Source organism: Capsicum annuum, chromosome 6, assembly GCF_002878395.1.
Source record: "Capsicum annuum cultivar UCD-10X-F1 chromosome 6, UCD10Xv1.1, whole genome shotgun sequence".
In the NCBI taxonomy this organism is placed as follows: domain Eukaryota; kingdom Viridiplantae; phylum Streptophyta; class Magnoliopsida; order Solanales; family Solanaceae; genus Capsicum; species Capsicum annuum.
In genome coordinates, this window is record NC_061116.1 from 56,396,646 (window position 1) to 56,468,734 (window position 72,089).

General features: G+C 36.3%; 2 protein-coding genes across 2 annotated transcripts; one reads left to right on the forward strand and one right to left on the reverse strand.

Annotated features, from left to right (window-relative positions):
• The first annotated feature begins 7,405 nt into the window (after positions 1-7,405).
• On the forward strand, positions 7,406-40,018 carry LOC124899487 (L-idonate 5-dehydrogenase-like). The gene is made up of 4 exons (XM_047414380.1): positions 7,406-7,459; positions 7,583-7,754; positions 39,639-39,741; positions 39,826-40,018. The coding sequence occupies exons 1-4, from the start codon at positions 7,406-7,408 to the stop codon at positions 40,016-40,018; spliced, it is 522 nt and encodes a 173-aa protein (XP_047270336.1).
• LOC107853477 (pentatricopeptide repeat-containing protein At2g22410, mitochondrial) lies at positions 39,524-42,786 on the reverse strand. Its single transcript, XM_047414733.1, has one exon. It carries the CDS (start codon positions 42,682-42,684, stop codon positions 40,927-40,929), a length of 1,758 nt encoding a protein of 585 aa, XP_047270689.1. The 5' UTR covers positions 42,685-42,786; the 3' UTR covers positions 39,524-40,926.
• Between the last annotated feature and the right edge of the window lie 29,303 nt (positions 42,787-72,089).

The following is a 72,089-nucleotide window of genomic DNA, read 5'->3' on the forward strand; positions in this document are numbered from 1 at the left end:
CCAAAACTGGGACTTATCGTATGGGCATATCAAGACCAACTAGGATTGGAGATCGCTCCGTTAACCCAACCTAACCATCACATCAATCCTCATGTATCGGATGAACTCTGATCATAAGCGGAAACAAAACTAGCAATCATAACATAAGAAATGTCTAATCCAACATACCCAAGTCCATAGTCTTCCACAAGCCTCTACCAATCCAATGTCTATAATATGTCGGGACATGCCCTCCATAATAGCACAAAACTGAGTCTAATACAAGTCTATGACATAAGATAGAAAGACAATGAAATGTATGCCTTCTGAAGTATGGAAGCTCACCACTTCAAAGTCAACACACGATCCGCTCGAACACCTGGTCACTGCAAAGGAAGAGAAGAAGATGCTTCGGCCCCTGTGTTGTATGGGGATACAACATTCGGAGATGGTTAGCAGTTGGAGTGCTAGCGTATAACTCAGGGGTAATGATAAAATAGCATCATTATTCAATACCTAGTCAAACCATCATTAGCCACCATATTTATACACATAGACATGTAGATATATATAGATACATCAAGTGTCAAAAAGATAACAAGACCATAGCATGCATTTCAAAGCACCCAATCATTAAACATGACATGGAGGACTCTAAATTTCCACCTACGTAGGTTATATCAAGCGAGAGGACACTAACCCCAAGCCGTCTTATTATGCAAGTGGACTCTAACCTTAATCCTTTTGCTAGACATGTGGATTCTAGCCAGAAGCCATTTTGATAGACAAGTTGACTCTAAACACTAGCCATCTTATCAAACAAGTGGACTCTAACCACAAGACATCTTATTACGTAAGTGTACTCTAAATACAAGCCATCATGTCCATTACTAATTGACATTGGGACTATAACCCCTTGTCCATGCATTCACATCCACTCAATTCGATATTTAAGAACTTTAACCAACTTTACCATTTCAAGCCATCAAGGTCTTAATTCAACACCATACATGACCACAAGGTCTTTATGAACCATTTATCAATCAATCACATTAATTGTCCGATGTCTTAGTTTCAACTACCATTCAAGTCAAGTTGTGGTCATCAAGACCTTTATCAATCATTCATTAGCATTCTTAAATCAAGCATTAGTTCAAACATAATTGAATTCCATGCTTAGGGAATCAAACCCCTTTTTAACAAAAACAACCACCAAGGTCACCAAATAACTCATTAAAGGGCCTAAAAGTCCTTTACAAGGTCATTTACCAGTCATTCTTACTCATTAAGCCATTACCTTAGTTCAAATCACCATCAACATGTGACTAGTTATTTCTAATAGGCATTTTCACAAACACCTTGAGGGTATACCATTACCATGACCAAAACCTAAGTGAAAACCATCAATATTAGGGTTACTCATGACTCACTTGTTATACCACAATCAATAATCACCCATATGTTCCAATGATCACCAAAAACATCTATACGCATAAGTTTAAACAAAAGTAAAATTACCCATCACGACACATCAAAACCCTCAACATTTGATTAAAAAACCACCATTAAAGATTCATAAACAATGTTTAAATAACATAATATTTGAGATATAATAATAAGGGAAGAGTCACATGCCTTATACAACATGATTCATGAAAAGATTCTTAACCCCCTTAGCCTATAGATGAACACTCTGGAAACCCTAGCCTCCAATTTTGTTTAATGAGTTTTTGAGAGTGTTTTAGAACTTGTATATTTGAAGAATTAAGGGCCAAATAAGGTTATAAGTCATGGGTCATAAGGGTTGAGGGGTGGGAAATTACTAAAATGCCCTCAGCTTAAAAGCTGAAAGTTGTACCCTGGAGGGTATGAGTTCCACACCCAAGTTGTACTCTAGGGTACGAGTGGTACCTTAACTCGTATCCTAGGCTTCACCATGGACCCCTAAACCGTTCAATATATGACCATGCTAATCTAACTCATACCTTAGGGTACGAATTGCACCCTAGATCCTACCTTGAGCCGTATCTTGGACAGATTTAACTAGGCTAAGCATATGGCATCATATGACCCATACCCTAACATACGACTTGGGAGGAGCTAAACCGTACCTTAGACATAATGTAATACCCACCACAATACCTAACATATGAGTATGGGGGCCCCAAGTCGTACACTAAGGTATGACAAGTTCCCTTGAGTCGTACCATGCCGAAAAACTTCAACCAAGGGAATTTTTTCCTAAGGGTCCAAAGCCTTGGTGCTTCAATTCTCCCCCACATGGATTATTTGCCCTCAAATGATGGACAAGGAAAGCACAAGCATATGTTAACACATTATTACAAATCAGCCTAACCTTTAACCAAATTACAAAACAAAGACATACAGCAAGGATAAGACATATGCCATGATCATTGTCACTCAACCATTCATTCAACTAACTTTGGGACAAACCCATAGTCTATCATAACATTTGCTCAATTCAAAGTTTAGGGACTTGAACCCATGTCCTATAAAAGACAAAAATCAAGTTAAGAAGATTAACACATACCTTAACCATGAGTTTTTAGAATGAAAAACAAATGCGGATACTTGGACTTTATGTTCTCTTCTATCTCCTATGTAGCTTCCTCAGACTTTTGGTTCCTCCATCAAACCTTCACTGAAGCCACCTCTTTTGTTTGGAACCAGCAAACTTACTGATCCAAGATCCTCATCAGGACCTTCTCATAGAATAATGAGTCTGAAACACCAACATCCTCCAAAGGATCACCTATACATTTTCGTAACATGGACACATGGAATACCGAATGGATGGAACTCAAACTAGAGAGAAACTCTAATTTGTAGGCAACATTATCAACCCTCTTAAAAATTAAATACAGACAAACATATCAGGGAGTTAACTTCCTCTTTTTACAAAACCGCATTACTCCCTTCATGGGAGATACCTTCAAGAATACCTAATCGTCAATATTAAACTCCAAATCCCTACACCTTATATCTGCAAAGGAATTTTGGAGACTTTGACCGACTTTAAACCTATCACAAATCACCTTCACCTTTTCCAAGGCCTGGTAAACCAAATCGGGGCCAAACAACTTACCTTCACCAACCTCATACCATCCTATAAGAGATCAACACCTCATACCATACAATGCCTCCAAAGGTGCCATACCAATGCTAGAGTGGTAACTATTCTTATAAGCAAACTCAATCAAAGGCAAATGATCGTATGAACTACCACCATGATCAATCACACAACCATGTACATATCTTCTAATGTTTGGATAGTCCTCTCCACTTGTCCATCCATCTGCGGGTGGAAAGCAGTACTAAGGCACACCTTAGTTCCTAAACCTTTCTAAAATGACTTCCAAAAATATGATAAGAATAGAGCACCGCGATTCGACATGATAGAAACCAGAGCACCATGCAACTTCACAATCTCTGCAAGATACAGCTTAGCATAATCCTCTATCGAATAACTAGTACTCACAGGCAAGAAGTGAGCAGACTTGGTCATTATATCCATAATGACCCAAATAGAATCACATTTATTTTGGGATCGAGGAAAACCGGTCACAAAATCCATATTAATCACTTTCCACTTCCATTCAGTCAAATCTATCTTTTGATATAAACCACCGAGTCTCAAGTGCTCAACTTTCATCTGTTGATACACTATACATTTAGCCACAAAGTTAGCCACATCTTGTTTCATATTAATCAACCAATAAAACTCTCTAAGATCATGATACAACTTTGTAGAATAAGAATAAATAGCAAACCTAGATCTATGAGCCTTAGATATAATCCTTCCCCTCACTCCATCGACATCGGGAACACATAGCCTACCTTGGTACCTCAAGATACCACCACCAATTGCAAAATTATAACACCCCACATTTCAAGCTACAATATAGACCATGATTCCAATGAGTTGATAATCTCAAAGCCATAAATCCTATGCCAATATGGCATGTTAATTATTTGTGTAGTATGTGAATCCATTCAAGATTGAATGTAGACCATAGAGGTCCTTTGACTAAAGGACGAGTTGAAAACTACTTCGATCGATTAAGTTTAAGTGGACATTATAATTTGTGTCAACTTCTGTCAACCATGAATCTTTGTATATGTCAAATTAGAGAGCCTGTTATTTGTAAAATGATAGGTTTTCAAGTTAGCTTTCCAAAGATATCAATTTTGCTAAAATCCAACACCCGAGCAACAAGTTATGGCCTTTCAAAGTAGTATGTGTCGCCTAACCAATCGCACATGGCCACTGGAAAGCAAATGCGATAGCATATACGGTGCCTATGTAAATATAGGCGATAGCATAGGCGGAGCCTATGTAAACATAGGAGATAGCATAGGCGGCTCCTATGTAAACATAGGCGATATCATATACGGCGCCTATGTAATAGTTTCAAGTGACTTAAACACTCCATTTTTGGGGCAAAATGGTCCTTTTCCTACCCTTATTCAGCCATAAACATGAAATTCAGTCCCCAATTCTCCAAAATACATCCACATTCATATAAAATTCTCAATAACACTCCCAAGGTTTTCAAACTAAAAATCCAAATAAATCAGGATTCAACCGTGGGTTTTCAAAATCGATTAGAGATTTGGAATTCCCAATCCACAGGCTTCAAGAAGCACCCATTATTTTCCAAAATAGAGGTACGCAGGATTTTCCTAAATTCTCATTGGCATAGAAAGATCATGTTTTAGAAGGAACTTTTTGAAACTATGTATATATTCACGTATTAGATGTTTAACATCATTGTTTTAGTCTTTTGACCTTCCCCAAAGTGATTTGAGAATATGTATGTATGAAAAAATGTATTCAAGAATGAATTCTTGTTGAGAGCATGACTTTTGGTAAATCCCCTCTTATTATGAATTTTCAGATTTTTCATAGCATATGAATTGTTTTGCAATGCATTCTTGAAAATCACTACATAAAATGGTTGAACTCTTGTTATGATTTAAAGATGGTTTTAAATTACTAAAGAGGGAATTTATCATGAATGTTTAATGTTCACAATGCATGTAATAAAAGAGTGCATGATTTGCTAAAGGCACTAGACCACCATATGATTGATGAAGTTTTTGCATGATTTTGACTTGAGTTTCGGAACACGAAATCTTCTATATCAGTTGCATGTTTTTGGGTGGTCTAAGCTTTGCTTTAAATGAAAGATTTATCTTAAGGTATTATGGCTCAGAAATCATGACTTCCAAGTCTTGGTATGACGATACCAAACTCAGAAAATGCCATAATAGACACAGACAAATATAGAAATCAAACTTTATCAGATTTGCATGTTTTAGAATTTCAGAATGATGCATGTTCAGAAAAGTCTAAAATAGGGCATAAAGAGAGCTTAGGTGGTTCTCCGAAGAAGGCATGAGTTCAGAAAACTCCTTGCCCAAAATCGTGGTTTGTCGACCAGGGTATATTATTATACACTGATTTAAGTGTCATATGGCATATCAGATTCAGGAACTCTAACCCTTGCGGCACACTCGGGTTGGAGGCTTCCCCGCCGAGTCAATGGTGAATTCCATATCGCCCGTAGAATATCAGAGTTGTAAGAGATACCACCTAACTCAAAAGTAATACACAAATCAGAATTGGAAATTTACAGATAGGTTATATGTTTTCAGAAAGTGCACATGTGTTTTTTAAAAACTATTTTATGCATGATGTTTTGATGAAAATTTCTCTCACGTACTATATATATATATATGTTCAATTACTTTATTTTGGATTGATTCGTGTGCCAGTATAATTGTGTTGACCCCCCTCTTTCCAGGTTCTAAGGCACAGTCTAGGGGTCCAGATAAACAATAGAGATTTTAGATCACAAACTAAAGTTTGTAGTGGTGATCCTTCTATGATTCAGAAGGTCTGGTTATTTCATACTACTACTATTAGTTAGGTTTTGGTCTACTTGGGAACTTGTCCCAGCTTTCAGACAACTTTGATTAGTTCATGGTTGAGATTTTGTAGACTGAGTCAGACATTATTATTTAGATATATTTTGGATTTTAGTTTTCAGTATTATGATTATATTCAGATTGACCATGTTTCCATATTAGATTTCTCTTTCCGCATAACCTTTTATCATATAAATTATGTGCATGATTACCAGATAGATAGAGAAGGGTGTTCTGGGCCTTCATGGTTTGGGATGCTCATCATGGCTAGGGCCCTGGCTCGGGTCATGATAAACTTGGTATCAAAGCATGGTTCATGATCCCAGGATGTCTGTGAAATTGCATCGGGTAGAGTCTTGGTTATGGGTGTGTAGCACGTTATACTTATAGGCAAGAGGCTACTAGGCGTTTAGGAAATATTTCCTTTCTTTGTGATTTAGTTCGTGCTTCAGAGTCTGAACTATCCCCTAATCAACGATCTCTTATATTTCAGAAACACAGTTATGCCCCTACATTGTATCATCGATCATAATGCTCAGGAAGATAAGGTCCGTCCCACCTATGGGATGCGAACCCATAATAGATCTCACACTCCAGAACTTATCCCTACTCCAGGAGTCCTTCTAATCTTAACCAGTCCACCTCGGGCTCCGCAAACTGATGAAAATCATCCCTCAACTGCTCAGAGAGATATTTCAATTGCAGAATTCAGATGGTCTATTCATATGTTGACACATCAAAAGATGTTGGGTCTGCATCTATTACATCTGAGGCTACCAGGGTCGGACATTTCATAAAAATGAACCCACCTAAGTTTACTAGCACCAAGGTAGAGGAAGATCCACAGGAGTTCTTGGATAAAATAGAGTAGATCTTTAAGGTAATGCATGTGGATGAGGTTGAAGGGGTAGAACTAGCAACTTATCAACTCAAGGATGTTTTGAATTAGTGGTATGCTGACTGGGAGGATGTAAAAGGTGAGAGTGCTGGGCCCACAGTTTGGGGCGAATTTGTGGAAGTTTTCCTTGATCGATTCTTTTCTCTGGAGTTGAGGGAGGCCAAAGAGGAAGAGTTTATGAATCTGAAGCAGGGTAGTATGAGTGTCTAGGAGTACACTTTGAAGTTTAATAAACTAGCCCGCTATGCACCAGAGTTGACTAGTAATATGAGAGCCCGAATGAGGAAATTTACTTCTGGCCTTTCTGATAACCTGGTGCTTGAGTTAAAGGGGGCAATGTTGACTAAGGAGTTAGACTTTGCTAGGTTGACCATTTATATACAGCAGGTAAAAGAGAAAAAAAAAGATCTCTGAAGCTAGGGAGGTGGAAAGACAAGCGAAAAGAGCCAGATCAGCCGACCAGAGTCACAGTCAGCCTCAGGGTGGTAAGTGGGGAAATAAATAGCAGCAAAAAAAGAATTGGGGTAATGCGAAGTCTACTGCCAGCGCCCCAGTACCCCGACCACTAGTAGACAAATGATCTCAGAGTTTTCAGAATATGGAACCAGAACTCAGGATACTCGATCACAGGTTAGTGTGGCTCAGTAGCATCGTACTTTTCTACGGTGTGAGACTTATGGTAGAAATCATTCAGGAAGGTGTCAGTTGGGCTCGATAGTGTGTTATTCATATGGTTAGCTAGTTCACTTTCAGAGGGAATATCCATCTGCTAGAAAGAATGTTGGTGGTGCAAAGTCTCAAGAAAATTCTTTGGCACCACCCCCACCTCAGAAGGGTGCCACATCAGCTGCTAAGAATAGTCGCAACCAGTTATATGCTTTGACCAACTGCCAGGAGGCGAAAGCTTCCCTAGATGTTTTTACTGGTATGTTACAAATATTTTCCCATGATCTTTATATGTTACTTGATGTGGCTGTTCGTTTTGGGTTTGAGCCCAGTGTGATTTCTGAACCCTTTTCTATTTCTACCTCAGTGGGGGATTTTATTATTGCTAGGAAAGTGTACAGGGGTTGTGTTATGACTATTGGTAGCCAGGATACGTTAGCAGATCTCATAGAGTTAGATATGGTTGCTTTTGATGCTATCTTGGGAATGGATTGGCTCCATTCGTGCTATGCCACATTAGATTGTAGGACTCGAAAGGTCACTTTTTATTTCCCAAATAAACCAGTGATAGAGTGGGAAGGACATTCTTTAGCACCCAGAGGGCACTTTATATCCTATCTCAGATCCCGCAAACTCATTTCTAAAGGGTGCTTGTACCACCTTATCTGAGTTAATGACTCCAATGCCGAGAGTCTTCCTCTTTAATCTGTTCCCTTAGTAAAAGAATTCCAAGAAGTCTTTCTAATTAATTTCCCAGGAATACCACCTGATAGAGAGATTGAGTTTGGTATTGATGTGTTCCTAGAAACTCGTCCTATTTCCATTTCGCCATATAGAATGACTCCTACAAAACTAAAAGAGTTGAAAGAATAGTTAGCAGATCTCCTAGATAAGGGTTTTATATACCCCAGTGTGTCTCCTTAGGGCACGCCTGTATTTTCATGCGAAAGAAAGATGGCTCCCTTTGTATGTGCATAGACTACCATCAGCTGAATAAGATCACGATTAAAAATAAATATCCTCTTCCTAGGATTGACGACCTTTTTGACCAGCTTTAGGGTGCCAAGTGTTTTTCAAAAATAGACCTTCGTTTGGGTTATCATCAATTAAAAGTTAGGGAGCCAAACATACCCAAGACAGTCTTCCAAACCCGATACAGTCACTACGAATTCCTAGTTATGTCCTTCGGGTTGACTAACACCCCTGCAAACTTCATGGATCTTATGAATAGAGTATTCCATAAGTTTCTTGACTTGTTCGTTATTGTATTTATTGATGATATCCTCATCTATTCTAAGAGTAAAGAGGATCACGCCAATCACCTCCAAATTATTCTTTAAACCCTTAAGGATCATTAGTTGTATGCCAAATTTTCAAAGTGTGAATTCTGGTTAGATGCTATTGCCTTCTTGGGGCATATTGTGTCCAGTGATGGGATAAGAGTGGATCCCCAAAAATTTGAAGCAGTGAGAAAATGGCCCAGACCCACGACTCCAACCAATATTCGAAGCTTCTTGGGTTTGGCAGGGTATTACAGAAGGTTCGTAGAGTGTTTTTCTTCCATAGTTGTTCCACTCACTAAATTGACTCGGTAAAAGGTGAAGTTTTTGTGGTCTGATCTATGTGAGAATAGTTTTGAGAAGTTGAAAGACAAACAGACCACTGCTCCTTTTTTGACCTTTCTCGAGGGTGCAGATGGCTTTGTGGTTACTGTGATGCATCCCGTGTGGGACTTGGATGTGTGTTGATGCACTATGGTAAGGTAGTGGCTTATGCATCTAGGAATTTAAAGGTGCACAAGAGGAACTACCCCACCCATGATTTGAAGTTAGCGGTTGTGGTGTTTCCATTTAAGATTTGGCAGCACTAGTTGTACGGTTTTCATGTTGATATCTTCACTAACCACAAGAGTCTGCAGTATGTTTTCTCATAGAAAGAATTAAACCTCAGGCAGAGGCATTGGATGGAGCTTCTAAAAGACTATGATATGAGCCTGTTTTACCATCCAGGCAAGGTAAATGTTGTAGCCGATGCCCTCAGCAGGTTGTCTAAGGGCAGTCTTTCTCATGTAGAAGAAAGAAAGAAAGAGATGGTGAAAGATATTCACCTCCTTACAAATCTGGGAGTGCGACTCTTAGATTTTGAAGATAGAGGGGTAATTGTTCATGAGTTAGAGCATTCATCCCTTTGTGTTAAATTTAAAGAGAAGCAGGTTGAAGATCCCATCTATATGCAAATCAAGAAAGATATGGGTCAACAAAAGGTTATGTCATTTCAAATTGGTGGTGATGGTATTCTGAGATTTCAGGGTAGATTGTGCATTCTGAATGTTGAAGGACTGTGGGAAAGAATCCTTGATGAGGCGCACACTTTGAGGTATATCGTTCACCCAGGCTCTACTAAGATGTACCATGATCTGAAAACCTTGTATTAGTGGAATAATATGAAACGTGATGTAGCTGATTTCATGTCCAAGTGTTTGAACTGTCAACAAGTGAAGGTAGAACACATGAGTCCAGGTGGTACTTCCCAAGAGATATGGCGGGGGTATTACAGAAGGTTCGTAGAGTGTTTTTCTTCCATAGCTGCTCCACTCACTAAATTGACTCGGAAAAAGTTAAAGTTTGTGTGGTCTGATCTGTGTGAGAATAGTTTTGAGAAGTTGAAAGACAAACGGACCACTTCTCCTTTTTTGACCTTTCCCGAGGGTGTAGATGGCTTTGTGGTAGATACATAGGAGAAAGTCAACACTGAATCAAATAACACAGATGTAGATCCTAAATAAACTAGGATGATATTTATGATAATGGCATCGAAAGCCTCTGCCATTAATATGGTGGGTATAACATAGCATTGTCCACCTCCACCCCCTGGTTGAGTAGCCATACATCTTCCACTACAGGCACCACTACCTCTAGTAGAACCTCTACCACGCACTGCCGATATAAAAGTATGCCTAAAAACACGGCTAGGACAGTCCTTAGCCAAATGTCCATCCTCATCACACATAGAGCAAACCCTATGGACCAACTTAATTGGGAGAAGTATGACTAAGCTAGAACGACCACCCAAAGCTGAAAACCAAAAGACCCACTACCTGAACCCTGTAAAGTTGCATACACAGGTCTTTCTATCATGACCCAAAAAACAAGGGTCACGATGGCACTTATTGCAGCAAGCCTTGACAAGTAAGCTAATTACCCAAGCAAATATGAAATAAGAAATCAATACCTACCCAATGCAAGGGCTCTATAATAAAGTTGAACCAGACAAATATGATAATAGAAGAAGTAAAAAAACAAAGATACCATGTAATATGCAAAAATTTGGTGTCACAGTATAAGAACTACTAAATATATCTTAAATGTCAAAAGATACAATGATAGTTTTGAAAGGATAAAAATTTATATCTGAATGAAAATAAGACATGAGCTCGTTAAGAAGGGGTAGTTAATCAACTCCAAAAGTATTAACCACTCGTTACCTCGAATATACACCAGATAGCTCCTGTATCAACTACTGTGCGGTGCACTTATACCTTAATCTACACCAAAAAGGTGCAGTAGGGGTTAGTAAGGTCTACTTATACTCGGTAGGTATAATAGGACGATTGAGCAAAGTAGAAAATAAAGCATATAAAATACACACCATGGGCACGTCACTTGTAATCATAAAATGTCCCAAATCCCACACCATCTCCACTAACATCTTTACAGTATATACATATAACAAATACAAGTACAAAAAATAAATAAAATGGGTAGACATCGAATTCAACACATTAAGAGGCAAAGTAGATAGATATCTCATCAAGAATATAAATATAACACAAAATGTACACAAAGTATAAAATGCAATGAAGATGATTATGATGATGAAATGACAATGATGATGATAATGATGTGATGCACGAGGTTGTCGTACAACATTCATATATACCTACCCAGCTATTCTTCTAAGTAGGACCCATGGGGGGTTCATCAATCTATATACAATCCAATATCAAATACCAATGTCCATAACTCCTCTCCAATATATACATATGGTGGAGGGTTTTTTAAAATGTCATATTTCTATCAGAAAAGCTAGTATTTCCATGATGGTACCAATATTTCATGAATGTATGTATGAAATAAGACATCAATCAAGAACAACATATAATCAAAAAAGGTGAATAAGTTTAGAATGAAATGAGTAGGATGACGATATGCCCAAGGTTGTCGCTCAACCTTCGTATACACCTATCGATTTATGTGTAACGCCCCGCATTTTGGGCTACAATATAGAACATGATTTCGATGCGTTGATAATCCCGAAACCATAAAATCCTATGCCAATACAGCATGTTAATTATTTGTGTAGCATGTGAATCCACTCAAGCTTGAATTTAGACCATAGAGATCCTTCAACTAATGGACGAGTTGAACCTATTTCGATCGACTAAGTTTTAGTGGATGTTGTAAAGTGTGTCAGCTTCCATCAACCATAAATCTCTGTATATATTGAATTAGGAATCCTAATATGTGTCAAATGATAGGTATTCAAGTTAGCTTTCTAACAATACCAATTTGGCTAAAATCCGACACCCGAGCAAGAAGTTGATATGTGTCGCCTAACCAATCGCCCATGGCCACTGGCTCCATTCTTGTTATGCCACCCTTGATTGAAAAATCCAAAAGGTTACTTTTTATTTCCTGAATGAGACACCAATTGTATGGCCAGGAAGTTTTGTGGAACCTAGAGGTCACTTTATCTCTTATCCTAGAGCCCAAAAGCTTATCTCCAAAGGTTCTATGTATCATCTAATCTGAGTAAGAGATTCAAAATTTGAAAACCTTCCTCTGTAATCAGTCCCTATAGTGAATGAATTCCCAAAAGTCTTTCTCGAATATCTCCCAGGGATACCCCCTGATAGGGAGATAGATTTTGGCATTGATGTGTTGCCAGACACTCGTCCTATTTCTATTCTGCCATATAGAATGGCTCCTGCGGAACTAAAGGATTTAAAGGAACAGCTTGTAGACCTCCTAGACAAAGGTTTTATTCATCCTAGTGTTTCCCCATGGGGTGCACCCATGCTCTTTGTGCGAAAGAAGGATGGGTCCCTTTGGATGTGCATAGACTACCGTCAGTTGAATAAGGTCACGATTAAAAATAAATATCTTTTTCCTATGAGTGAAAACCTTTTTGACCAGCTTCAGGGTGCCAAGTGTTTTTTAAAAATAGACCTTCATTTGGGTTATCATCAGTTGAAAGTTAGGGAGTCAAACATACCCAAGATAGCCTTTCGAGCTCGATATGGTCACTACAAAGTTCTAGTCATGTCCGTTGAATTGACTAACGCCTCTACAGCCTTCATGGATCTTATGAATAGAGTGTTCCATCAATTTCTTGACTTGTTCGTCATTGTTTTTATTGATGATATTCTAATATATTCTAAGAGTAAAGAGCATCACGCCAATCACCTCCTAATTATTCTTTAGACCCTTAAAGATCATCAACTGTATGCCAAATTTTCTAAGTGTGAATTCTGGTTAGATGCTATTGCCTTCCTGGGGCATATTGTGTCCAGTGATGGGATAAGAGTGGATCCACAAAAATTTGAAGCAGTGAGAAAATGGCCCAGAACCATGACTCCAACCGATATTCAGAGCTTCTTGGGTTTGGCGAGGTATTATAGAAGGTTCGTAGAGTGTTTTTCTTCCATAGCTGCCCCGCTTACTAAACTGACTCAGGAAAAAATAAAGTTTGTATGGTCTGACTTGTGTGAAAACAGTTTTGAGAAGTTGAAGGACAGGCTGACTACTGCTCCTGGTTTGACCCTTCCTGAGGGTGTAGATGATTTTATGGTTTATTATGATGCATCCCGTGTGGGACTTGGTTGTGTATTGATGCAGCGTGGTAAGGTAATAGCTTATGCATCTAGGCAGTTAAAGGTGCATGAGCGCAATTACCCCACTCAGGACTTGGAGTTAGTAGCCGTGGTGTTTGCACTTAGAATCTAGAGGCACTATCTCTATGGAGTGCATGTTGATATTTATACTGACAATAAGAGTTTGCAGTATGTTTTCTCACAGAAAGAATTGAACCTCAGGCAAAGGCATTGGATGGAGCTTTTGAAAGACTATGATATGAGTCTGCATTACTATCCGGGCAAGGCAAATATTATAGTTGATGCCCTCAGCAGGTTGTCTATGGGTAGCCTTTCTCATGTAGAAGGAAGAAAGAAAGAGATAGTGAAGGATATTCACCGCCTTGCAAATCTGGGAGTGCAACTCTAAGATTCCGAAGATGGAGGGGTGATTTTTCATGAGTTAGCTAAGTCATCCCTTTGTGCTGAAGTTAAGGAGAAGCAGATTGAAGACCCTATCTTGATGCAAATCAAGAAAGATGTGGGTCAACAAAAGGTTATGTCATTTGAAATTGGTAGTGATGGTATTCTGAGATTTCAGGGTAGGTTGTGCATTCCGAATGTCGGTGGGCTACGGGAAAGAATCCTTAATGAGGTACACACTTTGAGATATGTCATTCACCCAGGATCTACTAAGATGTACCATGATCTCAAAACCTTGTATTGGTGGAATAACATGAAATGTGATGTAGTTGATTTTGTGTCTAAGTGTTTGAACTGTCAGCAAGTGAAGGTAGAACAAATGAGGTCAGGTGGTACTTCCCAAGAGATAGCCCTGCCTTTATGGAAGTGGGAGATGATAAACATGGACTTTACTATAGGACTTCCGAGATCCCGAAACCAGTATAATTCTATATGGGTGATTGTGGATCGGTTGACAAAGTCAGTCCACTTTTTGCCTGTGAGGACTAATTATTCAGGAGAGGTTCATGCTAAGATTTACATTGAGGAGATAGTCCAATTACATGGGGCACCAGTGTCCATTATATTCGATAAAGGGACGCAGTTTTCATCTCATTTTTGGAGATCTTTTCAGAAGGATTTAGGTACACAAGTGAATTTGAGCACAGCTTTCCACCCTCAGACGGATGGGCAAGCTGAGTATTCCATTCAGACCCTCGAAGATATGTTAAGGGCGTGCGTCATTGATTTCAAAGGTAGTTGGGTTGATCACCTGCCACTGGTTGAATTTGCTTACAATAATATTTACCATGCCAGCATCAAGATGACTCCTTTTGAAGCTTTGTAGGGGAGGAGATGTAGGTCTCCGATAGGATGGTATAAAGTGGGTGAGACTCAATTGTATGGGCCTGATCTTGTTCATTAGGCGATGGAGAAAGTGAAGATTATTATAAAATGACTCAAGACTGCTCAGAGTCATCAGAAGTCCTATGCCGATGTTCGGAGAAGAGAACCAGAGTTCAAAGATGGTGATTGGGTGTTTCTCAAGGATTCTCCTATGAAAGGAGTTATGTGATTTGGAAAAGGGGGTAAATTGAGCCCTCGCTATGTAGGGCCATATCAGATTCTGGAAAAGATTGGTACAGTTGTATATGAGCTAGAATTGCCTACAAGTTTGAGTTCTGTTCATCCGGTATTCCATGTATCCATGTTGAAGAAATGCATTGGAGATCATTCTATGGTATTGCCAGTAGAGGGTATCAAAGTGACAGACTCCTTGTCTTATGAAGAAGAGCCTGATGAAATTTTAGATCGCCAAGTTCGAAAGCTGAGGAGCAAAAAGATAGCCTCTGTAAAGGTACTGCGGAGGAATCAGAAAGTCAAAGAAGCAACTTGGGAGTCAGAAGATGACATGAGAATTAGATATCCCAATTTTTTTGCTTTGATGGAGGAGGAGACAGAAGGTACTATTCCTATCTTATCTTTCCTAGTCCTTCATTATGCTTGAAATTGTGTTTGTCTGTGTCCCGCATCATCATTCGGTGACGAATGATCCTAAGGAGGGATAATGTAACGCCCTACATTTCGGGCTACAATATAGACCATGATTTCAATGCGTTGATAATCCCAAAACAAAAAAAATCCTATGCCAATACGGCATGTTAATTATTTATATAGCATGTGAATCCATTCAAGCTTGAATTTAGACCATAGAGGTCCTTCAACTCATGCACGAGTTGAAACTATTTTGATCGACTAAGTTTTAGTGGATGTTGTAAAGTGTGTCAGCTTCCATCGACTATATCTCTCTGTATATGTTGAATTAGGAATCCTACTATATGTCAAATGATCGGTATTTGAGTTATCTTTCCAACGATACCGATTTGGCTAAAATCCAACACCCGAGCAAGAAGTTATGGCCTTTCAAAGTGATATGTATCGCCTAACCAATCGCCCATGGCCACAGGAAAAATAATAAAGCCATTTCATGATTAGTTTCCACACCTATAACATGATTTTACACTAATATTAACTACTTATCCCAGTCTGAAGAATGTTAAGCCATAACCTACCTCGAGTGATAGAATCCTAGTCCAAAAAGCTTCAACTATGAAGACTTCCCCTTACAAACATCCTCAAAATCAACTATAGTATAAAAATATAGATTCTACGTGTCAAAGGAAGCCAACAATATCCATATTGCCTATTTCTGGATCAGGGTCAAAATGGATCCCCAAAAAGGGTTTTCAACAAAAGGATAAAATCATAATTTTATTTTTAAAAAGAATTCCCCCATACTTATAGGAGTCTCCAAATAAAAACCCATGCAAAAAAGAGTTAAAATGAGGTTCAAATCAAAGAAAAACTATTTTCAAGTTTTACCAACAAAAACCCCTAAAACCTATTTTAAAATAAAGAATTTAAAGTTGTTTTGAATATGAAATCATGAGAAAATTATAATAATAAGATTAAAAACTTTCCCATGGAAGAAATCTTGAAAACCCTATGGGAATTATCCAAATCTGAGCTCCCAAGCCCCAAAAAGGGAGAAAATAGGGGGTTTGATTCTCAACTTGGATAGAATCCAGAAAAATAAAATAAAATTTCTTGGCAAATAGGAGAAATGGAGTTATAAATTGATAGACAATGATTATACGAGAAAAACACATCAAAAATTGTCTAAATTAAAGCTTCCTAGCTCTAAAAATATAATACCAAATGAGGTCGATTTTGATCTTAACCATCAGCGATGGCTGCCAAGGCAGTACTTTGGCTGCTAAATAGTCCTGGTCAAGTGGTCAAAGGTTGCTAAAGTGGTTGACTAACCGCTTTAATGCCTACACCAGTACAAACAACCTTCAAAACTTGTTTGACCCTCGAAACTCATTCAGAATCCTATGAACATGATCCAATGGTGAAATTTAATTGTAAAATATGTTTCAGATCTAATGGGATCATTAAATATACAAAAAAAATAATTATCACAAAATTGGCCTCTAGGACCCTATTTACACTATTTCTAAACCAAGGGTCGAAATGAGAGACAAAATTCGTAATATAGAGACTTGATTTTTGGTAATCTTGTGAAATATTCATTTCTATTTTATTTGACCATTTTACCCCTTCCCATGGTTATTTTTTGGTATTTCAACGGTATGGAGATGAATTGTCTGGTTCTTAGTGAATTTCGAAGTGATTTATGTGATATTATATTTTTTAGTGACTTGAGACACCTTATAGTTAACTTCGGTCAGTATTTTTTATCTGTGCATTGAATGGGAAAATAGATTGCATCAGCAGATTCAAAATATCAATTTTAAGGTGGTATCATGGTTGGTATGATTTTTTGGCTTTTATATCTCATTTCGACCCTCGGTTTGAAATGTTGTGAAATTGATTTTTTGGGATCAACTTTGTTAAAAATATGTTTTTTCAAAAATTTGATATCTCCATTATGTCCAGAGCATCAAATTTGGTAGGGTAACATAGTTCATTTGTGTTCCTTGAATTCCGGACCCAAAGGCTCCGTAGAGACATGGAATACTCCAAGTCTTAAGCTCGTGCACCACATAGCTAGTGAACTCGCATAAGCGACACTTTGGTCACTTATGCGACTCAGCAAATTAGACCAAATATCGCATACGCAATATCTTGGTCATGATTACGAGCCTCGCATAGTAAATAACAGGTTTGCTTATGTGATACCTACCCTCAGGCAAGGTATTGCATATGCGACACCTATTCACATAAGCATTAGTAGCTTCAGCGATCCAGTGATTGCGTATGCAATGACTGGGTCCTTTAAATATCCATGTTTTACTATTTTCACCACTTTTTATACTTGCAACTTAAGGTTTCATGATTTTGAGCAATTTCCACCATTAAGCTTGGGTAATCTCCAAAATACCTATTTCAACTACTTTCATTCAATTTCATCATTTAAATATTGTTTTGATACAGATTTAAAAGTGAAAATTTGGGGATTTTGGCCTAAATAGCCTAAAAATTGTATTTCTCTAGATTAAACCCTGATTTCAACCCGTTTTCACTTGGTTGAATTTCTAATCTCATAACCATCACTTTTCTCTCAATTTCACTTTCAAAACAACTCCAATTCTTGATTTTTAAATGGATTTTGGAGGGTTTGCCGGTAAAGTTTAAAGATGGTTGTCGCCGATTTGGACCTCATTTTCACTTGAGTTTTCAGTTGTAGACTCCTAAGACTATAGGTAACATATTTTAGAAAAAAATTATGAATTTACCCTTCTTTTCCAAAAACTCTTTATGGAGGTTCGTTTTGACCCGACTCAAAAGTAGAAAATATGGGTATCATTGGATTTCTTTTGATATATAGATTCTATATTTCTATGTATTAGTTTATTTTGAGTCCACTCGTGGGAGTAAGACTTCAGATTAAAGGCTTTCAGACTAGTTTTTGGCATTCAAGGTAGGTTATGTCTTAACTTTCTTCAAATTAGGTCAGGTAGTCAATGTTGATATAAAATCATGTTAAGGGCATGGGAACTAATCATTAAATATCTATATTATTGTGTTGTGACTGTGTGTGGGCCTATATATTGATGTTAATTAGTGGTTTTAGAATATTATTTGCTAGGTGTGATAGTGTGGGATACTATATAATCTTATTGTCCTTGTGTACATGGAAATTAGTTGTAATCTTGTTTGATTAAAAATCCTAAAGCGGTATCAATGGTGACTTTTAATGTATTTCATTCTATTGGCATATGGATTATGTTGGATTCATGGATGGTTGGATAAATGAGTGGATCTTGGCTCATTTGGTTGTAATATTGGTTGGATAAAGAATTTCTCATTCTGGTTGGTTGTGAGAATTACATCCTCATATCATATTCATTCATAAAACATTGGTATCATCATGGAAATACTGGAAATACTAGCTTTTTCTAACAAAAAATGTGACAACTTTAAAACCCACTACCGATGGATGTGCCAGAGAGGAGTTATAAATATTGGTATTGGATATTGGTTGTATAAAATTTGATGAACCACCCATGGGTCCTATATTGGGAGGCTTCAACTCCATAGGTGTATACGGAGGTTGTGCGACAACCTTGGGCATCATCATCAGCTCCATTGCATTAGTATTTACTTTGTATTTTTCTGTGATGTATTATCTTTCCTTGAAGTGATACCTATCTATGCATACTTCTTCCTTCATATTCATATGTGTGATACCTGTATACTTGTATTTCTCTCTCATATTTCTATGGTGTATGTGAATAGTATAGAACTGTTAGGGGAGACGGTGTGAGCTACTGTTTGGAACATTTTCTGAATGCAGGTGACATGCTCTTAGTATGTATTTTGTATGCTTTATTTTCTACCTTGATCAGTCATCCTATGATAACTATTCAGTACAAGTGGATTATACTCACCCTGACTGCACCCTTTTAGAGTAGATCCAGGTTAGAGCGCGCCTCCGATGGTTTATTCCTGTTTGGGTGCCTTATGTATTTTGATCTTGAGTTGTACTAGTTATGTTCTTACACTATGACACTAGGTTTCAAGGGTCAATTTTGATGCCGACTAAAAAATTTGGCAATATGGGTATCGTTGGATTTCTTATACGTGTAGATTCTGTATTTGTATGTTTTTTATTTATTTTGGGTCCGTTCATTAGAGGAAAGCTTTTGATTAAAGGTTTTAGGGACTGGTTTATGGCATTCAAGATAGGTTATGACTTAACTTTCTTCAAACTAGATTGGGTAGTTAATGTTGATAAAAAAATCATGTTAAGGGTGTAGGGACTAATCATAAAAATGGCTATATTTATCGTGTTATGCCCGAGTGAGGGCATTTATATTGATGTTATTTGTCTATTTCGAATATTATTTGCTATGTGTGACCGTGTGGTGTGCCATATGATATTATTGTCCTTATGTATATGGAACTAGTTGTATTTCGCTTGACGAAAATGTCTAATGTAGTATCAATGGTGACTTTTTAATGTATTTAATTATATTGGCATATGGATTATGTTGGATTCATGGGTGGTTGGATTAATGAGTAGATTTTTGGCTCACTTGGTTGGTATATTGGTTCAATATGAAATTTCTCATTCTGGTTGGTTGTGAGCATTATATCCTCATATAATATTCATTCATGAACATTGGTACCACCGTGGAAATTCTGGAAACATTGACTTTTTCTGATAGATATACGACATCTTTAAAACCCTCAATCAATGAATATGTTGAAGAGGAATTATGGATATTGGAATTGGATAGTGGTTGTATACTGGTTGATGAACCCCCCATGGGTCCTACATTGGGAAGCTTTAGCTCCGTAGGTGTATACAGAAGTTGTACGATGACCTCATACATCACATCGTCATTATCCTTATTATTATATCTATTGCATTTGTATTTACATTGTACCCTTATTTATGTTGTATCGTCTCCCTTGATGTATACCTATCTATGTCTATTTCCTCTTCTATATTTGTATGAGATTGATAGATATATATATATATATACTTACTTTTATTCCTTTCTTTTGATTGTTATGGTGTGTGTGAATATTATAGAACTGTTAGTGGAGACATTGTGGGCTACCATTTGAGATATTTTCTGGTTGCAAATGATGTGCCCTCAGTGTGTATTTTGTATGCTTTATCTTCTACTTTGCTCAGTCGGCCAAAGATACCTATTGAGTACAAGAGGACTATACTCACCCCTACTATGCCTTTTTGGTGTAGATCCAGGTTTGAGTATGCCTAACGGTGGTTGATACAGGTGACCTTTGAAGCTTTTTGAGATAGCAATTGATTTCATGCATCTGGAGTTGACTACTGCCTTTCTTTATTTAGACTATGTCTTTATTTGTATTGAGAGACAAAATTGTTCCTATTTGGATACCCTATGTGTTTTAAACTCGAGTTGTACTAGTTATGTTCTTACATTATGACACCAGGTTTTTGGATTTTTTTTGTATCATTGACTATGTATTTTCTACTTTTAATATATATGCATGTGGTTCGACCCCGATCTAGGAGTCTTGCCTTGGGTTTTGGTACTAAAGCTTTCATTTTATATCAGTTTAGGTAATAGGCTTACTTTTCAAGGCTTGCCGCGACAAGTGCCATCATGACCCTTGATTCTTGAGTTATGAAAAATTAGTATTAGAGCAGCTAGGTTCATTAGCTCAACTATGTCAGAATGGGATATCCAATAAAGACTCGTGAATTGGTGCATAGACATTCGTATCTATCTTTAAGAAGCTATATGATGTCTATAGGAAATTTCCCTTATTTTATTCCTTATCGTGCAGATTTTCCTTATGTCATGTGTTCTAAGTCTTACTTCACTCTTTTTTGCACAGATGGTGATGACTAGATCTCATGAGGTTAGAGATGTGGAGCCTTTATTTAGGGATAATCCTAGTTTAGAGGGCGAGTTGTGAGTCTTAGACGGGCACATGGATCTGCCCCATCTAAGAGTGTGCTAGGGGAATTTCCCTGAGCCTCAGGTTGAGCATGCTTGAAGATGCAGTCCTACTTTGGTTCCACTGAGTTCTTCTACCCCAGTCGTGGAGGGGTTGTAGGTTCGCTTGTTGACCCATTTGGAGGGTTCCCTATTGAGTGCGCCTAGTGTTCCCTCAACTTCAAGTATTGTACCTTTGTTTATGCCAGATTTTGCTTATAGTGTTCCACTAGCCCCGAGTATGGATCCTTCAGTTGCACCTACTTTTGCTTTTGGGACTTCATAGACTTCGTGTGTTATTCCTTCTTCAGCGCCTATATCTGAGTATGGTATTTCGAGATTAGGAGTTCCTCCTTTATTTATGTTACCTCCTCACGTGGGATCTCAGCTAGCCAGATTCTCTAGGTCTACTTTTATTACTAGTACAGTTATATCTTTTGAGGATTAGAAGAGATTTGAGAGATTCACTTGTTTGGGCCTCTTTGGTTTAGTGGTACACCGGAGTTGCCTGGTGTTGTGTATACTACTCATTAGTTGTGAAATATCATTAGAGATTAGTGGAGGTCACTATTTTGTTACAGGCTTCTCGATTCTATCAAGATGCCTTGTGACCATGTTTCTTAAGGCCTTTTTGGAGAGGTTCATGTCGTATAGCTTAACGGACTGGATAAGTCTGATCTCCTGGAGTAGGGATCCATGACTCTTTCAGAGTGTTAGGCACACTTTCATGCCTTATCTAGATATTTCTATGCCAACATTGCCACTGAATTTGAGAAGATTTGAAAGTTTGGGAAGGGGTTGGATGTTTCTCTTCAGTTAGCTATGACTAAGTGGTGTTTGGAGCATCATTTTAAAGTATATTAGATCATACTAAGATGGCTAGGGGTATTCTTTGAGCATCTCAAGGAGACACCAAAAAGGTATGCCATATGGGAGAGTTCAGAGGTCACACTTCTCGAGGTAGGAATTCTAGAGGTTTTTATCAATATCATGGTAGACCCAAGCAGGCAGCCTTGCAGATTTCAGGTAGTGTGTCTTCTGGTTTAGTAGTTTTGAGTACCCATTTTAGTCCATTTGTACCTCCTTCTATTGAGTTAGGACATAGAGTTTGGTATATATGTGATGACACTAGTTATTTAGCCAAGGACTACCCCATCGTGTGTTTAGAGCAACTCTTAGTTTGGCTGTGAGAGGTAAGGGTTCTACCAGAAGTGTGTGAGGCAGAGGCCATGGAGCCCATAGGGTTGGTCATGGGGCTATTCATCTAGTCGATAGTTGAGGATAGTGCTATAATATACCCTCCCAACTAGAGGTAGAGATTTCTAATATTGTTATCACAACTATCGTCTCTATTTATTTTAGATCTGCATCTGTGTTATTTGATCTGGGATCGACTTTCTCCTATATGCCTGTGTATATTTCATTGGGTTATGATTCTGCTAGTGTGCCTCTTGCCATGCCTATTCGTGTATCTACCCCTGTAGGAGACTCTTTAGCGGTGGATCGGGTATATCAATATTATGTCATGCGTTTTGCTGGACGTGAGACTTGGGTAGTTTTTTTTGTCTTAGATATAGTGGACTTCGGCATCATTTTGATGGATTGGTTGACTTCTTACCATGTTTTCCTAGATTATTATGCTAAGACTATGACTTTAGCTTTGCTAGTGTGACAAGGGTAGCTTGAAATGGTGCGCTTCATTTGGGCTGCAAGAGGTTTATATCATATATTCAGGCTCATCGCTTGGTTGAAAGGAGATGTTTGTCTTATTTAGCTCATATTCGTAATACTAGTGTTGCTTTACCTCCCTCTTTGGATTTTGTTTTGGTTGTCCGTGAGTTTATGGATGTGTTTTATATGGATTTGCTTGGTATACCTCTAGATCATAATATTGACTTTGCCATTGACATTGAGCTAAGCACCAAGCCCATTTCTATTACCCCTTATAGGATGGACCCAACCGAGTTGAAGGAATTGAAGGATTAGTTGCAAGAGTTGTTGGAAAAGATATTTATCTAACCTAGTGTATCACTTTGGGGTGCGCATGTCCTATTTATGAAGAAACAAATATGGGTCTATGTATATGTGTAATGATTATTAGCAGTTAAACAAGATGACAGTTAAGAATTCCTTGTATTGATGATTTATGCAATCAACTTCAAGGTGATTCGGTGTTTTCAAACATAGATTTGAGATTTGAGTATCACTAGTTGAGGATTAGAGCTTCAGATATTCCGAAGATAGCCTTTCTAATTCGATACGGTCATTATGAGTTTTTGGTCATGTTTTTTGAGTTTACCAATGCCCCATCCATGTTCATGGAGTTGATGAATCAGGTATTTTGATCATATCTCGACTCCTTTGTTATTTTTTATAGATAATATCTTGGTTTATTCCAATAATGAGGCCGATCTTGTGGGGCATTGATGAATTGTGCTCCATAGATTGATAGATGAGAAGTTGTATGCTAAGTTCTCCAAGTGTGATTTTTTGTTAAAGTCTATCTCGTTCTGGGTTTGTGGTGATTAAGGATGGAATTATCGTTGATCCGTCCAAGATTTCAGTGGTTTGTGATTAGGCTAGACATACTTCTCCTCTCAAGATTCAGAGTTTTATTGTCTTGACCAGTTACTACCGGTGTTGTATTGAGGATTTTTCTTCTATTGCAGCTACATTGACCAAGTTGACTCAGAAGAAGATTTCCTTTTGGTGGTCTAATGCTTGTGAGGAAAGCTTTCAAAATCTTAAGGAATTGTTGACTTCAGCTCTTATCTTGACTTTGCCCAAGAAGGGCGTGAGCTTTACCGTATTTTGTGATGATTTAGGCGTTAGGTTAGGCATTGTGATGATGCAGGATGGTAAGGTGATTGTGTATGATTCTGGCCAGTTGAAGCCACATGAGAAGACTTATCCTCAACCCATAATTTATAGTTGTGCGTAGTTTTTTTGCTTTGAATTTGTGGAGACATTACTTGTATAGAGTCCATTGTGAGAATCGTAGCCTTCAGTATTTTTTCTCCTAGCGAGATCTTAATATGAGACAGCACCATTTCCTTAAGTTTCTTAAGGATTATGAGTTGACTATTCTCTATCATCCAGGCAAGGCTAATGTTGTTGCAGATTCCTTGAACCGAAAGTCAACTAGCATGGGTAGCTTGAAACATCTTTGGACCCAGGAGAGGACTTTGTCCTTAGAGGTTCAGTCTTTAGCTAACTAGATGGTTAGGCTTAATATTTTGACACCTGGGTGTGTTTTGTCATTCGTGGAGGTTTAGTGTTCTTTGATGAAGCAGATTCTATTTCATCAGTTTGATGATGTTGGATTGAGATTGATTTGGGATAATATGTTGAGTGGTGAGGCTAAGGAATCCTCACTTGATTTAGATGGTGTTTTGAGGATTGAACACCGAGTTTGTGTACCAAGAGTAGGTGATTGGATTAGATTGATTTTAGAGGATGTCCATTTTTTCATTTATTCCATCTATCCAGGAGTGACTAAGATGTATTGTGATTTGAGACCACATTACTGGTGGGATTGTATGAGGAAGGACATAGCAGACTTTGTAGCTCGTTTCCTTTGTTTCAGCAGGTGAAGGCCGGGCATTTGAGGCCTGGTGGATTGCTTCAAAGGTTGCCCATTCCCGAGTGGAAATGGGAATCAATCACCATGGACTTTGTGACTGGGTTTTAAAATACTACAGTGTTTCTGATTGTGGTTGGGTAACCGTAGATCGGTTAACCAAATCTTCCCATTTCATTTCAGTTTAGGTCTCTTTCAGTTCTAAGAGGTTGGCCCATATCTATATTCGTAAGATAGTACGTCTTCATGGTGTACTAGTGTCTAATCTCAGATTGAGGTTCAGTGTTCACATCTCACTTTTGGAAGACTCTTCAGGACAAGTTGTGTGCTCGGGTTGATCTTAGTACAACTTTTCACCGTAGACTGACTGACAGTCAGAGTGGACTATTCAAGTTCTAGAGAATATGCCCCGCGCTTGTGTGATAGATTTTTGTGGAGTTTGCATATAATAATAACTATCATTCCAGTGTTGATATGGCTCCATTGGAGGCTTTGTATGCTAGGAGATTTCACTCTCTAGTTAGTTGGTTTGAGGTTTTTGAGGTTAGACCTTGAGGAACGGACTTGCTTCGCGAAACTTTGGATAGAGTTTGGGTCAGTTAGGATAGGCTTCAAGCTGCTCAGAGTAGGCAGAAATGCTTTGTAGATCGTAGACTTTATGCCTTGAGATTTGGTGTTGGTGATCGTGTTTTCCTTGGAGTCTCTCACATGAAGCGTGTGACGAGGGGCAACCTTCATCGAAATCTGAAGGGGAAAGCTTTATCAAAATCCCATCGAATGATACGAGACTCATTCAGAATGTAATGTCAAAGCATAAAAACATGAAAAACTGGATGAATAGTTGATAAATCTGAAGCCAGCGCTAACTCATAAGCCACATCCAATAGTTCAAAGAATCTCAAAAAGGTTCAAAATTCCTGGGCTAAGCTTGCCCCTCTTCCCAAACCTCATCACGCCATTCATGGGCGACACACGAAGGAAGACTCCATCACTAACTCTAAATCTCAAGACACGAAGTCTATGATCCGTATAGTACTTCTACCTACTTTGAGCCGCTCGAAGTCTATCCTGAATAATCTGGACTCTATCAAAAGAGTCACAAAACAAGTCCGTACCTCAAGGTAAAATCTCGAGAACCTCAAACCAACCAACTATAAAGCGACACGCCTACTATACAAAGCCTCTAAAGGAGCCATCTCAATGCTGAAATGGGAGTTATTATTATACTTTAACTCTACCAAAGCTAGATGTTTCTCCTACTGACCTTTAAAATCAATAACATAAGTGTACTATATATCATCTACAACCTGAATAATCTGCTCCATCTGACCATTGGTCTGGTGGTGAAAAGTTTTTCTAACATCAACCCGGCTACCCAACTCCTTCTGGAAAGCCTTCCAAAAGTGATATGTGAACACTGAGCCCCTATCTTAGATGATAGACACTGGTAACCCATGAAGGCGAACTATCTCATTAACATAGGTATGGGCCAACCTTTCATCTCTAAAAAAACCTGGACAGAAGTAAAATGAGCATACTTGGTCAATCGATCCATGATGTCCCAAACCCTATCAGAACCACGATATGTACGAGGCAAATCATACATGAAGTCTATAGTGATCCGCTCCTATTTCCACTCCAGAATAGGTAACCTCTGAAGTAAACTACCTAGCCTCAAACGTCCATCTTTCACCTGCTAGCAACATAGGTAGTGACCTACAAAATCCACTACATTCTTCATCATACCACCCCACCAGTAATGTTGTCTTAAGTGACAATATATCTTAGTCACTCCCGGATGGATGAAACACCTGAAACACTGAGCCTCCTCCAATATCAATCTAATCCAATCACATACTCTCGGCTCACAAACTTAGCCTCCAATCCTCAAAGCACCATCTGAATAAAGAGAGTCTTCCTTAGCCTCACCACTTAACACCTTATCCCGAATAACTCTCAACCCAACATCATCAAATTGATGAGTTCGGATCTACTCCATTAAGAAAGACCTAGCCTCCACAAATGTCAAAACACACCAAGTGTCTAAATACCAAGCCTAACCATCTAGTTAGCCAAAGACTGAACCTCCAAGGCCAAAGGCCTCTCTTAGATCAAAAGATGTGTCAAGCTACCCATGCTATTTGACTTCCGACTTAAGGCATTCACAATAACATTAGCCTTGCCCTGATGATGAAGAATGGTCATTTCATAATCCTAAAGCAAATCAAGCCAATGGTGCTGTCTTATATTAAGATCTCGCTGGGTAAAGACATACTGAAGGCTACGATGATCTGATAAAATCTCACAACAGACTCCATACAAGTAATGCCTTCACAACTTCAAAGCAAAAGCAACCACGTACAACTCCAAATCATGGGTAGGGTAGTTTTTCTCATGGGGCTTCAACTGGAGAGAAGCATATGCAATCACCTTACCCTCATGTATCAACAAAAAACCTAACCTAACACTTGAAGCATCATAAAAGATGGTAAACCTCACGCCCTCCTTGGGCGAAGTTAAGATAAAGCTGAAGTCGACAAATTCTTGAGCTTTTGGAAGCTCGCCTCACAAGCATCAGACCGTTGAAAGAAATTCGTATTCTGAGTGAACTTAGTCAATAAAGCTCAAGTAGATAAAAACCCTTAACAAAGTAACGGTAGTAGCCTCCCATTCCACCAAAACTCTAAACCTTGATAGGGGATATAGGCTTAGCCCAATCATGAACTGCTGCAATCTTGGCCAGATCAACTATAATAGCATTTTGGTCACCACATGTCCCGAGAAAGAAACAAACTCCAACCAAAACCCACACTTAGAGAACTTAGCATACAACTTCTCATCCCTCAATATCTGAAATACAATCTGCAAATGCTCCTTATGATCGGCCTCACTCTTGGAATAAACCAAGATATCATTAATAAATACAATGACAAAAAAGTCAAGATATGGTCAAAATATCCGATTCATCAACTCCATAAATGTGGTTGGGGCATTGCTCAATACGAAAGACATGGCCAAGAACTCATAATGACCGTATCGAGTCTAAAAAGCTATCTTCGAAGTATCTGAAGATCTAATCCTTAACTGGTTATACCTGGATCTAAAATCAATCTTGGAAAACACTGAATCACCATGAAGTTAATCGAACAAATCATCAATACGAGGAAGAGGATAGTTATTTTTAACCATCATCATGTTCAACTATAGATAATCAATAGACATATGCGTAGACCCATTCTTTTTCTTCACAAACAATACGTCACCTTAAGGTGATACACTAGGTTGGATAAATACCTTATCCAATAACTCCTACAATTGATCCTTTAATTCCTTTAATTTTGTTGGGGACATCCTATAAGGAGGAATACAAAAAGGCTTGGTTCCTGGCTCAACACTAATAGCAAAGTCAATATCACGATCTAGAGGCATACTAGGCAAATTGGTAGGGAAAACATCCATGAACTCATGGATAACAGAACATAATCCAAAGAAGGAGGTAAAGAAATATTAGTATCACGAATATAAGCCAAATAAGAAAAATATCCCCTCTAAATCAAGCGAAGGACCAGAAGAAAAGATATAACTCTCTTAGGACCAAATAAAGCACAATCTTCCAAGATATCCTTGGCACAGCCGACGAAGCTAAGGTCACGGTCTTAGTATGATAGTCTAGGACAACATGATAAGGATCTAACCAATCCACACCAAAAATAACATAAAATATCTACCATATCTAAGATAATCAGATCTACCCAAGTCTCATTCCTATAAAAAGTCATAACACCAGATCGGTGAACCCAATCCACCATTAAAGAGTCTCCTACATAGGTAGATACACGTATATGAATGGCAAGAGGATCACTAGTAGAATCAAAACCCAAAGCTGCTCAACCAGAAGACCTACTAACTTAACCCTGCAAGGCTACCTTCATTGGTCTACCATGATATCCACGAAAGCCTCTAGAATATCTACTTTAAAAAGTGTGACCTCTGAACTTGCCCTGATGACACACCCTCTGAGCGCCTTCCTAAGACGCTTGAAGAACAGACTCAGTTATCTTAGTATGATCCACTATACTATGAAACGATGCCCCTAACACTATTATCTAAGCAGTAGCAAGCTTAAATGAAACATCTAACCCTTTTATAAACTTCCAACTTTTCTCAAACTCAATGGCTATATTGACATAAAAATATCTAGACAAGGCATGAAAATGTGACTTATACTTTACAATAGTCATGAAGACTTATTTTAAGTGATCAAACTCTTCTCTTATATGGTCCCTCAAAATTGTAAGGCACAAACCTATCTAAAAAGGTCTCAACAAACTAATCTCAAGTCATCTCTGGAGAACCAAGAGGTATGCAAATAATAATTGAACTCCACTAATCCCTGCAAATATCTCTCAACTAATAAGTAGTGTAAGTAACTCCATACAACTCAAGTGATCCAAAATTATGTAACTTCAGCCTACAATCAGTCAAGAACTCATAGGCATCCTTGCCCATAGCACCACTGAGCCTAGGAGGACATATATGAGTGAATCTATCAAACCTGTTCTGATCCTCAGTAGACATAACTGTACTCAAACAATAGGAGGCATAGTAAATCTAGCTGACTGAGATTTCACTGATAGAGGTAACATAAAAGAAGGTTGAACTCTTGGTCTCGGAATACCAAACTCAGGCAATGGCACAAAAGGACAAATAACATCGAGAGTTGGAGGAGCACCATGTATGTTTGCACAAAAGAGAGTGAAATTTGATTTAAAAGACAAGGTATGAAAGATCCGCACGATAGGGAACAAAACAAGGAAATTTCCTAAAAATATCTTATAGTCTTTAGAAAATAGATATAGACATCTACGTACTGATCTGCGAGACTCTACTAGACACCCTATTCTTACACTGATAAGACCAATGAAACCTGACTGCTCTGATATCAATTTGTCATGACATAAAAAATCATAGGTCATGATGGCACTTATCGCAACAAGCCTCGACAAGTAAGTCAAGCACCCAAACTGAAGTGAACTGAGAAATCAATACCAAAACCCAAGGCAAGGCTTCTAGAATGAAGTCGAGCCATATAATTTGATAATTGTGTAAGTACAAAACCAAAGATACCATGCAATATCCTAAAATCTGGTGTTACATTGTAAGAACTACTAAATACATCTTGAATGTCAAAAGATACAATGATAGTCCCAAGAGAATCAAAATCTATCTCTTAATATAAAATAAGACATGAGCTAGTTAAGAAGAGGTAGTAGATCAACTCTGAAAGCATAGATTGACCGCTACCTCAAATATACTCTAGATACCGCTCGAATCAGCTATCATGTGGCACTTATACCTGAATCTGTAATGAAAGAGCACAGTAGGGATGAGTACGATCCAATTGTACTCAGTAGGTATCATAGGCCTATTGAGCAAAGTTGAAAATAAAGCATATAAAATACACGCTATGGTCACTTAACCTACAATCAAAAAATATCCCAAACAGCAGTCCATATTGTCTCCACTAACAGTTCTATAATACACACATATACCAAATACAAGTACAAGAAAGAAACACAATGGATAGATATCAAATTCAAAATTAAGAGGTACAAATAGATAGTTATCACATCAAGAATGCAAATAAAACACAAAGTGCAAATACAATGATGATGATGATGATAATGATGTGATGCACAAGGTCGTCGCACAACCTCTGTATACACCTACAAAGCTGAGCTTCCAAGTAGGATCCATGAAGGGTTCATCAACTCATATACAATCCAATATTGAATACCAATATCAGTAAATCCCTTTTGCACATACATCGGTAGAGGATCTTTAAAAATGATATATTTTTGTCAGAAAATCCAGTATTTTATTCCCACGGTGGTACCAATGTTTCATGAATGTATATGTGAAATGATACATCAATCAAGTGCAAAATATAATAAAAGCAGGTGCATAAAGTATAAGATGCAATGAGTATAATGATGATATGCCTGAGATTGTCGCACAACCTTCGTATACACCTACCGAGTTGTGTTTCTTATGTAGGACTCATGGGGAGTTCGAAACCCATACACAATCCAATATCACAACTCCTCTCTACCATATATACCGGTAGGGAGTTTTTAAAAATATCATATTATCTATTAGAAAATGTTGATATTTCTAGTATTTCCACAGTGGTACCAATGTCTCATGAATGTATATGATATAAGAATGTAATACTCACAACCAACCAAAATGATAATTTCCAAATCCAACCAATATACCAACCATATGAGCTAAGATTCACTCAATATGCCAATTATCCATGAATTTAATGTAATCCATCTGCCAATAGAGTAAAATACACAACAATAGTCATTGATATCATATAATTTCCAGTTTAGGATTTTTTTCACAGAAAAGATACAATCAAATAAACATACATAAGGCCAACCACATCATATACAACCCCGCACGGTCTGTAACGCCCCAAAAAATGAGTCCCAGAGCGTCACACGATGCTTGAGGCTACGAGTAGCCCCAAGCTAACCCTTTGAGCCATTTTCATTCAGTTCAACACAAATCAACGGGGTTTCCATAAATAACCCTCAAATATTAACAGAGTAATCATCATTTAAGAATAAAATAATTTCATAAAGATAACAAAATACGACTTATTAGTCAACTCCCAACATCTATACTAGTCTGACAAGCCTTTAAGAAAATCAATAAAACCAGCAAGCCATTGAGACATGCCCCAACTGACTCATACTCAGTTATCAAATGTAAATAATTCTGTGAAACCAACATCAGACATCACATCCTCGGAACATGAGGACTTACCACAACAGAAGATGTAGAACAGTGTGCCCAAAGAATCACTGTCGAACCTGGAACTAAGCACCTGAACCTATATTCCGAGAAAATGCAGCCCGCATCCGAAGATGTGGGTCAGTACCTTGGAAAGGAATTGAGTATATGAGGGTGTATGTAGTTGTATAAACATCATCATCATAAATATTTATAAGAAATATGCAGGATGTATGAAAGACTCACATAGCCCGAAGAAAATCATCATAATCATGAAAGGATGAATTAAGTACAATAACACATGTGAGTCATCATATAATTTGTCAATCACTTTTAGTTCATCAAGAATATCAATTCTCATAATGTAAATATCATTTAAATCTTTTGAAAGAATAATTTTCACAATTCTACTTTCAAATCACTTTACTATTCACCATAGACACAAGGAAACACACACAAACTGGGAGATCCTATAACCGACATAAACCATGTGAGCTACATAGAGTCCAACGTACAACCCACGTTGGGGAGAGCCGTCCTATCCTTTCCATCAGAGTAGGACTATCGATATCAAATCCACACAAACTAGTGATCACTATATAAATCAGCCTAAGGCTCACTCCTACGGGGGCACGTAATTCTAGGGAAGTAAGGTCGCTTTATACCTCCCACTCGTTGTTAAAGATTTCTCCCGGACTTAGCTCAGATCATTTCAAAGACAATCCACAACAAAATAATTTCAGTAATATATAAATATACATCGGGAGCCATCATGCTTCCCATCTATCAAAATCAACCACGTTGTGGATTTCTTTCACACTCGAGTTCAAAAAAACTCCATTAAGACCAAAAGGTCAAATCATTCAAAATATCTCAAATATTCAACATCAATGTGCTTAAAACACATACTTTCTCAAAAAAAATACAATTTCCAATGGGGATTTACGACCCAAATATCAAAATCACGATAAATATCATTCAAGATTCATGCTTTATATCTCCACACATGTAAATTCATCTTTCAAAATCATAAACATCAAGATTTCATAATAATCATCATAAGATATGGGTTCATGCTTCAAATTCGTAAAAATCAAATAAAAATCATGCCTTTGTAAAGAAAATTACTTTTGGGCACAAGAACGAAAGAGAGTTCTTATTGAAAAACCCCACATACCTTGAATGATGAACTTTAGATCGATACTCATTTTTGAGATATTAATCATGCCTTTGAATGATGGTTCTTGGAGTTCTTAAAATAGGAACTTGGAATCTTGAATAAATTTGCAGAATTAATGGTGAACTTTGGAGGTTCTTGAAGTTGGATGTAGGAGCTTAGGGTTTTCTTTTTGAGAGAATTTGATGAAATATAACATATAATGCTTCTAATAGGCTTTAATATAGGGTTTGGATAGATTTTGGGTGAGGGAAAATGACCAAAACGCCCCTAAAAATCAAATAATTCTCGAATCTATCCTTTGGTGGACTGTTTTGATAGTCTGAAGTAGATCAACCATAATGTTTTACTCCGCTATCCAAATTGGATGAAACCAATTTCATTAGAAAGGGGACTCTCATATACTCCCGTTGATATATAGTATCTCACACAGATCATTGTGTACGAGGAGTTATGATCGTTTAAAGTTGACCCAAAAATTAACTTTTGGTAGGATGAAGTAGATCGACCATAACTTTTTTCTCCGATAGACAAATTGGATGAAACTAATTTCATTGGAAAGAGGACTCGTAGAGCTTTCCATTGATACATAGTAGATCACTCAGATTATTATGTACAAGGAGTTATGATCGTTTAAAGTTGGAGCAAAAATACGTCAGGCCTCAGTACTTTTCCTGCACGTTTTACTATTCACTACTATTCACAGTTCGATCGGAATGTTCATAACTCATCGCTCGGGTGTCTGTTTTGGATGATCCACATATCGTTGGAAAGCTTATTCGATACTCTACGTAATGGTGAGTCATAATCTAAGACATTCTACACGAAAAATTTATAATTCATTCTAGAAGAAAGAACCCAACACATTTACGCACAAAATTTCAACGAAAAATTTCCTAGGGTATTATACGGTCAGGCATAGCATATAATGTCCCAAAACCACCAAATAGTAACATCATAGGCCCCCATAATAATAAAACCATTTCACGATTAGTTCCTACACCCATAACATAATTTTACACCAATATTAACTACTCAATCCAGTTTAAAGAAAGTTAAGCTATAAACTATCTAGAATGATAGAATCCCGATCCAAAAATCTCCAACTATGAAGACTTCCCCTCACGAACGACCTCGAAATCAACTAAAACATAAAAATATAGAATCTACGCATCAAAAGGAAGCCAAAGATACTCATATTGCTCATTTCAATTTGGCGTCAAAATCGACCCCCAAAATGGATTTTTAAAAAAGAAGGGTAAAATCATAATTTTTATTTTAGAAATATTTTCCCATACTTATAGGAGACTACAACTAAATACCCATGCAAAAACAAGATTTAAATCGAAGAAAAAACATTTTCAAGCTTTATCGGTAAAAAACCTTGAAATCCATTTTGAAATCAAGAATTTGAAGTTATTTTGAAGGGAGAAAAATAATAATTATAAGATTAAAAACTTATCCATGGAAGAAATCTTGAAAACCCCTTTGAAATCATTCAAATCTGAGCTCCCAAGCCCTAAAAAATGGTGAAAATAGGGGTTTGATTCTCAACTTAGGTAAAAATCATGAAAATTAAAATAGAAGTTCTTGGTAAATGGGAGAAATGGAGTTATAAATTGATAGACAATGATTATACGAGAAAAATACATCAAAAATCGTTAAAAATTGAAGTTTCCTATCTCCAATGTCAAAAATACAAAATGGGTACGATTTTGGTCTTAACATCAGCGATGGCCGCTAAAGCGGAACTTTGGCCTCTAAAGCGGCTTGATCAAATGGTCAAAGGCCGCTAAAGCAGTCGACCATCCGCTTTAGCGCCTACTACAATACCAACAACCTTCAAAACTTGTTTTGGCCCTCAAAACTCATTTAGAACCATATGAACATTATCCAATAGTGAAATTTAATTGTAAAACACATTCCGGATCTAATGAAATCGTCAAATTTACAATAAAAAATGTTATTACAAAGCTGACTCCCGGGACCCTATTTCCACTATTTCTAAACCAAGGGTCAAAATGTGATAAAAGCAGTAAAACCACACCAACCATATTACCAACGTTAAATCGACGTTCCTGATCTACTAGTGCTGTTTGTTTTGTCATCTGACACACATATCAATAAATATTGACTAAAGTCAACCATAAAGCCTTTATAACCACCAAAACCTACAATCTTGCACAAATCACACTAAAGGCATTGGGAATTGTCTCAATCATCCCTACACCCTAAAAATATCATAATGCAACTACAGAGAGAGGTAAAATGGTCAAATCACACAAAAATGAATAAATCACATAAATCACCCAAAATTAAGTTATACATTATCATGATACTCACAGAAGCCTCCAGAATTTCTGCCCTGATGAGTATGACCTCTGAACTCGCCCATTCAGCGCACCCTCTTGGCACCTAATTGAAACGCTCGAAGAATAGACTTAGTCATCTTCGCATGATCCACTATACTTTGAAGTGATGCCCTAACACTACCATATGGGCAGTAGCAAGCGAAAGTGAAACATCTAACCCTTTCACGAACTTTCTAATCTTCACAGACTCGATGATAATACTAGCATAAGAATATCTAGACAATGCATAAAAATGTATCTCATACACTGCAACAGTCATGGAGCCCTGCTTCAGGTGATCAAACCCATCTTTTATCTGATCCCTTAAACTTTAAGGCATAAACTTGTCCAAAAGGGCCTCGGTATACTAATCTCAAGTCATCTCTGGAAAACCAAGAGGTCTGCAACTAATAAGTGACCTCTACCAATCCCTGGTTGTGTCCCTCAACTAATAAATAGTGTAAGAAACCTCATGTGACTCAAGCGATCCAATATTATGCAACTTCTCTTAACAATCAATCAAGAACTCGTAGGCATCCTCGCCCACAGTACCACTGAACTTGGGTAAACCCAAATGAGTGAACATCTCAACCCTTTTCTATTCCTTAGACGACATAATTGTACTCATAATAATAGGAGGCACACTGAATCTAGCTGGTTGAGATCCTACCTGAGGGGATAACATAGATGAAGGCCAAACTCTCGATTTGGGAATACCATACTCGAATGCAAGTACAAAAGGAGCTAAGTCTGTAGTGCACCATAAGTAGATGTCGATACCACTGAAGGATCCATACTCAAAACCAGAGGAGCACCATAGGCAGAATCTGGAACAAATAAGGGCACAATACTCAGAGATAGAGGCACTCAAAGAACACCCTCCAAACGATTTAGCAAGTGAATCAATAACACCTTTAAGACTGGGATAGAACAACTCTGTGAGACCTGAGTAGGTCACATATCTCTTTCATGCTCAGCGTGAGACTCAGGGGAGAGCCCCTAGTACTACCTCTAGATGGGGCAGATCCTCGTGCTCATCCTCTACCTCGGTCCCGTCCATAACCCAAAATTTACCCCTTAGACTAGGCTCTCTCCTCGAATGATAACTCCATATCTCTAGCCTCACGAAATCTAGTACTCACCATCTGTGCAGAAAAAAGTGAAACTTAGTTTAGATCGCAGGGTATGGAAGAATCTGCACGATAAGGAACTAAATAAGAAAAGTTTCCATCTCTTAAATATAGATACGGACATCTATGTATCGTTCTACGAGAATATACTAGACATCCTGTTCTTAAACTGATGAGACCAATGAAATTGACTACTCTAAAACCAACTTTTCACGACCTAAAAACTAAGGGTCATTATTTCACTTGTCGCGGCAAGTCTTGAAAAGTAAGTCAGTCACCCAAAATGATATGAAATGAGAAAACAACACCAAATCTCAAGGTAAGGTCTCTAGAACAAAGCCAACTAAAAACCAACAATGATACCAACAATAAGGAGCGAAGAGAAAAAATATATAACAATGATACCATAAGTCACCCTAAAAGTCTTATATAGTGTAAGAACCAACTAAGTAAATCATCGAAATCAAAATATACAACTGATAGTCCAAAAGGAACATAATCATGTCTCTAAATATGAAACAAGACATAAACTAGATAAGAAAGGGTAGGAGATCGATTCTTGAAGCATAGATCGACCACTACCTCTAAATACTCCAAACACCGATCGAGATCAGCTACCGCACGATGCACTCATACTTAGATATGTACCGAAGGGGCACAATACCAATAAGTACGGTCCACTTGTACTTAATAGGTATTATGGATCAACTAAGAAAAGTAGAAAATAAAGTGTATAAAATACATACTATTGGCACGTCACCTGTAATTAGAAAATATTCCAAATGATAGCCCATACTATCTCCACTAATAGCTCTAAAATATACACATATACCACATATAAGTATGAAAAAGAAGCACAAATAGATAGACATCAAATCAAGCACGAAAATATAACACAGAATGTACACAATGTATGAAATATAATGAACATGATGATGATTATATGATATGATATGTCTGAGGTTGTCGCACAACCTCCGTATATACCTATCGAGCTCAACTCCCGGGGTAGGACCCATGGGGGTTTCGCAATCCATATAAAATTCGATAACCAATACCAAAACTAATTGAATATCCACAACTCCTCTCCAACACATATATTTGACAGATGATTTTTAAAGATGTCACATTTTCTATTAGAAAAAAATAATATTTCCATGCTGGTACTAATATTTCATAAATGTATATGATATGAAGATGTAATGCTCACAGCTAAACCAGAATGAGAATTCCAAATCCATCCAATATACCAAGCACGTGAGCCAAAATCCACTCAATAAGTCAACCATCCATGATCTAATATAATCCATATACTAAAGGAGTAAATATATAATAATATGCCATTGATCCCACATAAATCCCAACTAATGCAATTTCCACCAAGAAGAAAACAACCAATGATGTAAATACCAGGCCAACAACATCATATAAGACTCTACAATGGCAAACTGCTAAAACGAGCAAGCCGACCCAACTGCCGCTCAAGCGACACACGCCAAGCTGGGTAAAGCGCCATATGGCTATTAAAGAGCCCAAAGGGCATCTTTAGCAGTCATATCAGCTTTTATTACACCAGCTGGAGACTTGAAAAAATTTTAAGTCTTCATAGACCCCTCAGGATTCATCCGAAATTTTGAGGAGGAAAACAAACTATACTACCCTACCAAATTTGATGTTCCGGATTCAACGACAACATCAGAATCTCAAAAATTACTATTTTTACAAAATTGACCTTCGAAATCAAATTTGACAACTTTCCAAATCAAGGGTCAAAATGAGATACCAAAGCTGTAAAATCACACCAATCATGTTACCAACTTAAAATTGACATTCCATATTTATTTGCGCAATTCATTTAGTCATCTAATGCACAGAACAACAAATGTTGACTGAAGTTAACTATAAAGCTTTTATATCCTCCAAAAATCACAAAGATGCACAAATCACACCAAAATACATTAAAAATCATGACATTCATCCCCACATCTCAAAAATACCATAAAGAAACCACGGAGAGTGGTAAAATTGTGAAATCATACAAAAATAAATAATTCACAAAAATTAAGTCGTTGCATTGTCATAAAAATGATGATGCATCTCATGTTGCTACTTTATGTGTTAGTAATGTGATGAAATTTCATGGTGTTCCCCAAACAATTGTTAGTGATAGAGATTCAAAATTTCTTAGTTATTTTTGGAGATGTTTGTGGAAAAATTTGAAAATCAAATTGCTATTTTCAAATTCTTGTCATCCTCAAATGGATGACCAAATCGAGGTGGATAATAGAACTTTAGGTAACATACTTAGAGTTATGGTTAAAGAAAGTTAAATTCTTGAAAGGATCAATTTCCATTAATTGAGTTTGCACATAATAGAACTATTCACAGATCTATTGATATAACCCCTTTGGAGTATATTTATGGCTTTAATCCCTTGACTCCATTGGATTTAACTTCTTTGTCTAAAGATGTTATTGTAAGTACAAATGCAAAAGCTAAGGCAAAAACTATAAAGAACATCCATGAGAAAACAAGATTGTAGGCAAAAGGAAGAAACGTTTATGCCAAGAGGAGATGAATCTTTTCAAGTGCTTAAGAAGATTGGAGATAATGTTTACAAAGTGGACTTAACTTGTGAGTATTTGGTCTATAATGTTTTCTGTGTTAATTATTTATGATTTAACTCTTTTTACTGTAGGTTTGGCAAATTCGAGGACAAACTCTTTTGAAGAAGGGAGAGTGATGTATATCAAAGAGACACTACTTCAAGAAGACCTTTAACAAGGAGTCAAGCTAAGGACCTTCAAACATTTCAAAATTTACGGATGAAGATGAAATCTTTAGAAGGTTCCAACATGGATGAGTAGTAGTAGTAGTAGTAGTTGGAAGACCGGTTTAGAGCTGATTATACTAATCCCATGCCTGAGTTGTAAGGGTAATGCATACTGAATCTGCTAAGGATCGAAGGTTTTGTTGCTACTAAAAATCAGAAGGGGTTGACGGGTAACTTTCAAGAAACGAGTTGTAGCTAGCTATACGGATGATAGAAGGAGACCGGCCAGCTGAATGAATGATATGAGAGCAGACATAGTTGCCGTCAACAATACTGCATTGTCACTATGCTGGCAGCTTGCGCTTTTGGATCACCCGAGATAGTCATCATTGAATAGATGACCGCCATTTATCTTTCGCGAAAAACCACAGTACCGATGAGATCATTAAAGTTTCTTCCATCTATGCAGGTTCACATTTTTTTTCCTCCTCATCAGCAGTTATTTGTGTCAAACCCAGATATTTGAGCTTTGATTATGTTTTTTTTTACAAGACTATGATAATGACTCGGAAGCTGCCCGTGCTGGTGGTAAAGTATGCCTCATTGGATTAGTCTTGAGTGAGATGACTCTCCCTCTTACTTCAGCTGCTGCAAGGTACTTGCACTTCTGTGCTTTAAATTTCTTTCCTGAAACACTTTTCGAAGGCGAAACTTTCAAGAGTCTTTTTTCCTGTGGCAGAGAGGTCGATGTCATAGGCATTGTCAGATACCGAAATACACAGGCATTCTGCATTGTACTTCTGAGAACTAGGGAAATAGATGTAAAGCCTCTCATAACCCACAGGTATAACTTACTCAAGAGGGAATGGAAGAAGCCTTTTGAGACCAGTTCTCGCGGGGGAAATGTCATCAAAGTCATCTTCAACCTGTAGCTGAATCAAAATTTTAGCAGTGTACCTAAACTCAAGTTGGCATTAGATGTGTGTTTGGGGATCAATTTAACCTCTTTCAGCGAGGAGAATGACGAATCCCTCCCTTCCCCCGCCCTCAGAAGAGAAAAAAAAACTTGAATGTCATAGAAAAGCTATCGATCATCATATACTAGTCCAAAAAGTTCCATCTAAGATGGATTGCCTGTAACTAGAAAATTTTAAACAAGGTTCAGTGTCAACCAAACCCATGATCACTAGGATAAAAACGAATATGAACATGATTCAGAAATATACAGTATCACTGAAAAAGTTAAGAAGCAATTGACGAGATCATTGCGGTTTCATACCTTGAGATTATTCTGATAGAGCTACATGCTCAGTCTGCTAAGGAGCATGCTCTGAGCGTCCTACCATCATTCCAAATTTAAAATGTTAAATGTGGCAAAGAGGCAGTGGAACCTTAAGTTTTAAAAATACAAAGTTCAGAAGACTGGTACCACACTTGCAATATGTATCAGCTATGCCACGTACTAGATACAACAACCATCTATAACCCCAAGGAAGCAGAGATCATAAATACAATTCGGTATTCCACAATAAAACTTAACGTGTTATTTAGGTGTCAAATAGCAACCTGTATGCATATTGGGACCTTCATCTTTATAGTGCTGAAGAAGAGAAAATCAAACTCATGCGTTAGTTGGCAACTCATATTTAGCATTTTTTATCCAAAACTGCAGCTAGAGAACAATAACTCATGTTTACATGATACACACTTCCGTCTCACGTGCTGTCAATAACTACTACACCTGTATGCTCGATCTCGTGACTATCTGTACAAATAGTACCATGTGAAGGAAGCCATTGTTTCAGGTACTTTACATTTCTAAGACGAGGTACTTTGAATGCTAGACAATCGCATCTACTTCAATTGAACTCCTGCCTGGTGGCCTCTGTACTGTGCCCTCATCCATCAATTGCCTTGTGTTCATTGCATCGTCCCACCTCTCTGCAGTGGCATAAATACTTGATGACAAAACATAATTACCACCATTATCAGGATCCAATTGAAGAAGTTTGTTTGCAGCAATTTCAGCAAGAACTACATTACTATGAAGTTTACAAGCACTAAGCAGCATTCTCCACAAAACCACATCTGCTTCCATAGGCATAAGATTTATAAACTCAAATGCTCTATTTAAATTACCAGAGCGGCACAACAAATCAACAACACAACCATAATGCTTCATTTCTGGCACTAATCCGTGAAGTTTCTCCATACTCTCAAAGTATTCCAAACCTTTGTACACCAAACCTGCATGAGCACAAGCAAGTAGTACACCAATAAAAGTACCATGAGTTGGCTTACAACCTTCTCCTAGCATCTGCAAGAAGAGCTGAAGAGCATTATCATGGAAGCCATTCACTGCAAGTCCAGAGATTATTGAAGTCCAAGAAACAGTATCCTTTTTTCTCATGCTCAAAAATACTTCCAAGGCTATATTAACAGATCCACATTTGCAGTACATATCCACCAGTGCATTCCCCACGTAAATATCCATTTTAATGTCATGCTGACGAACATAATCATGCACTGCCTTACCCACATCAAGTATACCTAAACGTGCACAAGCAGAAAGAACACTAGCAACAGTGACTTCATCAGGTTTAACCTTAATTGTCATCATCTCTTGGAAAAGTGCAATAGCATCTGAAAATCGATTAACTTGACAATATCCTGTGATCATAGAAGTCCAAGAAATCACATCTCTGTTAGGCATCTTATCAAAAAGTTCCTTTGCAGCCGTTAAATTCCCTGCTTTAGCATACCCCATTATCATGGCGTTCCATGAAACCACATTTCTCTCCTCCATTTTAGCAAAAACTGCTTCAGCTAACGCAACTAAACCATGTCTACCATACATATCAATCAATGTATTTCCCAAGTATACATCGATTCTCACACAATTATCCCCTATATACCTCACCACAGAATCCACAGTATCAAAATCCCCTAAATAGCTACAAGCTAGCACTACTTTCACCAACGTCACTGCATCCGCCTTCACATTTTCTTCCTGCATTGAAGCAAAAACATCCAATACTTCACGATATCTATTACATATACTATACCCACAAATCAAGGAGTTCCACGACACTAAATCTCTCTCAGATATTTCATCAAACACGTTTCTGGCACTAGCTAAATCACCACAAGAACCATACATGTAAAGCAAAGCATTACACACATACAAGTACGACGAATACCCAAGCTTCATAACATCAACATGAACTGCCCGTCCAAACACAATATCCGAAAGATGTATAGATGCCTTGAAGATGAAAATGAAAGTAAGATTATTTCCACGTAATCCTCGTTGACGCATTCTGTCAAACATGTGGAGTGCATCAATCGGGCGATCACTCTTAGATATCCCTCGAATCACGAAATTCCAAATTGGCAATGCTGGTTGTTCCGTTTGATTAAAAGCAAGAAGGGCTTTGTGTAGGGCGGTGGGAAAGAGAGAATAGAATCTAATAACGTCTGAAATAGCATAAGGGTCGGAGTTTTTGTGAGTTCTAATGAGGTGACCATGAAGCTCTTTGGCGGACGCAATGGAGTGGACAGGCAAGGAGGTGGACGAAAATAGTCTTGACAGTTTCATCAAACTTTGGATTATGACCACAGTTTAATTTAATGACGAAGAATAGAATGGAAATGATGAAGAAAAGAATGTGCTTCATTTTGTACGGATTTTAAATAACATAGTACTCCCTCAGTTCTAGTACCAAATTTCTTAATTTATTGTGTCATTTTACTTGTGTTTTTTCACTTATCAAGATAGGTAATTATTTTTTTTCATTATAGTCTTAGTATAATTAATTACTCCTTATTATTAGTATTCTTGAAAAATATTATAAAGAAAGTACTATTAAGAGTACATCATTAAAAATATAAATAGTGTTTTGATATTAGTCATTCATCAATATTGAAATTAATAAGAAGACATAATTAAGAGGGATAAAATGGTAAAATTACATTACCAATCAATATTTTCTTAATAATTGTGTCATCCCAATTTGGAACGGATAAAATGGAACGAAGAAAGTAATTTATAGCGGTATAGTTTTTTAAAATCTAAATTTAAAATTTAAAATATTAATTTGATTTGATTCATGTTAGCTTCAAAAAATAATTAAATCAATTTGAGAGATAACTTAAAAGTGAATGGAGGGATAGCAAACAATTCATTCACATAGAATTTTTTAGTATAATTATTATTTTTTCAAAATTTAGGCTTTGAATTAACTTTCATCAAGTACAAATAGGGATAATTTCAAATACATAAACAAAGTAATTAGTTTACAGAAAAATATAATCAATTTTCTATCAAAAAAAAAGAATTACAACAAAAGTAACCGCTTATGATCTTTAGTACTTTATGTTTGAGGAACAATTCATGTAATTAATAGCCGGTTTGGGATTGCTTATATCTCAAAATAAGCACTTATTTTGAAAAAAAATAAAAAATTAAAAAGAAGGGTGTTTGGTAAACTTGCAAAAGTGTTTTTAAAAGTAAATAAAAGCAGTTTTTCCGCTTCTAGGAAGAAGCAGAAAATTTATGCTTCTCAAAATAAGCAGAAGTAAAAATAAAAAATTATTTTTTTATGACAAAAATATTCATATCACACACAAATATATATATATACACACACACAAAACTTACTAATTAATTAACATATCTTACAAGTTTGATTAATGTTTAATTTTTAAGAATCTATATTTCACATTTCGAAGAAGCAGTTCAGCCTTTTGGTATATCTTTAAAAATATAAGACAGATGTTCTACAAGTATGAAAACATTGCGTGATAAAATTAGGGATTAAATCGTTGAGAATTTTTGTGATGTATGAAGGGCTAGTTATTTTTGTCGTTAATTTTTTCATATATAGTGATTTAATTTATGAAATAACTTCTGTATTCATTTTTGTTTGATGTTTTAAGCAATATTTAAATTATTTAAGTAATATATCACCATTTAATTTTTAATGTATTTATGTATATAAATATTGATTGAAAATTTTACAGTACGTACTTTTTAATTAAATTAAAAAATTTAATTAAAAATATTATAATAGATATTTAAAATAATTCTCTATAAATTAATTTTAGTAATAAAAATCTATTGATAGATGTCCTTTTTGGTCATTTATCTCAAAAAAACACTTCTTGAAAAAGATTATCCAAACACAATTTGATTATCAAAAGCACTTTTCAAATGAATTTACCAAATACAAACTGCTTTTTTTAGCAGCACTTTTTTGAAAAGTTATTTTATGAAAGTGTTTTTCAAATAAGCAGTTTTGTAACAGCAATCCCAAACGGGCTCTAAGTGACATTTGTAAGAGTGAGTTTATCATTTGCATCACTAACAATTATATATATAATGTATCTCTATTGTATAAATGTATATAAATGTGTATCAAAATTATATAAATAGTATAGAAACATAAAATATTGTTATAATGAGGTGACGTTATATAGAGGTCTAACTATGCTTAGTTCCTGTTTGAGATTGCTTATTTTTCAAAATAAGCACTTTTTTTGAGGAAAAAAAAACGCTTATTTTGACAAAAAAGTACTTTTTTTAAAAGAACGGTACTTGGTAAATTTTCAAAAGTGCTTTTAAAAAGAAGTAGAAGCAGTTTTTCTGCTTCTGGGAAGAGGCAGAAAATTTTTGTTTTTCAAAAAAAGCAGAAGCAAAAATTTCTTTTATGACAAAAATATCCCTATCACTCACACGCTCTCTCTCGGGGCTTTGAGTTGTAGATGATAAAAAAGTTTGAAAATGAGGTGTAGATGACACAAGTCTTAATAATTGACTGTAGGTGACAAGTACTTTATTATGGATTAAGAAAGTTGGGTAAGTTTGAGAATAGCCCACAAGTTTTTAAATTTACACTTTGATCCAAATGTTAGTTAATATAACAGGAAACAAAGGAAAAAACGTGTTTCTCTCTCTCCTCATCCGTTGTTTTCTCTCTCTTCATGATTATTGTTGTTCATTGTTGCTGCTGCTTTATTCATCATCTTCTGTTTCATTATCATCATCTTCTACTTCATTATTATCTTCGTTTTCTTCTTGTCGAGCATTGTTGTTGTTGTTGTTGTGTTACCTCTACTGCTGCTATCTGACCAATTTCTTAGATTAAATTTTGTTTCCTACATCACTTTTCACTTTGGCATTACTTCATAGGTGACTTTGGTAAATAAAATTAAGATTTTTAGTTGAATTTGTCATTTAGGTACACAGCTACTAGGGGTAAGCGTTCGGTCGGTTCGGTCTGATTGTTTAATATCAGTTCGGTTTATCGATTTTCAGATTGACAAAAATGACAATCATAACCAAACCGAAATAAAATTGGTTTCGTTCGATTTCTACAAATTCGGTTCAGTTATTTCGAATTTTTATTTCGGTTTGAAATATTAAAGTAGAGAGCCTCTCTTTTCATAACTGAGCATTTAAAATTGATGATTTTTTTTAAGAAAAATAATTTTTTTCAAATTTATTTGTCATTCCCAAATATAAATAACTATAAGTAACTCAATGAAACGAAATAATATCATCAAGTTCTTTATGGTAACAAGCAATGTCATCGTTGGGACTAACATACGGAGTTTCTTGGGTGATGCAGTACTCGTTTCCATTCCAAATGTAAAATAAAAAAAATACAATAAACTACCATGTTAAGCAGAAAATGCCACAAACTCACCTAAATGCTCCTCTTTAGACACAAACACGAAACACCAAATTCGTAGGTCATGGGTTGCAGTTACGGGCCGCCGGTCGCAATGTCGTTGTAAAGAAAGGAAGTAGATCGCCGATGGTGTAAATCAAAAACGGGGCCTTGGAATTACTGTTTACTGTTCGTGAGTGTTGAGACTTGAGTGTGAATGGTAATACGTTTACTGTTTAGGGATTTAGGCGCCTTAGAGTTTGAGTTGGGGTTACTAAAATGTATATATAATTAATATAATATATTGACAATATATATTATTTTATATATATAATAAATTAATAATATATATATTATAATACTATTTATATAATTTTGATTTTCGATTTTTCAGTTTAACCAAAATATTTTTTAAGAAAATCGAAAACCGAACCGTTTAACCAAAATTTAAAAACTAAAAATTGAAATCAATCCGAAAAACTGAAAAACCAAAATCAAATTTTGGTTTGGTTTTTCTGTATTTTGATTTTTTAGTATTTATGCCTACCCCTAACAGTTACTGCTGTTTTTTCCAACAATGGATAGAACCCGATCATGAATCCAACACGAGTGCCCACAATTTAAATAGATCACTCATCTGATGCATCAGATGAGTAATCTATAGCAACAAAAGACTCATATGTTGGATTCATATTTATGGTTCTATAGTGCCCGTAACATAAATCGAACAGATGGGCAATCTATTGCAACAGAAGAGTTATCTATTGCAATAGAAGAGTTATCTGTTGTAATAGGCTTATTATCTGTTGTATCAGGCTGATTATCCATTGTATCAGACTGCTTATCTATTGTATCAGATTGATTATCTATTGCATCAGACATTATCTATTGTATCAGACTGATTATCTATTGCAACAGATATGTAATCTATTTGGAACAACACAAATCAGCCCCTGCCACAAACCCAATAGATAACCAATATGTTTCAACTCTTGCTATTGCTGCTGGATTCAAAATTATTCCTTACGTCCAATCATCGACATGTTTGTTGAGAAGATAATAGTCAGAATGAAAATTAAATATGAATTAAAACATCAAAGCCGATCAAACATATTTTTTTATTAAACAAAAACAAATAAAAATACATAGACTAAAAGAAAAAAATTATTATTATTATTATTATTATTATTATTATTATTATCATTATTATTATTATTATTATCAGCCAGCCAATCTTCAACTGGTAGCAGCAGGGCCCTCCTCAGCCTGCGGATCTCTCGGAGCATCCTTGCTCTCACTGCTCTCAATTCCCACTGCAGGTCACGAACCTGCATCCGAAGTTTATTCACTGCGTCTTGCAGAAAAGTAACGTCCCACACTAGATCAGCCATATCTAGAACACACATGAATAAATAAAAAAACGTAAAAATAAAAGTAAAAAAAAGAATCTGAATGTAATACAATGTATACTACAAATTGGGTATATTTGCACACAAAGCAAGAAAAAAACCTACTTGAGTCAGGGAAGAGAAAGTGGTGGAAGGTGTAGTATGAAATAGAAGATGCAACAAATAAATAGAGTGTAGTTGAATAAACGATTGAGTAAGGAGAGACCTATTTATAGAGAATTGAATTTGAATGAGTTAGACAAAAAGGCGTGACTATTTACCTTCATTTATATAAGACCCCACAAAATTTTAGTCATTTCAGTCCTTCATGCCAAAAATGGTCCCAGACTTCGAAATTTCAGCTAAGTGTTTATACTTAGAATGATTTTTTTCCTCAATATTTCAATGACTTTATTTTTTATCTTTCCGGCCTTGGATTGACGATTTTTAAATTGATTCATGATCATGGATGTTAATATGTCATATCGGGTGAGTTTTAGAATTTTCGAACCATCGTAAGGGTGAGTTTGGATGTCTAAAATAGTAAGGTCTCACGATAAGCTCGCGACGCGAGATCTATTCCCCGTTTCTGGGAGTCGCATCGCAAGGTGCATTCCCCATTTCTGGGAGTCGCATTGCGAAGACCACTTTTCATTTTTAGGAGTCGTATCGTGAGGTCCATTCCTCATTTCTGAGAGTCGCGCCTCAAGGGTTATTTACACGGGAAAAGAGGCCTAGGGGCAGTTTTGTCCTTTTTTCCTCACCTAATTCACCTATAACATGAAATTAAACACTCAATAGGGAAAAATTTCATTCTTTATTCATAAAATCCTCTTAAGAACAAGCCCTAGATTCTTCGAGTCAAGTCTAAGTTCTAAGAAATTCCCTACAATCTTCACGAAATCAATAATCAAGGTATGTTAGATGTTCATCCTTGGGTCTCCTTCCACCCTTGGAGTTCAAGAACCCTTTTTAAACTACAAGTTATTGATTCATGAATTTACATGTGAAAATTGGGTTGTATTCATGTTTGTGTTGTTTAATGGGTTTCAATTCAAGATTTTGTTATGAGTTTCGTGAATATAAGATAGCATGTATGTTGATTGATGTAATTCCTATGTTACAATCCTTGAATTTACAAGTTAAGTTGTAGTCATAATGCTTATGTTTTGTTCATCATTATGTATAACAATCATGCTCCCTAAGTGTTTGATAGAATGTCTATGTGAATTGAATAATGTAATCATGACACGTTAGCATGTGTTCTCATTCATGTATAAGTTTATGACTTCCAAGTTCTTGACTAAAGGCTAAATGATTGAATTGTGAACAATTGACTATTGCTATGTTTTTCAAGATTGGTCATGCTTTATTATTAATGTTATCGAGTCCTGGGGGTACTTGTTACCCGAAATCTAGTTGTTTACTTAGTTACAGTAGTTATAGAATAGTCCTAGTAAAGGTCAAGAACAGTAGTACTCAGTCAGTTAACAGTACTCAATGACTCAGTCCAGTTCAAATAGTTAACACGATCAGTGTCAGTTCATCAAGCCTAGTATAACCTAGTGATCAGTTCAGTGTCTATTCAGTTGGGAGTAGGATTCAGCACCGAGCGAACCCAAGGATGGGTGCATTCCTTCCAGTAGAGGGTTTGACCTGTAGTAGTAGTCCCTGCATTACAGAACTACGTTGCCAGCATAGGGTAAGTCGTCCTCCTACTAGACTAGGGTTGATGCAACCATTTATACATTTTATGAGTCTTTCTGCCAGATTAGGGTTGACCCAGCATTATTAGTATCCCTTGGCAAGGTGCTAACACCTTTCCAACTGGGGCCATAGGTTGGACCCCAACTCAGTTTATAACCGGGGTATGTAAGTTAGATGAACACTCCCACAATTATAGTTTCAGCATTCAGTACTCAATAACAATATTTAGCCTTAAAACTCAGTAAAAGCTCAGATAGTTTTACAGAATCATGGCTATCAGTTATTAGTTACTTAGCCATTAGAACTCAGTACTTCAGTATCAGTCTAAATATTTAGTTATTAGTATTCAGTTACCAGAAGTACATCAGTGTAAGTTCAATCCAGACAGATACAATATGCACAGTATTGCATAGTCAGTATGTTTAGTAGTTACAATTTTTCATTTACTCTCATCCAGTTACTTCATGCTGTTCATTCAGTCAGTTATCATACTATGCATATGAACCCATGTACACCGGCCTACCTCATCTATCATAATAGTATATTTCACGTACTAACGCGCTATGATGTACTATATCATAGGTTCAGACGCTCAGGTTCCTGATCGTGCTTAGGCAGATTCAGTTAGCACTAGCAGATTCAATAGTGAGTCCTCATCCATCAAGGATACTATTTATTTAAGTATTTTAGTAGATTCAGTATTTTGTTAGTCAGAGTTAGTTTGGGTCTTGTCCCATCAACTCCACATTTAAATAGTTCAGTTAGTGGGTTTTCAGACTAGACTAGTTCAGACGGTATTCAGTTTTTAGTATTATTACCAGTACATTCAATTATTCTTTCAATATTTTGAGAACCTTATGGCATTTTCAGTTATACTTCCACATATATTTTTAGTATTTTTGTTCAGTGCTCACAGCAGGTACCAGTCATGGGTTAGCTTGTGATCCTTCAAGATTGTAAGCACTGTGCGACGTCCAAGGTGCAAACTCGGGGCGTTACAAACTTGGTATCAGAGCTTAAGGTTCTAAAGAGTCTGAGGGAGTCAGAAAGTCATGTCAAGTAGAGTCTTGTACATGGGTATGTAGCGTGACACACTTATGGACAAGAGGCTATAAGGTATTTTTAGAAAAAATTTCCCTTCTTTCAGTATTTATGTCATGCGAGTGAGCATGAGCTCAAGTTAAAATCTCTATCTAATCCAGTTTTCCCTTCCATTTACAGAGCATGCCTCCTAAAAAGACCAACGAAAGAAGAACTAGGAACCAACCAGTACCTCCGCCCGTCCAGGCAGATCCCCTGGATGAGCATGTTTCTCACGCAGAATTCAGAGCATCTTTCACCACTCTATCCCATAGTGTAGAAGCCCAGAATAAATGCCCAGCTACTATTCAGGCTAACCTAGTGGTCAATAATACTACATCTAGGATTCGGGAAATCACCCGAATGAATCCTCCATCATTATCAAAGTCTAAGTTTGAAGAGGACCTACAAAAATTCCTTCACATGGTGCAAAAGGTCATAGATATTATGGGGGTAACCGCTAGTGGGAGTGCTAAGTTAGCTGCATACTAGTTACAAGAAAAAGCCCATACGTAGTTTAAGCAGTGGAAAGTAGAAAGGGCCACAGATGTAGGGCCAATAGAATGGAAGGAGTTTGCTATTACTTTTCTAGATAGGTTCTTCCCATTGGAGTTGAGGAAAGATAACGTATTAGAATTTATTAACTTAAAGCAGGGCAATATGACAGTGAAAGAGTATTCTCTCAAGCTTACTTAGTTAACCAGATATGCTCTTCATGTGGTAGCTGATAGCAGATCTAAGATGAGTAAGTTTATGTTAGGTGTATCTGACAGTGTGGTCAAGGAGTGTAGGACCACAATGCTAATTAAGAAGATGGACTTAGCTAGGTTGATGGTCCATGCTCAGTAGATAGAGGAGAAAAAGACTAAAGAGAAAGAGAGAGAGAGCAAGAGGGCTAGAAAAGGTAGCTTCAACTTCACTCAGCCTAAGTTAGAGAGTGGTAATAATTCTTAGTTCCTCCTGAAACCTTCAGTTCCAGCTTCATCCTTAGCCAGTGCTCCAGTGCCCAAATTTAGAAATAATAGTAAGGATAGGGCGCCAGGCTCTAAGTCTCAGGGTAGTGTTAGTAGTGCTCGAACAAATCCTCTTTATTAGAAGTATGGCAGAAACCATCAGGGTGTCTGCAGGGCTGGTAGTGATGTATGTTTTGGGTGTGGCAAGCCAGGTCATAGAATCTGAGAGTGTAGACTTGCTACAACGAAAGTCTTGAGAAGGCATGACTAGTGATATTTCAATATAATTACTAGCCATGCCTTCTCAAGACTTCCGTTGTGGCAAAAATTTCTAGCGACGGTGTAGACTTTTGTATGGCAGTTACTTGTCCTCTATATGGGAGAAGAGTTATCAGCAGAAAGGCTGAGAGATTGAGTTCATTTGATTTTTGCACTAACTTGGGTAAAGGTTTTGATAGGGTAATGAGCCTGGAGTTACATAACTATTGATAGGCTTGGTGGAATCAGTTTAGATCAAACGTTACGTAATTCCAGGTTAATTGACCTATCAAATCCTTTGAAGGTTTCTTGAGCAAGATGCATTGAAAAAAACTCGATAAAAGTGAGATATTCAACTGTTGGGACTATTACTTGAGTGTGCATTAACACATTTTGACCTAAAACAAACTAGCAAACCCTACAGTATCATTCAAGCCTACTTAAGAAAGTGTTCTGGAAGCCTTCAAAAAGCCTTTTACAATGCCACAGTTTTAAAGAAATAGTTCCTCATTGACTATCTCACAAAAATACCAAGAAATCTTCACTAACCTCAACTACTACAATGACAAGATTGAATACAGAATCAGAAAGTTGGAGGCAAACGTGCAAAATTATCAGGATTTGCATACTACTGCAAGCCTCCGATCTTCTCTGAGATATGTTGAAAACATGCTAAGGCTAGAAAACATAATCAATTATATACATATTGCTAAGGGATTAATGATACTCAATTTATCTTTCAATCTTATTTGTGGTTCTGATTAGGTCAAATCAATAGCAGTGGACCTAATCGAAACCACAAATAAGAAGACATGGGATGCAATTTAAAATTTAAAACTTGCCGCCTTTGCTTAGATTCCTTATTTTAACTGCAGCTATTATTGGCTCAAGTTTTCTCGATTTACTGTATATCATTTCAACCCTCAATGATCACGAGGCTAATTTCTTGATGTTCTGCTATTTTTTATGTAGGTGATCATCTCGACCATGTTACCTAGTTGGAGCTTCCTAGCAAAGAAACCATCTGCACTATTTTTCTTTCAGAGAAATAACAGATGGATTTTTCATTGCTGGATACACTTTCATATTTGCACTTGATTCAGATTTCTCATGTTCTAAGTTAGTTTCATCGTCCAGATTCTCTAGAAGTTCTTTTCTACCCTATGTTTCCTCTTCAATTGGCTCTAAAATAATATAGTCTTTCATCAACCCCCCATTTGCCCTCACAGGCATTCTCCTACCACACCTTCTGGCATATAATCATCACCTTAAGCAACCCAACCATATAAATTTTGGCTAGGGAAATAACTATATTGGTTTTTCGTTCTTGTTATTTACAGTGCTAGGCTTCGAAGGCCTTCTCAGAGTCCAATGCACCCTAAAAGTTAGTCCAATTGCTATTGAATCTATCTATTTACAATGCAACCAAAAGTTGATCCGTTCACAAAGCTTGACACATAAATATGAGCAACAACCATCATTAAATCTTAACAGGGTATGAGAACCATATACATGGTCCCTCAGCTTTATCAGTCCGAACCTATAAAACTTAATTGTAAAATTACAGATATCTTATTTGAATGACCAATGCCTAATTGATTTAAAATATCATTCAAAAAATTAGTGTACTCTATGTGTGTTTTCATGATAACATTATCAATAATACATACCTGCCACACATGAAGTGGTTCCATCTGCAAGTAGCTTATTCCTCTGAACCCATATTTACTATAGCCTCTTGTGTCGGTTAAGCAAAAGTTGATCAACTTTTATTACCTTATATCTACAAATAAGAGAAAGATAATTGATTTCAAATAAGAGAAGATCATAAATAACCTTACCCATCCGTTGTAACAAATTACCCATCTTTTCCAACATGCTCTACATCTATTACAGCAGATGCCCCATCTATTCAACAGATAGGAAATCTATTGTAACAGGATACTTATCTGTTGCAACAGATGCATATCATGTTACAATAGATGGGCAATCTATTGGAATAGATCAAACCAGCCTAGCTAGTGGTTTGATTTATTCCAACAGTTGCTCTGTCTATTGCAATATCATCAACAACATCAACAAAAAAAAACAACTAATACACAACAGCATTTGTTCCAACACCATCAACAACACCACACCACACATTCCAACAACATCAATAACAGCATCAACAATAATAAAACAAACAAAATACATAAAAAAATGCTACAGACAACAAGACTTTTAAACTTCTCCCACCATATGACTTTTTTACATATTTTAGTAAAAACAACGATTCATTCATTCTAGACATAAAAGTCACCTTTTCCTTCAAATTTTTTTACTAAATAGGGTATGGATAAAGGGTAATTAAATAAAAAATAATTGTAAATAACTAATTTATAAAACTTACAAAGAAGAAGACGAGAATGAAAGAGCAATAGTGAACCATACCTGCAATATCAAAAGCAAAAGGATCAAAACGTCAATTTCAGTAGAAAAGATATAGATCGGTTAAGATCCGAAAGGATACTCAAGAGAAAGAGGAGAGAAAAGAGAGAGAAAAAAAGATCTGGTTGTAATAACCCTAAAGAGTAGAGAAAGAAAAAGAATAGATCTAAATAAATTTATAGATAGAGGAAAGATAATTCTTGAGAAAGAAACTAAATATTCCTTAATATATTCATTAATAACTTTAAGGGCCACGAGAAAGATGGGTGACATTGAAAAGAAAAGATAAGATTACTCAAGGAAAAGATATTTGGGTTATCCAAGAAATATGTTTTACTGCCTTTAGTATTTTATCTTTTTTATTTTGGATAGAAAATTGCTTTAAAATTTAAAAAAGAAGATTTTCAAACAAATATGTCACCCGTTCAACAGATAATAATATTTGTTTGAACATTTACAACAGCTCAGTCATTTGTCTGAAAAGATGTAAATGTCTATTTGATAATTAAAATAGATATGTAATCTGTTGCAACTGATCATATATCTATTTGAAAATCTCCAACAACTCAGTTGTCTGTTACAACAGATTTCTAGGCAATTTATTTTGGTAGAACTAGGTATGAACTCATAAGGTCAACTACAACATCAATTAAGTCTTAGCAATTACATAGTGTTGGTATTGCGTTTATCTCAAACCGAATCATCGATCGATCACTCTAAGTTAAAAAGTTTCTCATTAACTTAATGTTAAGCTAGTACCTAAATTGATTTATGTAGAACTAGGAATGAGTTCATAGGGTCAACTACAACATTAATTGAGTTTTTATAATTATATGGTGTTGGATTGCGTTTATCCAGACCCGAGTCATTGATCGATCACTCTGAGTTGAAAAGATTCTCATTAACTTAATGTTAAGCTAGTACCTAAATTAATTTAGGTAACTAGAGATGAGTTCATAGGGTCAACTATAACATCAATTGAGTCTTTGCAATTGCATGGTGTTGGTATTGCATTCATCCTGACCCGAGTCATCAATCATTCACTCTGAGTTGAAAAGATTCTTATTAAATTAATGTTAAGAAAGTACCTAAATTTATTTAGTTAGAACTAGGGATGAGTTCAAAGGGTCGGTATTATATTTATCCTTACCCGAGTCATCAATCAATCGCACTGAGTTGAAAAGATTCTCATTAACTTAATGTTAAGATAACACCTAAATTGATTTAGGTAGAAATAGGGATGAGTTCATAGGGTCAACTACAACTACAATTGAGTCTTTGCAATTATATGGTGTTGGTATTGCATTCATCCCAACCCGACTCATCAATCAATCACTCTGAGTTGAAAATATTCTCATTAACTTAATATTTTAAAACTATATCTTTTAAAATTTTAAAAATTAATTAAGATCAATTCGCAATAAATTTACAATTTCAGAACTTGTCATTCTTTTCCAAAATTACAAATCAACCCATACAAATCATCCATTTATGGGAAAAATATTTTCTTATTTCAAATCTCAAATTCTCGCTCTTCTCTCTCTCTTTCTCAATAATACATACAATAACTACTCAATATATTGCTCAACCCTTCAAAACAAATTGATTTTCTTCCTATTTCCAACCACATAGTTGCTATTTTGACTTCATTCTCACTTGTATCCATCATTTTCTCTATCTTCACAGGTAACAGAGTTCGAGAAAAGTTCTACATTTTTTATTTATTCTAAAAATTAGGGTTTTTTAGTTAATGATGAAAAATAAAACTTTTAGTTGTATTATCTTTGAGAATGGGTCAACAATTTTGAGTTTTGATTCTAAAAACAAAAGAAGCACCCAAGAAAACTCTAGTTTTTATTACAATATTTTGTTGACTGTCGTGGTATTATTGGATGGTGTTTGTGGTATTGTTGGTGGCTATTGTTGGTGGTGTCGGTATTTATGGTTTTGGTGGTGGTATCGGTGGTCTTGGTGTTGGTATTGGTGACATTGGTGGTAGTGTTGGCAGTCTTGGTGGTGTTTTTGGTCTTGGTGGCATTGTTGGTGCTCTTAGTATCATTAGTAGTGGAATTTGTTATGGTGTTGGTGGTGGTTTTGGTGGTTCATCTATTGCAACAGGTGGAAGATCTGTTTGGAAGATATTAAATAGGTCTTCAAACAGATTCCCCATCTGTTCCAACTGATGGGTTATTCATTGGAGTATTTCTTTTGTAATGTGGCATATAATAATTTATTAAATTTATCTTACCTTTTTTTTTTTAAATTATACATACATCAAATGTAATGTATTTTTTGTTTTTCTGTTGGTTGTAGTTAAAAGATGTCTCCTAAAAGAAAAGAAACTGAAAGTGGATCAACTTCTGACCACCCAACAAAAAAGGCTAGAGAACAGATAGATTCAGAGGAAATGTGAGAACTCCTTCTCACCAATAGGGTATGAATTATTATCAAAATCACAGCATAATTCTATCAAAACTATTAGTATTGACAGGTTTTGAGTTGCGATACCGATAGATGACCCTGTAGAAGTAACAGGTGATCTTGTACTTAAGTGTCAGTTGGGGAAAAGTTTTGATGAATTTAGGAGTATTATGAAGAATGAAAACGTAGACAAACTTTTTAGAAGGAGCTGCTTTGCATACTTTCTTAAGCTGCCTAAGGATCACACTCTGTGTTTCCAAATGAGCATGGTATATGGTCTTCTCAGGCACAAGATCAAGTACATGAGGGTGATAAAGATTCGACGAAGGGGAGAAAAAAATGGATGAAATCTGGATCAACTACTGTAGGATGCCGGTTTGTTTTGGATTGAAAGAGTTTGCCATAGTGATGGGCTTGAGATGCGATCGTCCAGAAGAACCTCTTATCAAGGAAACACCCCACAAAAGGTCCAAAAAATTCAAGAAAAAAAAGATAGGTTATTGGGCATTGTTGGACGTAGCTACAAAGCGAGGGATTTGATAGCAGATCTCGAGGATAAAGCCATACCAAAATAGTACATGGAGAAATTATTCTTAATTTGGTTTTTTTATTCTGTTATATTGGCAAGAGACGTCAGGAAAGTCATAGAAGATGATTTGTTGGCACTTGCTGGTGATTTTGAGAAATTTAATGATTATCCCTGGGGATATGATAGCTGCTACTTAACTGTCAAATATTTATTGACAAAGCTATCCCCAGGGGCAATCACATTATACGGCTTTCCTTGGGCTTCATGGTAAAATTAATCACTATTTTTACTCACCCATTAATTTATATTGAATATAGTTATTATGACTTTTTTTTTGCTTACTTCCTATTTATATTTTTTAGGCTTGGGCATTTGAAGCCATTTCTTCCCTCCGAAAACAGCTCAAGGATTACCCGAATGAGATTTCTCATCCAAATATCCTTAGGTGGTTGGCTGCAAAGAGCAACAAAAAAATTAAGGAGGCTGATCTCTTTAACCCTCTAGATGATGTAGTAGGTCTTCTTTCAACTAAAATAATTTGTCTCAAACAAAGATATTAAAACAGATGTCCCATCTATTGTGACAGATGGGTTGACTGTTGTAATAGATTACCCATCAATTGCAATTGGTGCAACAAATATGTAATCTATTATAACAGACAATCCATATTTTACAACATATTAACCATTTGTTGCTCTGTGTCATACCCGTGCTTTTTCTTATCTTGAAAATCATCTCAAGGATGTTACTTGCTTTGAAATAAGAATTCATTCTTATACACATGGTATTTCCATAATTTTCACTTCCTATCACGTGGAAAACTGAATAAGCTTTCCATCGATATATATAATTCACCCAAATCCAACACCCGGGCGAAGAGTTAGAGCCTTTTTAGTGAGACAGTGTCTGACCTGAGCCTTCAGCGCATCGCGGAGATAGCTCAAAGGGCAATTGTCAATTTCCAGTGTTGCTCCGCGATACTGGAGCGTCGCACCAAACGTCCAGGTCATAGACAAGGTGGCAACGTGATAGCTCCATGTCACGCCATCATGCAGTTTCTTAATTGTCAATTTCCAGTGACACGGCGCGATAACGCCGCATCGCGCCAAGGGCCTAACTCGAGAAATTTTACTATAAATTTAATGACGTGTCCAGGGTTAAAAAGGTCCACTTCCTACCCCTACATAATCCCTTGAATATGTGATTCCGCTACTTTTCACCCAAAACATATTAGTTTCTCTCAAGAACAAACTAGGGTTTCTATTAGGGATTCAAATTCAGTAAGGTTTCACCATAAATCTTCACAAAATCACGATCTAAGGTATGAAATGTGTTCATTCATGGACTCCTTTTGTCCATGAAGTTTAAGAATCCCTTTTCAACTACAAGTTATGGATTTTCTTCATGTATTCATGCTTTGTATGTTCTTTTTCATGTTGATAAATGAGGAATTGATTTCTATTCCATGATTTGATGATAAATTCCATGTGTGTTGATTAGTATAGATAAAGATTTATGAAATTTCATGACTAAAACCTTGTATGATGAAATTGGAAGTGAACCATGATGTTTAATTGCTATACCATGATGTTTACCTGTACTATGCCTGCCATATGCTTGATAAAATGCCTAGATAAAGGAAATTTGCCTAATTAGCATGATATCATGAAAATCCCCATAAATTTACAAGCTTATGACAATTAGACGTTTGATGAAATACTTCAATAAACATATTGTGGTGATTATCATGTATTCAAGAATATCAAGTTATGTCAGTTTCTTCCATCGAGTCTTGGGGGTACTTGTACCTGAAATATTAGCTGTATGCCTAGATCCATGTTATGTTTTCACGATACTCTCAGTTAAGCTATGAACTCTTAGACTTTAGATAGTCTTATGACTCAGGAAAAATCTCCATGATCTCATGACTCAGTCAGTTGTTGGATATCAGTAGTATTCCGTCAGCCACAAAAATTCAGTAACTCAGTCCATGCAAAGTTCAGTTCAGTAAATCATGTTCAATATTCATTTAGATGGGAATAGGAATTAGCATCGAGTGAATCCAAAGATGGGGACTCACCTGTTATACGAGGGTGTGATTCCTAGAAGCAATCCTTCCATTCCAGAACTATGTAGCCAGCATTGGTTGAGACATTATAGACTGCTATATGAGGATAGATGAGGTGGCTTCACCTGTTATATGAGGGTTCCCACCGTTCTCACTAGATTTACCTATAATATGAGGGTGACTCACATGTTTTCCTTACTAGTGGCGCGGTATTGACACCCTTCTAATCAGGGTATTGATTGGACCCCAACTCAGCTATCATAGCACCTTTGGGGCATATCGGTTAGATACTACTTCCTACGATTTCATGTTACAGAATTAGGACTGTCAAATACAGTCAATCAGTCTCCATAATAGAAATCAGATAGTTCTTCAGATTTCAGGATTGTCAGATACAGTCAACTCAGATATAGTACAGAACTTAGATAGTTCCATCAAACTCATGATTGTGAACTACAGTCACCCATGTTATTAGTTATACTCAGATAAAGTCACCCATGTTATCAGCATTATTCAGATATAGTCCTTTAGGTTATCAGTCATATCAGTTACTAGTATGTCACGTTATCAATATACAGACTCAAAAATCATGAAATCATATTGTTAGTTATAGTTATGTATTTATGCATGTATTCTTACATTCATGTTAGACAGTCAGTTAACATTATTCATGCATGTGAACTATTGCATATAGCCTACCTCACAAGTATACTCAGTACATTCTATTGTAATGACACATTTGCACTATGGTGCTTTCTTTTTATGTTACACTATAGGTTCAGAGATACAAGTTCCATATCAGCAGTAGATTCCAGATTCAGCAGTAAGAGTAGAAGTGAGTCCTCATCCTTCGAGGACATAATAATTTTATAGTATCTCATTGATTAGCTTATTAGTTGGAGTTAGTTTGGGACATGTCCCATCAACTCCTTATTTAGATTCTTCAGACAGTTGAGGCTTTCAGACTAGATGCAGACTAGATACAGACTATCATGTTCAGAATTTGGTATCTTCAGTTTTGTTTTGGGTATTCTATTACCCCACACAAATGTTACGTTATTCAGTTATGTTCATGATAGAGCCTTATGGCCTTTCAATGCATGTTTCTGCATTATTATGTTATTTTATGCAGTATACAGGTACAAATATCAGTCATGGGTTAGCTCATTATCCTACGGGGTCATAAGCACCGTGTAGCATTTTAGTTCAGCAAATTGGGTCATTACAAATTTGGTATCAGAGCCAGGTTTATTAGAGTCCTAGAAAGTCTAAAATACGCATCTAGTAGAGTCTTGTACATGGGTGTGTTGCGCGCCATATTTATGTGCAAGAGGCTATGGGATGTTTAAGAATAGTTTCCTTTCTTTCAGTATTCATGTCGTACCTGTGAGCATAATCATAAGTCAGTTTCTCAGTCTAATCTGCTTCTTCTCTTTATTTTAGAACACGCCTCCTAAGAGAAGAAATCAATCAGCCTCTCAGCTTAAAGAACCTTTGGGCGATCATGTTTCTCATGCGGAGTTCAAGATCATATTTACCACTCTTGCTCAATCAGTCGCTGCTCATAATAAATGGCCGACAGTTATTCCGGCCAACCCAGTGGCCAACTCAGCTGCAGCAAGGATTTGGGACTTCACCCGAATGAATCATCCAACCTTTCTCAGGTCTAAGGTAGATGAAGACCCTCAGGAATTCTTACATCAAGTTCATAAAGTAACAGACACCATGGGGGTAACTACTATTGAAAGTGCTAAGCTAGCTGCATACCAGTTGCAGGATGTGGCTCATGCTTGGTTCAAATAGTGGATGTTCGAAAGATCAGATGATGCAGGTCCTATAGAGTGGGAGGAGTTTTTCAATGCTTTCTTAGATAGATTCATTCCCCAAAAGATTAGAGAATCCAAGGTGCTAGAGTTCATCCACCTCAGGCAGGGCAATATGATAGTGAAAGAGTATTCTTTTAAGTTTACTCAATTAGCCAGGTATGCCCCTTATATGGTTGCAGACAGTAGATCCAAGATGAGTAAGTTTGATTTAGGGGTGAACTACAGCATGGTTAATGAGTACAGATCCGCCATGTTAAACAGTGACATGAACTTAGCTAGACGTATGACCCATGCTCAGCAGATAGAAGAGCAGAAAATTAAGTAGAGGGAAAAAACGAATAAGAAAGCTAGGACAGGTAGCTTCAATTTTAGTCAACCTAAATCAGAAGGAGGAAACCATTCTCAGTTTTGTCCTAAGTCATCAATTCTAGCTCCCTCTACAGCCTGTGCTCCAGTTCATAAGTTTAGAGAGGGTAATAAAGATAGAACGCCGGGCTCTAAGACCCAAGGCAGTGTTAGCAATGCCCGGACCTATCCTCTTTGCCAGACTTGCGGTAAGCACCCTCAGGGTGTGTGTAGAGCAGGTAGTGGCATTTTTTTTTGTTATGGAAAGCCAGGACATAGAGTTAGAGACTGTCCGTAGGCAGGTCCTCAAGGTTAACAGAATTGCTCTTCAGCTTAGTTCGGTCGCCCAAATCAGTAAGGTGCCACTTCCAGTGCTACTAACGGGCAATGCCCAAATTATCTCTATGCTCTTCAAACTCGATAAGATCAGGAAAGTTCTCCTAATATAGTTATTGATACGTTACAGATCTTTTATGTGCATGTTTATGCTTTCCTAGATCCAGGACCTTCCTTATCTTTCGTTACTCCTTATATAGCAGTTGATTTCGAAATCAGTCCCAAAATTCTAGTAGAGTCCTTTACAGTCTCTACCCCGGTGGGTAAAACCATCATAGCCCGGCGGGTATACAGGAACTTCCCGGTTATGATATTATAGAAAGTCACTTCAGCAAACTTAATCAAATTAGAGATGACTAATTTTGATGTCAGTCCCGGCATGGATTGGCTTCATTCCTGCTATGCCACAGTCGACTGCAAAAATAGAATAGTTTAGTTTTAGTTCCCAAATGAACCCATCCTTGAGTGGAAGGGTGGCGTATCTACTTTCAGGGGTCAACTTATTTCCTACCTTCGGGCAAGGAAAATGATATCTAAGGGATGTGTTTATCATCTAGTTCATGTTAGAGATTCCAGTTCCAAGTCTCCTAGTTCAAATCAGTCCCAGTAGTGAATGAATATTCAGATATCTTTCCCGAAGATCTTCCAGGAATTTCTCTCAAAAGGGAAATAGACTTCGATATTAATTCTTTTTCAAACACTCAGCCTATCTCTATTCTGCCATACAGAATGGCACCAGTAGAACTCAAGGAACTAAAAGAACAGTTGAAGGATCTCTTAGATAAGAGATTCATCAGATCCAATATTTCCTCGTGGGGTGCACCAGTCTTATTCGTGCGCAAGAAAGACGGTTCACTCAGAATGTGTATAGATAACCATCAACTCAATAAGGTTATGGTCAAGAACAAGTATCCTCTTCCCAAAATTGATGACTTGTTTGACCAACTTCAAGGTGCCAGTCATTTCTCTAAGATAGACCTCAGATCCGGCTATCATCATCTCAGATTTAGAGAATATGACATCCCAAAGACAACTTTTCATACGCGGTATGGTCACTTTAAATTTCTAGTAATGTCATTTGGTCTTACCAATGCCCCAGCAACTTTCATGGACTTGATAAACCGTGTGTTCAAGAAGTACTTGGCCATGTTCGTCATAGTCTTCATAGATGATATTCTGATCTATTCCTGCAATGAGCGCGATCATGCAGGCCATCTCAAAATAGTACTCCAGACTCTCAGAAATCATCAGTTATTTCCCAAATTCAGTAAGTGCGAATTTTGGCTAAGGTCAGTAGCATTTCTTGGCCATATTGTTTCCAGTGATGGCATTAAAGTAGATCATCTAAAGACCGAAGCAGTAAGACACTGGCCTCGCCCTATTTCTCCATCAGATATCAGGAGTTTCTTGGGTTTGGCTAGCTATTACAGATGGTTTGTTAAAGGATTTTCTTCTATTGCATCTCCTATGTCCAAATTGACTCAGAAGAAGGTCAAGTTTTAGTGGTCAGATCCATGTGAGAAGAGTTTCAAGAATTAAAGACTCAACACACCTAAGCTCCAGTTCTAGTATTACCAAACAATTCAGACGGTTTCGTACTATATTGTGATGCATCTAGAGTAGGTTTAGGTTGTGTCCTCATACAGCATGGTAAGGTCATAGCCTATGCCTCCAGACATCTTAAACCCCATGAGAGGAATTATTCTACTCATGATCTTGAATTAGCAGCCGTAGTATTTTCCTTAAAGATTTGGAGGCATTATCTCTACGGAGTTCATGTAGATGTCTTCACAGATCATAAGAGCCTTCAGTATGTCTTTTATCAAAAAGATCTTAATCTTAGTCATAGAAGGTGGTTGGAGCTCTTAAAATATTATGACATGAGTGTCCTCTATCATCCAGATAAGGCCAATGTAGTGGCCGACGCTCTCAGTAGACTCTCTATGGGAAGTATTTGTCATGTTAATGATAGTAAGAAGAAGTTAGCCTAGGAAGTCCACCAACTTGATAGACTAGGCATTTGCTTAGTCGATTCTTCAGAGGGTGGTGTATGTGTTCAGAGTAGTTCAGAATCATCTCTAGTTTTCGAGATGAAAGAAAAGCAAGAAAAGGATCCTAGCCTTGTCAATCTAAAAGAGTTAGTTCAGAATAAGAAAATAGAGGTTTTCTCCTAAGGGGGAGATGGCGTTCTCCGTTGTTAGGGTCGTCTATGTGTCCCAGGTATAGATGACATAAGGTAGCGAATTCTTGCATAAGTGTATGGTGCGCGTTACTCTATTCATCCAGGGGCCACTAAGATGTACAACGATTTGTGGGAGATCTATTGGTGGAGTGAAATGAAAAGAGATATTACAAAATTTATGGCTATGTGCTCTACATATTAGCAAGTTAAGATAGAGCATCAAAAGCCTAGTGGTCCTATGCAGGAGTTTAGTATTCCTACTTGGAAGTGGGAAGTTGTAAACATAGACTTCGTTATGGGTTTGCCTCAAACTCGTCGTCAGCATGATTCAATATGGGTCATTATAGACCGAATGACCAAATCAGCTCTTTTCCTTCCAGTTCATATCTCTTATTCAGCCGAGGATTACAGCAAGCTCTACATCAAGGAGCTGGTCAGATTGCACGATGTTTCTTTGTCTATTATCTCAAACAGAGGTACCCAGTTCACCTCTCATTTTTGGAAACCATTCCAAAATGTTCTTGGTACCCAAGTTTATCTCAGTACAACCTTTCATCCTCAGATAGATGGTCAAGCAGAAAGGACCATTCAAACTTTAGAAGATATGCTAAGGGCGTGTGCAATTGATTTCAAGGAAAGTTGGGATGACCACTTGACTTTGATTGAATTTACATACAACAATAGCTATCATTCCAGTATTCAGATGGCTCCATTCAAAGATCTCTATGGTAGGATATGTAGATCTCCAATCGGTTGATTCGAAGTTAGTGAGGCCTCAATCATAGGTCCTAACTTAGTATTCGACGCCTTAGAGAAAGTTCAGTTAATAAGAGAAAGACTCCGGGTTACTCAGAGCCAACAGAAGTCTTATGCAGATGTTCATAGAAAGGAGCTCAAGTTCAATATTGGTGACTATGTCTACCTCAAGATCTCTCCTATGAAAAGAGTGAAGAGATTCGGCAAGAAGGGAAAGCTCAGTCCCTGATATGTCGGTCCCTTCAAGATTCTCAATCGTTTCGGCAAGGAAGCTTATGAGCTTGAATTGCCTTTAGATCTAGCCTCAGTTCATCCAGTCTTTTATTTCTCTTTGCTCAAGAAGTGTATAGGTGACCCATCAGTCATAGTCCCTATTCAGAGCATTGATGTTCAGAACAACCTCTCTTATGAAGAGATTCCAGTTGAAATCCTAGACTATCAGACCTGTAGATTGAGGAACAAAAAAGTACCTCTAGTTAAAGTTCTTGATTAGAATTAGACTTACTACTTCCTTCGGGGGATTGAAAAGATCAAGAAATTTTGTATTTTTATCAGTTTTGGCTGAGAACCATCTCAGGATTCTTGGACAGAAAATTTCTTCCTGGTAGTTCACTTGTTGTCTCAAATAAGGAATGGCTTCAAATGCCCAAACCTATAACATAACGCCAATAAATTAAAAGTATTATTAAATTAAAAAATGAAACATATCGTAATAAAACAAATATTTACCATGAAAGCCCATAGAAATCCATATAAGTTGACTATCTTTGGCGTTAAAGGAGTCAACAAATACTTGACAGTCATTTTGAAGCTTTCATAACCCCAAGGATAACTGTTAAATGCCTCAAGATCCTCAGAGAGATTTATTTAACCGAGGCTTATGTTGTTGTTAACGTCTCTCACCCAAAGAATATTATGTACAAACCAAACTAAGAACAATGATTTCTTGTGCTTCTTTGAAAGTCTTTTACCTTTCAATGTTTCTATCAAATTTTTGTTTTTGAAGCTTGGACCAACAATGGACACTAGGTCATCACAATCACTCGACTTGCCTTTGCCTTTTTGGGTGTGCGGGGTGATTTTTTTGAGTTAAAGTAGGTATAACTTGAGAAGGATAAGAAAGATAACATTTTAGTCCAGTAACTATGGCAAACTCCTTCCAACAAAAATAAAAAGGCATGCCACCATAATTTATCCACACCTCATCCATCTTATCTTTATTTTCATACATAAACCTACGCTTGAGAAGATCATTTATCATTTTTATTTGAAAACGAGCATTGTTGTCCTCCGGTAAATCAAGATATTGCCCAAAGCAGCTTTTCCTGAAATAAGAATCTAATTTTTATTCTCAAAGTATTTTTTTGAAGGCATCGAAAGATTTTCCCATGGATGACTTAACCACGAAATTACCCGTTGAATCTGTGACACCATCACACTGCATTCTCACAGGATAATGATTAATGCTGAACATTTTGACCAACTCTTCGATGGAAGGGCTATTAGCATTTGGACCATCTCTTTTGAACCATTCCTCCTTCCTATGTTCATTATCTTCTACTTTTGATTAAGATAATACTTGTAAAGCAAGCTCATAGAGTGGTGGATATAGCCTTGCTGCTTTACTTGTTCCTTTAATTAGAGTTAATTCAGTTTCTTTTCTTTTGGCAGCCATATTATCTTAAATTAATGAGAACATAAAATAGATTATAATTGATTAATGCATCATTAAAAGGGGATAACAGTAAATCTAACATGCAAAATAGTAAAATAACAGTTTCATAGACCACATATTTGATGCACCAGGTATGTTATCTGTTGCAACATATAACCGACCTATTGCAATGGATGAGTAAACTGTTGGAAAAAATAAAAATAGATCACTCATCTGTTGCACCAGGTAGTTTATCTATTGCAACAAATGAGTAATTCGTTGGAAACAATAAAAATAGATTACTCATCTATTGCATCAGGAAGGTTATCTGTTGCAATATATAACCAACTTGTTGCAAAAAATGAGTAATCCGTTGGAAACAATTATAACAGATCACTCATCCTTTGAAATAGATTACTTATCTATTGCCAAATGAGTTATCTGTTGGAACTGCTATAAACTATCAATATTACTTAGATTTCTTCAAAACAAAAGAGTCATCTATCGCAACAGATAAATGATCTATTAGATTATTCATCTATTGCATCAGATGTTCATTTGTTGCATCAGATTTTCATCTATTGCATCAGATGGTCCATCTATTGCTTTAGATGGTTCATCTGGTGCATCATATTATTCATCTGTTGCATTAAATTTTTCATTTATTACATCAGATTTACATCTGTTGCAGAAAAAATAGTACCAGGATTTTGTTCAATAGATCAATAGAACTATTACCATTTAATATCAAAACACACCATTTTTATCAGGAAAAATAACAAATCAACCTAGAAACACCAACACAACACACAAACTAAGAATAAGAACATCAACGGTGACCAAAAATTACCAGTATTGTTGTTTTATGTTTGTACAAATACAAACAACAAAAATTAAACTTCAAAAAACTAAACAGAAATGAAAGAATCGAATCAACAGTTCGACAACAATAAATACAATAACAACAAAAAATTATATTTCGAAAAGAGTAGAGAAAAAATGCCAAAAATTAAATTAGGATTTTTTCAGTCCACATTTTAAATTAAAGCAAAAAATATTAAAATTGTTAACCAATACTAGAAGAGAAGTTGGCTCAAGTTCCCTCTTTTTGTTCAAAACTAAAAAGGCATAAATTTTTGCCTGTGACAGAAGAAATGAATTATTGTCACCGGAGAACACTGCTATAACATTGACAGTTGAAAGTGAAAAAGAAACTGACCTGACTATTTATCGTCGAAGGTTGAAGTCTCTCAAGTATTGATGGGAGAAATTTTACAGAACTGTTGGTTTGGAGAGAGTTGAGAGAAATTGTCAAGAGAGAGGGAAGAGAGACGGTCAATAATTTGGAGAAGAGAAGGGGTGTGGGTTGATTTGTATATTTGAAAAAATTAGAAAGTTTTAAAAATATTAATCAAGTCCACAATTAATTTAATCAGGTTTCCTAATTATGTTTGACCCTTTAAGTTGGTCAATGTCACCAGTCCTTCAGTTAAGACTTAAAAGACACCTTTCCTTCAATTTTCTTGAGTAAGTTAGTTCAAATATAACGCTAATATTATGCGATGTTAGCCACTCCAAATTAGGTTTAGATAATTTTCTCTCGTCTCATACCATTAAATTATTTTTTATACAATATAAGCAATTTTTATATTAATACCTTTCAATACGAAACTTTACACCCACAAAGATGGCTAAGTTGATGTAGTAGAAGTGTTGTATAATCGAGAGCAGCTGAATGTCAGTTTGTCCTTTCTCAACTAGTTTAGTTGGTATAGTGGATGTTGTATCTCAAAAGGTATGTAAGGGTATCTCCCTCACCTGGTATCTTTTCAGTCGAGCTTATTGTATAACACATTTAGTGCAATTTACATTTCTTGGTTGGTTTGAAAGCTACTGTATTGAAGCAGTATTACTTGTGCGCATCTAGTAGATAGGCCATTGAATATGTCTCTGAAATATCCAAAAAAAATATTATTTGGATCCTCAATATTTTTTCCATTTCTAAATAAGTAGTGTTTAAGTCTTTTAGTTTTATTCATAAATAAGTGGTGTTTAATATAATCAAGAGTTTATTAATGATGTTCTTTCAATTTTATGCTTCTTAAAATAAAGAAAGATTTACATAGTAAACGATTAAAAAGTTTTTTTTTTCTAGGAAATTTATTAATAGTAAGTTAATAAAAATACTTTTTATTTTCTAGTAATGAGTAGTTACTTATGAAGTGTGACTAAGCTAAAAAGTCACTCATTTAAAAACAAGGGGAATTAATATTCTACTACTTTTATTTAAAAAAGAATGACCTAATTTTCTTTTTAATTTATTTCAAAAAAAATGATCCAAAACTAATTTTCAACATTTCACGTTTAATACCACATAATTAAAGAATATTTTGATAATTTTAATTTAACTTTAATTCAAGACCATAAGATTCAAAATTCATAAACTCCTTATTAACTTAAAACATATAGTAATTTTTTCTTTTAAAATGGGGAGTATCTGCTACTTATATATAAGTGTGAATAAGCACACACACGATGGACGACTTATCAACTTAATGTCATTAGTATTAAAATAAAGGGTATTTCTGTTATTTCAGCTGAATGACATTCTCCTCAGCTGATGAAACGTGTCACTCAAAGGTCCTCAATAGCCACCATCTCATGCAATTCACCTCATTTATTCTTCTGATGCTGTTTCAATATACCAGATACCACTAGATACTTGGTGAAGCTTTTTTGTTGATTCCATTCTTATTCTTCGTTATTAACGGTTGTGAGATGTCTTTTGTTATTGCTCTAATTTTGAATGTTATAATTTGTTTTGGACTTTTTCTTTTTGTATTTGATGTCACCTCTTGCTCCGATTTGGTAATCCATGGTTTTTCTTTTGTGTAATTCTGCATATTGGGTGTATATGTGTTTCTATCTTATGTTGTTGTTGGCCAAGAAATTAATTTGGGCCTTTTGGTTTCTTCTTGGAAACATGAAAATCTATCATATATGATGGAGCTCTCATGAAATCACTACTAACAACATCTTAATAAACTAAATGTACTCATAATTTGTATTATCCAATAACAGTTTCATCACTTTTAAGTTATGATTTCATGCATATAACAAGACCTATCTATGTGTGTTTGAATTATCTTTTTTGCTTTGGAATAATTATTACAGTTACTAACACGTGATTAGGAGGTCACTAGTTCAACCTATGTAAACAGTCTCTTGCGGTTCCTACTTTTAGTTGCATTAAATCAACCTTTCTTCTGCTGACAGTGAATAGTTTTTGTGCTGATTTTGATGTGTGGCTATTTGACAAATTCAGCTATATTAAGAAAATAAAAATCTGTATATGGGTTAGTCAAATATTTGCTGGAGCTTATCATTTAACTGAGAGGCTTTAAAGGTATACCAGATGCACTAGAAAAGGCAGTGTGAAGAACTCCTTGCCAGTGAGTTTGGTTTGTGATGTTGTATCTCCTTAACCATCATTTTACACGTAGATTTAGAGTTTTATTTTTCTCTTTAATTCACTCGATCAAACTTTAAATTAGAGAGAGGGAGTGATAGAGCCTAGAGGGAAGAGGGAGGGAGGAAACAACATTCGTCAAGTACTATAGCACATTCAACTTGATGCCTAATGGTTGTATCCTCCTTTGGGACTTCTAGTGCAGAAAATAAAAAAGTTAAGCATTTCCTTAGAGTTGGTTGGGAAAGTGAGAGATGTTTCAAGTTCATTATGTAGTTTACAAGTAGTCATTCTAAAATAATGATAGAAAAGTCTCTTATTTAACGAGATAAATCCTTGAGATTGCTTCCTTCTGTTTCTTGTGCAACTTTTGTATTATCTTTTTTAAAGGCGGATTCAAAATTTAAAGTTTATTGATTATGGGTTCAAAGCCTTTGAAGGTGCTAGTTTTAAATTTTTACTTCACACATGTTAAATAAATTTTTTAAAATAAATACAAAATTTGACCAAAGTTACTAGGTTGTGCCTAACCTATATGGTAAGTCATACAATATTCTCAAGAAAGCCTTAAGACTAAGGAAATGTTGCCTATACATGAAACCTACAGGAACATGTTTCTCAGTACTTTTGTTCGAGGAACTTCAACAAGAAAAAGAGGTATATTAGCATTATTTACATTCAAGATCAGCAGATTAGACTTATTAATAATACCTTGTAAGTCTGACTTTGACAATCAATACTAAAGATAGAATCAGAAGTGCATGTTTTTCCTACATTTGCTCTATATTTTCCCCCTAAGCTAAAGTATATACGACACTCTTTTAGTTTTTTGGTCAGATATTGATTATGTACCAAAGATGTTCTTAAAGTTTTGGATTTTGGATTGAGTGCGTTGCGTCAGTATGTTTGGGTATGACAACTTCTCATCTCTTGAAATGTCACTCTTTACTCTATTTGATTGATCAACAACAGCTATATATAAGTTTGTCGATGCAAACTGCACGACTGAATTTAATTGTACATAAGTTTGTTGATGTGTCATTTTACAAAGATGGACTACTACATACAACATGTGAAACCCCAAATTATGTGGCTCTAGTGGTGTTCATTAAATTGTCCCATAATTCATTTTATTTCATATCCTCTAGCAACAACTTTAATTCTAATTTTTGCTTCTTGCTACTATTGTAGGTGATCAACAATAAAGGTTAAGATGGAGTTATGGATAACCTTTGGTCATGTGGTGTAATTTTTTTTGTACTCATGTCTGGTTATCTGCCTTTGGAAGAGTAAATCCGATGGCATTATATAAAAATGTTTGTTAATCCGTATCATACATTTTTTCAAAGAGAATGTTGAAATAAGTGAATATTATTGACAAAAGTCTAAGACTGACTCATGATGAGGTATTTATTTAATTATAGACACATCATCAAGTATAATGAGAAATAAAAATCTGACAGTGACAATGTTCTGTTGAGAAAAGTATTCCACTCTTAGCTGTTGAATTTCTTCAAGTCCCACATTAAGGTAATCAATATTTCTGTCAAAATATGGTTGATGCAAATATTTAGGTATATTAACTTGAATTCATGTTATTTGAAAAGATCAATATGTTCATAGATCTTATTTAGCTTGCTTAATTCTAACTTCTAAGTTGATACCTGTCTTTCTTATCATTTCTTATTCTACAACAATGTATAAAGATTGATATTCATATAGTTTTGTTAAGACTCACAATATGTAGGTCACTGCTTTTATGTATTCAAGGAAAATAGCTTAATACAATAAAAAAAGCTTCAATATTGTTGAGGGGAAAAGAAAGATGAGAAGTCAATGTTTTACTTTGGGTCGATCAATGAATTTGGCCCAAAGTTCTTTTGGCTTTAAGTTCATTCACATTCTGTTTTTGCTGTTCTTACCAATTCCATTATTTATTAACCTTGGAAGCGAGTTATAGGAGCTAAGCATATACTATTTGTTGGCTTTAGCATGCTTTCTAAACTTGTTCCACCTTGTTTAACTATCATGATAGTTACTTGCTTCAAGTTTACTCGATCGAGGTACCATCAGATATGTATTTATTGATCATATCCTTCATCTTTAGATTTTAACTTGAATTGTTGTCTTTGTTAAAAAATAAAACAAAAAATTCTTAACTTTAAGAGTTAGCTCTGTGTTTGCTTTGTTGTTGCTTCTTTTGATGTTCTTATTGCTATATTCAATATCATAAACCCAAAATTGTTGCAGATTTAGATGGTACATAAATTTCACCCTCGACAAAACAAAGATCAAACTATGCATTACTATAATTGCACAGGAAGAAAATCAATTCTTCAGCGCGACGATAATCAAGTCTGATGATGTAGCGACATATTATGACATTCCTTTTAGAGGCGGCCTTTAAGTCATTAAAGGCCAACTACTTCAATCAATATCCATGCTCTTTATAAAAAGAAATACTTTATAAAATGTTTCAATGAATAATTTTCATATATTTCATTTGTCAAAACATGTTGCATGGGCACATCCTCACTAGTTTATTTTTAGGAGTGGGGATGATGTATATCACACTTCTCGTGAATGAAACTCCAAAGGCCATTGGAAAAGAGCTTTAATAGTCAAAATAGAAAAGAGCAAAAGACAAATAACTAGTGGACCTATGCTGATATTTAAGTTTTACGAAGCCCTTCTGTGCAAAATAATCCTTTTTGCCAGGTTTGCTCTCCCAGAGACACCACGAGAGAGACCTATAAGATTCCAACTTTTTGTGACCTTTTTACCCACTTCTAACGACTTTTTTTTCCTTTATCATCTCTCTTTCTCTTATAACTTTCCTCCAACTCTTTTTTCTTTTCTTTAATCGTCTTGCCAACAGTTTACTCATACTATTTCATTCCCTAGATACAATACTTGGTCAAGCAAAAAAA

What these genes read in the sequence shown, in the direction of transcription:
- LOC107853477 (XM_047414733.1), bottom strand. Translation starts at nt 42,684, where the DNA reads ATGAAACTGTCAAGACTATTTTCGTCCACCTCCTTGCCTGTCCACTCC.
- LOC124899487 (XM_047414380.1), top strand. Translation starts at nt 7,406, where the DNA reads ATGATCTCAGAGTTTTCAGAATATGGAACCAGAACTCAGGATACTCGA. An exon ending in CTCAGGATACTCGATCACAG is followed by an intron (nt 7,460 to 7,582) that starts GTTAGTGTGGCT and finishes GTTCACTTTCAG; the next exon opens with AGGGAATATCCATCTGCTAG. An exon ending in CTTACTTCAGCTGCTGCAAG is followed by an intron (nt 39,742 to 39,825) that starts GTACTTGCACTT and finishes TTCCTGTGGCAG; the next exon opens with AGAGGTCGATGTCATAGGCA.